The 71,602-nt window shown below is 45.4% G+C and overlaps 2 protein-coding genes and 4 long non-coding RNA genes across 9 annotated transcripts in view; 4 read left to right on the forward strand and 2 right to left on the reverse strand.

Moving 5' to 3' along the window:
- The first annotated feature begins 5,451 nt into the window (after positions 1-5,451).
- LOC132459225 (uncharacterized) lies at positions 5,452-6,024 on the forward strand. The gene is made up of 2 exons (XR_009526157.1): positions 5,452-5,736; positions 5,772-6,024. It is a non-coding gene; the product is annotated as an uncharacterized LOC132459225 (long non-coding RNA).
- Positions 6,025-42,377: 36,353 nt separating this feature from the next.
- LOC132459208 (uncharacterized) lies at positions 42,378-47,422 on the forward strand. The gene is made up of 6 exons (XM_060053608.1): positions 42,378-42,440; positions 42,869-42,946; positions 43,085-43,222; positions 43,415-43,635; positions 44,000-44,159; positions 47,218-47,422. The coding sequence occupies exons 2-6, from the start codon at positions 42,928-42,930 to the stop codon at positions 47,361-47,363; spliced, it is 684 nt and encodes a 227-aa protein (XP_059909591.1). The 5' UTR covers positions 42,378-42,440; positions 42,869-42,927; the 3' UTR covers positions 47,364-47,422.
- A 6,532-nt stretch (positions 47,423-53,954) lies between these two features.
- Positions 53,955-66,547, reverse strand: LOC132459222 (uncharacterized). 3 transcript variants are annotated; one of them, XR_009526153.1, is made up of 13 exons: positions 66,067-66,547; positions 63,450-63,475; positions 60,546-60,756; positions 60,364-60,463; positions 59,555-59,631; positions 59,355-59,426; positions 59,159-59,203; positions 58,682-58,727; positions 58,484-58,510; positions 58,112-58,347; positions 57,319-57,478; positions 55,925-56,049; positions 53,955-54,448 (listed from the first exon to the last, which is right to left on the reverse strand). XR_009526153.1 is itself a non-coding variant. In XM_060053622.1 (2 exons), exon 2 carries the CDS (start codon positions 63,404-63,406, stop codon positions 61,436-61,438), a length of 1,971 nt encoding a protein of 656 aa, XP_059909605.1. In that variant the 5' UTR covers positions 63,407-63,475; positions 66,067-66,500. The 3 variants fall into 3 exon arrangements, 1 of the variants encoding a protein (XP_059909605.1); XR_009526154.1 differs by lacking the exons at positions 53,955-54,448; positions 55,925-56,049; positions 57,319-57,478 and having other exon boundaries at positions 58,225-58,347; positions 58,484-58,516; positions 58,686-58,727; positions 66,067-66,468; XM_060053622.1 differs by lacking the exons at positions 53,955-54,448; positions 55,925-56,049; positions 57,319-57,478; ... (6 more) ...; positions 60,364-60,463; positions 60,546-60,756 and having other exon boundaries at positions 61,436-63,475; positions 66,067-66,500.
- On the forward strand, positions 63,815-68,296 carry LOC132459224 (uncharacterized). 2 transcript variants are annotated; one of them, XR_009526156.1, is made up of 3 exons: positions 63,815-64,052; positions 65,637-65,762; positions 67,218-68,296. It is a non-coding gene; the product is annotated as an uncharacterized LOC132459224 (long non-coding RNA). The 2 variants fall into 2 exon arrangements; XR_009526155.1 differs by having other exon boundaries at positions 63,831-64,052; positions 65,637-65,721.
- Positions 68,297-69,794: 1,498 nt separating this feature from the next.
- Positions 69,795-71,602, forward strand: part of LOC132459210 (uncharacterized) — a 4,147-nt gene continuing 2,339 nt past the window's right edge. Inside the window, exon 1 of the long non-coding RNA XR_009526143.1 lies at positions 69,795-70,026. This is a non-coding gene — a long non-coding RNA (uncharacterized LOC132459210). The remainder of the gene's footprint in view (positions 70,027-71,602) is intronic.
- Positions 70,961-71,602, reverse strand: part of LOC132459209 (uncharacterized) — a 730-nt gene continuing 88 nt past the window's right edge. The window contains exons 1-2 of the long non-coding RNA XR_009526142.1: positions 71,202-71,602; positions 70,961-71,072 (exon numbers count right to left, since the gene is read on the reverse strand). The exon at positions 71,202-71,602 is cut by the window's right edge and continues 88 nt beyond it. This is a non-coding gene — a long non-coding RNA (uncharacterized LOC132459209). The remainder of the gene's footprint in view (positions 71,073-71,201) is intronic.

The following is a 71,602-nucleotide window of genomic DNA, read 5'->3' on the forward strand; positions in this document are numbered from 1 at the left end:
ATGGTAGAGGATTTCACATGTCCATTGGGGGGGGGGGGGGGGGGGGTCAGGCGTTAAGTAGACGAATTGCCCAGGGGTAGAAGGTATTCCTCAGCCTGTTTGTCCGGCTCCCAAGGGACCTGTATCTCCTACCCGAAGGGAGGAGTTGGAAGAAGTCATGGCCGGGGTGTGATGGGTCACTCATAATTCTTTTTGCCCTATTCAGCCCCCGGGAGGTGGCAATGTTCTCCAGGGAGGGCAGGGGGCAGCCGATGATTTTTCCTGCCGTCTTAATAACCCCCTGCAGGGTTTTCCTGTCTTTGGCTGTGCAGTTTGCGTACCACACCGTAATGCCATACACCAGTACACTTTCAACATCAGAGTGGTAAAAGGTCTGCAGCAGCTTTGTCCCCACCTGGCATTTCCTCAGCAGTCTTAGAAAAAATAGCCTCTGCTGAGCTTTTCCGACCACCGCAACCGTGTTGGTGTGCCAGGTTAGGTCCTTACTGACCTGCATCCCCAGAAACTTGAAGGAGGAGACCTTCTCCACGCAGACCCCGTCTATCTGGAGTGGGGTGAGGTCACCTCTCGTCGCGCTCCAGTCAAATATCATCTCCTTGGTTTTGCTGGCGTTCAGCAAAAGGTTATTAGCTGAACACCAGGCTGTGAGCCTCTGGACTTCCTCCCTGTATGCTGTCTCGTCACCGTTGGAGATGAGACCCATCACTGTAGTGTCATCCGCAAATTTGACGATGACATTGGAGTGATGGGCGGGGACGCAGTCATGCGTGTAAAGAGAATACAGGAAGGGGCTCAGCACACAGCCCTGAGGGGAGCCCGTGCTGAGTGTCAGGGTGGAAGATGTTTGTGTCCCCATCCTCACTGTCTGTGGACGGTCCGTCAGGAAGCTGTAAATCCATTTACAGGTTGGGGCCGGGAAATCCAGGTCAGTCAGCTTCCTGATGAGAATGTTCGGCAAGATTGTGTTAAACGCCGAACTAAAGTCAACAAAAAGCATCCTGACATAATTCCCCTGTTTTTCCAGGTGACTTGCTGCAGTGTGGTGGACAGTGGCGATTGCATCAGCTGTCGACCTGTTTGCTTTATAAGCAAACTGATGCTGGTCAAAGTTTTGAGGGATGCAGGACTTAAGGTGGGGGAGGACGAGCTTCTCGAAGCACTTCATGACGACAGATGTTAGTGCCACTGGTCTATAGTCATTTAGGCTGCCTATGGTGGATTTCTTTGGAACTGGGACAATGGTGGCTGCTTTGAGGCAGGGTGGGACCATAGCCTGTTCCAGAGAGGTGTTGAATATCTTTGTTAGGACCCCTGACAGTTGGTCCGCGCAGGCCTTCAGTACTTTTCCCAGTACTCCGTCTGGTCCTGCTGCCTTGTGTGGGTTTACGGCCTTCAGGACTCTTCTCACCTGATGTTCCTGCAGCTCAAGCTGGTGGGTGCTCAGGGGCTGGGAGGACAGAGGAGGAGGAGGAGGAGGAGCAGGAGCAAGGTGGGGTTTTTGAACTTCAAAACGGGTGAAAAAGTTATTCAGTTCTTCCACCAGCGAAGTGTTGGCAGTTACTGCATCCGAAGGGGTGCCCTTGTAGTTCGTCAGGTGTTGTAGACCCTGCCACATTTTCCTCGGGTTGTTGTCAGCCAGATGGTTCTCCACCTTCCTCTTGTAGTCCACTTTGTCTGCTTTGATCCCTCTCCTCAGGTTTGCTCTTGCCATCCTGTACTGGTCCTGGTCGCCAGCCTTGAAGGCTAAGTCTCGGGCTTTCAGCAGTGTCTTCACCTCAGCTGTCATCCATGGTTTCAGATTATTGAAAACTGTGATTTGTTTGTTCACTGTAACATTGTCCGTGCAGGTCTTAATATAAAACAAAACAGACTCAGTGCGGTCATTTAGCTCCAGTTGATCAAAAACAGCCCATTCGGTGTGGTAAAAGCAGTCCTGTAGCTGGCTGAGTGCTCCCTCGGGCCAGATTTGTACAATTCTTTTGGCTGGTTTTATTCTCCTCCTGAGGGGTATGTAAGCTGGGACACTGAGCAGGGAAATATGATCCGACCTGCCCAGGTGGGGGAGGGGTATTGTCCTGTATGCTTTCTTAAGATTTGAGTAAAGCCGATCTAATGTGTTTTTACCTCTGGTGGGACCCTGGACATACTGCACAAACTTGGGAAGCACACTCTTTAGACAGGCCTGATTAAAATCCCCAGCAACAATAAAAGCTCCCTCAGGATGAGCCTTCTGTTGTCTGCTTATCAATTCGTGGAGCTGGGAGACAGCCGTGCTGACGTTGGCATCCGGGGGGACATATACAGCAGTAACTAGTACCACTGTTAGTTCTCTTGGAAGATAAAACGGTCTGCACAGAACAGTCATTGTCTCCAGTTCGGGAGAGCAGTGGGTGTTTATAACTCTGCTGTCCATACACCAGCCTTGATGAATGTAAATACACAAACCTCCTCCCTTTTTCTTAAGAGAGCTGCTGGTTCTGTCAAAGCGGTGCATGGTGCGACTAGTCAGCTGTACTGCTGCGTCCGGAACGAAAGAGTGAAGCCAAGTTTCCGCATCATGCACCCAAACACGGCGGCGTTTGGGTTTCCTTCCTCGGACTCCTAAATCCAGCGCAGCCACAGGCGCGTAGCTGCGTACGTTGGACCATTTTCGACACAAAATGGTCAAGCAACATTTTAGTTGCGTTATGCGCGTACATCTTTACGCGGGTACGCGTTTGGTGTGTTCGTACCTTTATGAGCAAATTTCTATAGGCTACTATAGATCCATTTCAAAACATGTTCCAAGAAGGCTATAGGACAAAGCATAATGCATCCTGGAATGAGTGAAGCTTGCCTGCTGACATGTTAAAATGACTGTCACAACTGCCATGAGCAAAGAGTAAAACCATTTGTTTATAGTGTAGGCTACAGTAGCCTATTCGATATTGAATGAAGTAGGTTACTGTACACTCTTTGTCACTGTACAGAGTAGACGATATGATTTGCTTTTACAGCACCTTAAAAAACTCACTGTAGCCTATATTCATAGGCACACCCAGCCTCGCTTTCAATACAACACACACTCGCATTCTGTAAACACCTTCAGTAAATAATAATATGAAAACAATCTAAAATATCTTTCAACAAGAAAAATATATTTCTGATCTCATCTCATCTTCGTCCGCTTATCTGGGGTCGGGTCGCGTGGGGCCCCAGTCTTCGCTTTCCCGGGCCACATTGACCAGCTCTGACGGGGGGATCCCGAGGTGTTCCCAGGCCAGTGTTGAGATATAATCTCTCCACCTAGTCCTGGGTCTTCCCCGAGGTCTCCTCCCCACTCGACGTGCCTGAAACACCTCCCAAGGGAGGCGCCCAGTGGGCATCCTTGCCCGAACCACCTCAGCTGACTCCTTTCTAAGTAAAGGAGCAGCGGCTCTAATCAGAGTTCCTCACGGATGGCTGAGCTTCTCACCCTATCCATAAGGGAGACGCCAGCCACCCTTCTGAGAAAACTCATCTCGGCCGCTTGTACCCGCAATCTCGTCCTTTCGGTCATCACCCAACCCTCATGACCATAGGTGAGGATAGGAACGAAGATCGACCGGTAGATCGAGAGCTTTGCCTTGCGGCTCAGCTCTCTTTTCGTAACAACGCTGCGGTTAAGCGAACGCAATACCGCCCCCGCTGCTCCGATTCTCCGGCCAATCTCACGCTCCATAGTACCCTCACTCGCGAACAAGACCCCGAGGTACTTGAACAACTTCACTTGGGCTAAAGACTCATTTCCTACCCGGAGTAAGCAATCCACTGGTTTCCTGCTAAGAGTCATGGCCTCAGATTTAGCGGTGCTGATCCTCATCCCAGCCGCTTCACACTCGGCCGCCAGCCGATCCCGTGAGTGCTGAAGTTCACAGGCCGATGATCCAACGAGGACCACATCATCTGCAAAAAGCAGTGACGAGATCCTCAGACCACCGAACTGCAACCCCTCCCCACCACGACTACGCCTCGATATCCTGTCCATGTATATCATAAACAGGATTGGTGACAAGGCGCAGCCCTGGCGGAGACCAGCACCCACTGAGAACGAAACTGACTGGCTGCCGAGGACGCGAACACAGCTCTCGCTTTGGGAGTACAGAGATTGGATGGCCCTGAGGAGAGACCCCCTTACCCCATACTCCCGCAGCACCTCCCACAGTTTCTCCTGGGGGACCCGGTCATACGCCTTCTCCAGATCCACAAAACACATGTAGACCGGATGGGCATACTCCCAGGCCCCCTCCAGGATCCTTGCGAGAGTGAAGAGCTGGTCCGTAGTTCCACGTCCGGGGCGAAAACCGCATTGTTCCTCTTCAATCTGAGGTTCGACGATCGGCGGAACCCTCCTTTCCAGCATCTTGGAGTAGACTTTACCAGGAGGCTGAGAAGTGTGATACCCCGGTAATTGGCACACACTCTCTGGTCCCCCTTTTTGAACAGGGGAACCACCACCCCGGTTTGCCACTCCTTTGGCTCTGTACCCGACTCCCACGCAATGTTGAATAGGCGTGTCAACCATGACAACCCCTCGACACCCAGAGCCTTTAGCATTTCTGGCTGGATCTCATCAATCCCTGGGGCTTTGCCACTGCGGAGATGTTTGACTACCTCAGTGACCTCCACCAGGGAAATTGACGACGAAACACCATCAACCTCGAGCTCTGCCTCCAACATAGATGGCGTGTTATTTGGATTCAGGTTTTCCTTTCAACGTCCGACAACCTCCTCAGTTGAGGTCAACAGAGTCCCATCCTTACTGTACACAGCTTGGATGGTTCCCTGTTTCCCCCTCCTGAGGTGCCGGATAGTCTTCCAGAAACACTTTGGTGCCGACAAAAAGTCCTTCTCCATGGCCTCTCCGAACTTCTCCCACACCCGCTGCTTAGCCTCCGACACGGCGGCAGCTGCAGCCCTTCGAGCCTGTCGGTACCCTGCAGCCGAGTCAGGAGTCCTCCAGGATATCATATCCCGGAAGGCCTTCTTCTTCATTCGGACGGCTTCCCTGACCACTGGTGTCCACCACGGTGTCCGAGGGTTACCGCCCCTTGAGGAGCCTAATACCCTGAGGCCACAGCTAGCCACCGCAGCTTCAGCAATGGAGGCTTTGAACACCGCCCACTCCGGCTCAATGCCCGCAACCTCCACAGGAATGCCAGAAAAACTCAGCCGGAGGTGTGAGTTGAAGATACCTAGGACGGGGGCCTCCTCCAGACGTTCCCAATTCAACCGCACTACTCGTTTGGGCTTACCAGGTCTATCCGGAAATTTCCCCCATTCCCTGATCCAACTCACCACCAGATGGTGGTCAGTTGACAGTTCCGCCCCTCTCTTAACCCGAGTGTCCAAAACATGCGGCCTCAGATCAGATGACACGATCATGAAATCGATCATCGATCTTCGGCCTAGGGTACTGTCGTGACAATTTCTCTATCAGATATTGCGTCTAAGCAGATGAGATATTTCAATGCAAAAAAGCACACAATACTGTTGACAATTAATGATCATATATATTTGTAATAAAAGTACGAACAAAGATACATCACAACATGCATCAACAAACAACATAACAGGCATACATTACAATAATCTGAGGCCTCAGATGGGAGCTTCTCTTTGCGTGTTACTTCATTCTCTGAAGGTACGCTGGGGAGAAGTCCACCGAGTGTTTGAAATCAATGAGTTCTTATTCACTTCGGTTGGCTTCTGAAGGGGGTGTGTCCCCCAATCAGCCAAAAGCCTTTGTGTAGCAGATGGTTATCTTTACAACTGAAGCTCCCCTGGATGCCATTGGAGGGGGTAGCGGCCGTGCCATCTAACCTTCTGGCTTCGTTGACGCTAGCCAGGGGGTCGTGGAACAAGCCCATACATCAAAGCATTGCTTGAAAGCAGATTTACAACACACGAAAAGATAGGAAGAGGCAGGCAATAAAACGCATCACACGACCCTAGAAGGTTCACACTTTAAATGACCCAAAAGGAGAGCAGAAGGCAGGCAATATATGCATCACCCAAAATAGTAACAAAACTTAAGTTCATAGATAGACCAAAAACGTAACAACATGTAGATTTTCCATCACAGTACTCTGGTACCAGGTACACTTATGAGCACCCTTATGTTCGAACATGGTGTTCGTTATGGATAATCCATGACTAGCACAGAAGTCCAATAACAAACGACCGCTCGGGTTTAGATCAGGGAGGCCGTTCCTCCCCACCACGCCTCTCCAGGTGTCTCCATCGTTACGCACGTGGGCGTTGAAGTCTCCCAGCAGAACTACGGAGTCCCCTACTGGAGCCCCATACAGGACTCCATTCAGGGTCTCCAAGAAGGCAGAGTACTCTGAACTGCTGTTTGGTGCATACACACAAACAACAGTCAGAGTTTTCCCCCCTACAACCCTTAGGCGTAGGGAGGCGACCCTCTCGTCTACCGGGGTAAACTCCAACACCGCGGCTCTCAGCCGGGGATTTATGAGTATCCCCACACCTGCCCGGCTCGTCACGCCCTTGGCAACTCCAGAGAAGAATAGAGTCCAACCCCTATCCAGGAGTACGGTACCAGAGCTGAGACTGTGCGTGGAGGTAAGCCCCACCAGATCTAACTGATAGCGCTCCACCTCCCTCACAAGCTCCGGTTCCTTTCCCCACAGCGAGGTGACGTTCCACGTCCCCAGAGCCAGCTTCTGCCGCCCGGGTCTGGTCCGTCGAGACCCCTGACCTTCGCTGCCACCCATGTGGCTGCGCACCCGACCCCAACGGGTCTTCCCACAGGTGGTGGGCCCATGGGATGAAGAGAGGGGGGGTGCCACGTAGCCTGGCTCCAGACGGGGGCCCCGGGCTTCCTCCGGGCCGGGTCACATCTCCTCTTCTTACGTTATTCATGAGGTTTTTTAACCATTCTTAGTCTGGCCCTTCACCTGAGACCACTCTGCCATGAGAGACCCTACCAGGAGCACAAGGCTCCAGACAACACAGCCCTCAGTTTCACAGGGACACGCAAACCTCTCCACCATGATAAGGTGACGGTTCCAGGAGATTATTTGTTTACTGTAAACGGATAAAGGTCAATAGATACGCAATTTTCAGCAGTCAGAAATGTGTTGCGATCACTTGTATTCCTCATAGCACTCAGGCTCTGAGGAAGTCAGCAGCCCGCGATCGCAGCTCCTTTGATGTGAATGCGCACAGAGCGCAAAGCTCAAAGCCGGACAATGATGTCATAGTAAAGCCCTCAGGTCTACTCTGCATGTATTAACTGTGGCTAAACATCAACTGCACTGAAGTCATCATAACTTCAGAAGTTCTCATTTTCAAATGATTATGAATACTATTATTGTTATTTGAAGCCGCGTCAGTCTTGACTGTGGGTGGTGTGGTCCTCTGTGTCTGCTAGTGTCTATAATACAGTAATATTTTTGTCGACATTATCAAACGGAAGAACTTTTGTTTTGAAGAGCACAGGGCAACGAAGCGCACTAGCCAATAAGAGGACCCGCCCACTGGCGGAAACCAGATATTGAGTGGTAAATTAGATTTGTTATGAAGAACCAAAAAACGAATAAACAAACAGAAATTTAGATTTTCGTTTTTTTTGACAAAACGAAAAAACGACTGGTTTCTGCTTAGGTCAATTATTCCCAGAAAATTGAGTAATAAAACGTAACTTGCTCATTCGAAATAATCTGTGTATGGTTCGTTCTTTGAATATTCCAATTTAAAAAAAAATCTGAAAAGTGTCGTTTTTTGGTTTTTCTGATTTGGTTTTGAAGCCGAAAAAGGGCGAAAGGAATATACAAATAAACGGTAATACTGAATAATCCAGTTGCTTGTTTTGTTTGCGTGATATTTAGATAAAAGCGCAATGAATGCCAGGAAAAGGGCACGCAGATTAAAAAATAATACGTATAAAGACGTTTCAAACGTTCCATCGAGTCTCTCGCATTCTACAATGGCCAGCTATATTGTTTTCCGTGGGAGCCGGCAACTTAGTCTGCGAGTGGACAATCTGAAACTAAATCGGAAACTAGATTTGTTCTTCGAAGGTTGTGCTCCACACAGAACCTCCTCACCGTCATAACGGAGCACTTCGGGGCACCAGATTGCTTTAGAGCGGTACTGATCGCGTCGTGTGTCTTTCCAGTGTCAAATAGTTCACGAATAAAATCACCATACGGTTCAAGTGCGGCCATAACTAAGGCTAAATATAATTAGACAGTCTATTACTGGTTTAGGTGGTTGGCTCTTTTTTCTTCGCTGCGTTCTGCCTTCTGGTGTAGCCTATAACTATAAATGTATCTATTTTTGTTTTTCTGTTTCGGGTTTAAAAAACATCACACAAAACCAGGGCTCCAGAGTGCGCCTAATTTGGGCGCACATGCGCCTAGAATTCGGGGTAGTGCGACTGAAAATTTATCTGGTATAATTTTAACTTTTTTTTACAGAGCAGTATATTCATAATATGAATGACCACGGATGAGGCAGTGAATGAAGTATTGATTAGACAGCGATTTATTAGATACCTAATAAACCGTTGGAACGCGCAAGACCGGTAACAATAGCAACGCCGGTAAACAATCCCGCGAAGCCCAATCCAGGGGCCTGTACTACGAAGCTCGATTAGAGGGTTAGCAAGGTATGTTGAGCTGAAAGCCTGGGTTAGCTGTACCATGAAAGTCGATCTCTTTAAGCGTCGCTGTATCACCATGGTGACTTACGCTCGCAACCAAACCTGGTCGGGAGCAGCTTTTCAGCGAGTCTACCCGGAGATCGGCTACTTATATCGGCGTGCGCAGCTTCCTAGCCCCTCCTCCGATAACGGCGTCACCATTTGTGGGTGTTACCATGGACCTCGGCGCACTTATCGTACAGGTGTCTCTCTGGAGACAGAGGGTTTTTCGGGACAGAACCGATCCCTTGGCATTGTCTGACGATATTCTTTATGAGAGATACAGATTCGGCATTTATTTAAGGCATTTATTTAATGGTCAAAATATTATTAATCAGTGGCGTAAATATCGACGGTGCAACCAGTTGCCCCCCCCTGTCAACAACTCAGCGTAAGGCAGGCACGGTCCAACGCCCCCCCCGCCCCTCAACAACTCACAACTTGGGTGCACCATAAATACGTGCTGGTGCACCCAAATTAAAAATGTAGGCGCACCAGTGCACCCAAGGAAAAAGTTAGTCTGGAGCCCTCCACAAAACACAGACACAAATAAAATGCTGTTTATTTGTTTATTCCTTTTGCCCTTTTTCCGATTCAAAACCAAATCAGAAAAACCAAAAAACGACTCTGCTAATTGTTTTTTCTGATTTTCTTTTAAATCGGAATATTCAAAGAACGAACCATACACGGATTATTCACGTCCATTGTTTACTTCTGTGTTTTTAAAAATGCTGGTCTTCGTTGGTCTTCCTGTTTATGAAGGTAAGGATAACCCCACCCCCTGCCCTTGGCATAAAGGCAGTGCTCGTTCTAGCCCAGCTCAATCCTGGGGCTGGAGTTTAACCGTTTTTTACAGGCCGGTGCCGGTGTTACACCAAATTCTGCGACCCGCCGAAAAGTGTGACCCCAGGGGGCGCTGTTGCATATTTTTGGCAATATGCACGAGTTTGAAGCGTAAATAGGCATGACAAAAACATAAATAAAACATAAGATCTCCCCCCCAACCAATTACCTATTAAAGGTGCTTAATAAATACATTTATTTTGATTTGATTAGCATTTTACAGACCCATACAATGAGAGGGCGTTTAGTACGGTCCTTCACCGTTGCTTCTTTACCCATAAAAAACTTCAGTCAGTGCTAAATTGTGCTGATTTACCTTTGAGCAAAACCTACCTTTTGTAAAACGCTGTTTAGAATTAATGTTAGTATCAAGAAAAGAAAGACCCACCGGTGGGGGGGAGATCTTATGTTTTATTTATGTTTTTGTTATAATGCAAATATGCAACAGCGCCCCCCTGGGGTCACACTTTTCGGTGGGTCGCAGAATTCGGTGTAACACCGGTTCTCTGGCGATGTGAAACCAAAACTATAGCTGCATCCGAATAATCATTGTAGGAGCCATTTTAGCCACTAATTTATTTGTTTAACTTTGATTTCAATGCATCCCTCTTCTGTATTAGGCCTACTTGCTCGAGATTTTGTGCCCTCTGCAGGTCAAAGGCTATGAATAGGAAGGAGACCGGGAAGGAGGTGTGGCCGACTGAGAGCACACAGCTTTTTGACCTTGTCTCTGCTTGCTTGCTTGTTTTGATGCGCATGCTGCTCATTGTAAATTCTTTAGTTAATGCATCTGTAAAACCTTCCTTTTGGTCATTAAACCCCACCGATGTTTGGAACGTTCGATTTTTTCGTGGATCTTCATTTTTTGGTTTATTGCAAGTAACCTATACAACCGTCAAGGACTCCCTCAGTCGTCACCGAGAATACTCAGGACAAATCAGTCACTACATTAGTCAAAAAGCTCGCTTTGGACCTTGGACAACCTAATGGATCACTTGGATTGGAATCCCAAAGTCGCACCAGGACCGGGCCGCAAAGGAACAAAGCAACTTGAAACCAAACAAACTCCGGCGCAGCTTGTAGGACTCTTCTAATTTGCAACAATTAAGAACGACTCCTATAGTGCTCCATGAGCCGAGGTTTCAAGGATTTCGTTAGAAAACAATTTAATTTGAATTATGGACTGACTTTGAAGCAAGTTTGGCGGACTTTAAGTTATTAGAAGACGTTTTGAAGACGCAATAGCCTGACGCACGCAGTGGCCAGCGCGATTACCCCAAGTAGGGAGTAATATTATTTATTGGAAAGGTTTGATTTATTAAGAAGGTTGTAGTTTGTGCAAACCAATACTGAAGATATGGAAAATGTTGTTGAAAGGGAGGGTGCTTTGCGTAATGCCAGAAGGATAAAGCTTGGCTGGGTTACTTGCCGAATGAACTTGATTGAGGACTTGATGAGTGATACATCAAATGTTAAAAAGGTTATTGTAAATGTTAATAAGTTTGGGGATTGTTAATTTAGTTGGAAGCTATTCATAAGGAATCTCAAAATACATTGAGGGAAGAGGATCGTAAATTCGATAATAACTCGTGGTTTAAACCCAAGAGAGAAAGCCACATGATATTTATGGAGGGCGTAGATGATTGGCTAATGGCATGTGAGAAGAATGGCGATGAAGGTGAAATAGGCCCAGAGGACAGCATTTCAATAACTCATTCTAAAAACACGTCCGACGCAGGATCAAAGGCCTCAGTCACCTCCTCTGCTGTGGGCCGCGCGGCAGCGGAGAGGGCCGTGCTAGAAGTCAAATTGGAGGCTCTTAAACAAAAGCATGCTATAGAGGCCGAAGAAGCAGAACTGTCTAAGAGACAAGAAAATTTGAGGAAACAAAAGGAAATGTTAACCCTCAAATACGAATTGGAAGCTGCTAATGCCAAACTCAATATATTGAGTAATGAACGAGTATTTAGAGAAAACACTCAAAACAAAGGAACTTATTGGAAAGGAATATGAACCAAAACTGGAAAATGTTCATACTAAAGGAATCCAACATGCAAGCTCATGCTCCACAACCAGTCCAGCTTCAAGCCCTGAAAGAGCCCCATTTTCTCGGTATAGTGCGCCGGTCACCCATCTGGCCAGATCAGTCAAAGTATATGTCCTATGCCCAACCTATGCATTCTCATCCACAACCCCTTAAGAAGACTTCTTATGAGCCTTTACAACCCCGACTCCCCTTTAGCCAAACAAGGCCCTCACAAACGGCTGAACAATCCCAAGGGCCTCCATTACGGCCTCACTCAGGAAGACGCCACACAAGCGATGCACCAACGGCTCCTCCTGAACCTCCTATTGGAAACCCACAGGATACCGCTCATCTCTACAGCATTCTACAGAGACAAAATGAGATCGCAGCTTCACTGGTGAGGCAACAGGACAAATCATTTTTGCCACGAAAAGAGATGAAGGTATTTAATAATGATCCAACTGAATACATCTCACCTCATTTGAGCATATCATCGAGAGCAAAATTGAACATGCAAAGGATAAATTGTATTATTTAGAGCAATATTCATCCGGTCAGTCTAGAGAGCTGGTTAAAACTTGTCTTTTCTTAGACCCAGATAGAGGCTTTGCAAAGGCCAAAGAATTGCTCCACGAGCACTTTGGAAATGAATACCAAATAGCCAGTGCATACATCAAGAAAGCATTGTCATGGTCCCCCATTAGAGCTGAAGATTCCCAGACACTAAAGTCCTTTGGTCTGTATCTCCGAGGCTGTTTAAATGCCATTAATGAAATAGCCTACATGGACGAATTGAATTTGGGTTCTAATTTGAAATTATTAGTCGGCAAATTGCCTTACAAGTTAAGAGAAAGATGGAGAGCCAAAGCGTGTCGTTTTCAAGAATCAACCAATCGCAGAGCCACATTTAAGATCTTAGTAGAGTTCATTGAAAGACAAGTCAAAATCTTGATGGATCCTGTCTTTGGTGATATACAAGACCCCTCACCAAGAGCTGTAAGGCCCACACAAAAAAAAAAAAAGCTTCACAGCCAATGCAGCAACCATTGATGTCAATCCCAATTCTCCCCAAACAAAAAAGCAATGCTGCAACAGTCCAACAGAGGCCAATCTGTCTGTTTTGCTCAGGAGAACATGGTTTAAAAAGAAACTTCACACTGACAAGATTTCATTTTTGAAGGAAAGAGGAATTTGCTTTGCATGTCTTGTTACTGGTCATATGAGTAAGGACTGCATACAGCGTCTCACCTGCATCATCTGCAACAGGTCGCATCCTACAGCACTGCACATAGGAAAAGTGGAGCAGAAAAAAGGAGTGGAAAAGCAGGAAACATCTAAGGAAACAAACAAGGAGGAACCTAAAAAGGTTAACACAGGACAGATCTCTCTCAAAGCATGCAACCATACTGGGGCCGGTGAAGATCAGTGTCTGATGTCAATTGTACCTGTGAAGGTAAAATCTAACAAAGGCAGTGCAGTCATACAAACATATGCGTTTCTTGACCCTGGCAGTTCTGCCACATTTTGTATGGATAAATTAATGCAGCAGTTAAATGTACAAGGAAAAAGGACAAACATTCTGCTACGTACAATGGGTCAGGAGAGAACTGTGGCTACCAACATCATCACTGGCTTGGAAGTAAGTGGACTTCAGGACGATGCATTCATAACTTTGCCAGAGACATACACACAATCAAGGATTCCCGTTACTAAGAGTAACATACCAAACCAGAGAGCTCTGTCAAAGTGGCCTTACCTTAGAGATGTCCAAATTTCCACTATTAATGCAGGCATTGATTTGCTAATTGGCACAAATGCACCCAAAGCAATAGAGCCTTGGCAAATTATAAACAGTGAAGGAGACGGCCCATATGCTATAAAAACATTGCTTGGATGGGTAGTGAATGGTCCATTAGGGGCAGGAACGAGCAATGTCATGCCCTCTCACATAGTCAATAGGATATCAGTACATAATCTTCACGAAATGCTAATTGCTCAGTACAACACAGATTTCAGTGAAAAGTTGTGTGAGGAAGTAAAGGAAATGTCAGTTGAGGACAGGCGCTTTCTGAAAATTGCAGATGATTCGGCCGAAATTCTGGATGGACATTATAGTCTTAAATTACCTTTCAGGAAGGATGACACAACATTGCCTAACAATCGATACCTGGGCGAGCAACGTCTACAAAGCCTGAAATGGAAATTGAACAAGAACCCATCATTTAAAGGAGAATACGTCACATTCATGACCGACATGATCAGTAAAGGAAACGCTGAAAAGGTGCCAGAGGGGCAGCTAGCAATACCAAAGGGAAAGATGTGGTATCTGCCACACCATGGGGTATACCACCCAAAGTAAAAAAAGTTACGAGTAGTCTTCGATTGTGGAGCATCCTTTGGTGGAAAGGCACTGAATGCAGAATTGTTCAAAGGGCCCGACTTAACCAACAGTCTCAGGGGTTGACACTAGCGGTTGCCCGCTTGCCCTGGACAACTAAAAATAATATTTGGGCAAATTGAGATTATTTCTGGTTGCCCGAAAGGGCAAGTGCATTTTTTAGGGTTTGTTCATATATATTTAAGAGTTTCTAAAAACTGCAAAGCAACCATTCTCTTCAGTAAAATCACACAAAATAGATATATTTGCAATTGTTCAGCGTGCTGTCTTCTCTTCTATCGGACAGCGAGTTAACAGACACACAGCGCTACAGCGCGAACATAGCCCCGCCTCCTGTCACTCACTCGCAGTGCGGTCTCTGGCAGTGATTCGGCAATAGTCTCAATGCCCTGTGTGATGGTGTTAGTTAAAGGTTAGCCAATACAGCTTGCATCTCAAGTGCAGCGCCGCCACGACCGTTTTAGGTAGAGAAGGTAGACGGAGTAGTGATGGAGGAGTGCGGTTTGGAAGTACTTTAGATTAAAGCTAATTACCAAGGAAAGTCAAATTAATCATTTAAAGTCATATGCAAATGCGGTTCGGGGTTTCATAACTGTGCACATGCACAGCAACAGCGATCTTTTTCACGAAATTGGACCTGCACAAACTATATATTATATGAAAGCTGAGCCTCCGCCAATTCCGACAATCTACGCCATATCATTCTGGGACTAAAACTCGCAAATAACAATTTAAGAAGAAACTTCCCCTTTTCTTTTAAAAACCAAAAATGAAATTTTACCTTTGTGATTTTTGTCCACAAAGTTGAATCTGATCTCATTAAACCACCATAAACAGATAATCCAGTGGCTAAATTTTGCAACTAAACATGGTGTTTACATTAAATTACTCAGAGAAGGTTTCTTAGGAAAAAGGTAAATTGCCTTCAATCAGAACACATGTTCTTCAGCGCAATCTAGTGGCCATATGTGTATTTGCGAATGTTTGGCTTGGTGTCATTCGATTAAATTTGCCCTGAACTTTAAATAGAGGTTTCAAGTGTCAAAATGGTAAGATATCTACCCGTTTGTGTCTCATAGTACCACAGTGATACCAAGTAGCTTTGCTACTACCTTGGACACTTCATGGCACGTTGTGACCATTTGGTAGCCTAAATAAGTAAACAAAGAAGAAGTTTGTTATTTTTTAAACACATACTATGGGGAAGCTAACATTCAGCTTCAGTCTGAGCTAGGATGAGTTTTCTGAGTTCCCCAAAATTAGCCCAGGTGCCTGGCAAAAAGAGGCCGGTTCACGATTCTGATTTTAATTATGGCAAGTGAACATTACATTCGGGCAAGTCGAACATGATCTGTACTTGCCCAATGGGCAAGTGCTTTTGAAACCTTAGTGTCAACCCCTGAGTCTTATAGATGTGCTCAACAGGTTCCGCCAGGAACCAATAGGACTGATGGCAGATATCACTGCCATGTTCAACCAAGTGAAGGTCTCCGATAGCCATGCTGACTTCCTGAGTGGCCAGAGGGATGTGGCCAGAGGGAAATGTGTCAAAACCCCCTGTGGACCATAGAATGACTGTTCACCTCTTTGGGGCAACATCATCCCCAAGCTGTGCGAGCTATGTGTATTTGTATTGTACTTGTGTATTTATGGACTTGAGTCTGAAATAAAGTTTTCATATCATATTCATATGCTCTTAGGAGATCAGCCACGGAGAACAAAAAACACAGAGGTAACTGATACAATACTAAACAACTTCTATGTAGATGACCTGCTCAAATCGGTACCCACTGTACAGGAGGCAGTACAGCTCATGGCTGACGTCACAGCCGTCTGCAAAAAAGGAGGATTTCATCTATCAAAGTGGGCCCCAAACAGCAGGGAAGTGTTGTCTCTCCTTCCTGTGGAAGATAGAGCCAAAGAGATGATGGATCTCAATCTTGACAAAGACCAACTCCCCACAGAAAGGGCCTTAGGTTTGCAATGGTGTGCAGAGACTGACAACTTCACCTTTAATGTACAGCCAAAATCACAGCCACTCACGAGAAGAGGAATGTTGTCAATGGTCTGTTCAATCTACGACCCCCTCGGCTTCTTAACTCCCTTCACACTGACAGCAAAGTTCTTGCTGCAGGAGCTCTGTAAGATGAACCTAGGCTGGGACGAGGAAGTACCCCTCAGCATCCATGAGCAATGGACGAAGTGGATAGCTGGCTTGGGTCAAATCTCTGAGTTCAAAGCCCAACGCTGCTTCAAGGATAAAGGATTTGGACAAACGATGCATGCACAGTTACATCATTTTGCTGATGCAAGTGACAAAGGCTATGGAACAGTAAGCAACATGATACTTGTGAATACCAATAACAATGTCCATGTCACCTTTGTCATGGGAAAAGGGCGGGTAACGCCTATCAAAGGAATTACCATCCCAGGCTAGAACTTGCTGCTGCAGTTTTAGCTGTAAAAGTGGACAAGCTGCTGAGATCCAGCTTACAGCTGCACCTAGATCAATCCATGTTCTGGACAGACAGCCAATCCGTACTAATGTACATAGCCAATGAACACTCAAGATACAAAACATTTGTGGCCAATAGAGTTGCAACAATAAGAGACGCCACTGAGTTATCCCAGTGGAACTACATTAATTAAAAATCCAACCCAGCGGATGATGCAACAAGAGGTCAAATTCATAAACAACAGGCGATGGCTCAGTGGTCCGGACATCCTATGGAAAGGGAAAGAAGAACAACAAAAATACCTTGTAAACTTTAAAGAAACCATTCCAATCTCACAGGATGACCCCGAGGTAAAAAGAACACACACAGTGAATGCAATCTGCACAAAGGAAGAAAACGCAACTCAGAAACTGATGACACATTTTTCTGAATGGACAAAACTCCTAGTTGCAGTTGCATGGTACCTGAAACTCAAGGAAAGTTTAAAAACACTGGCGCTAAAAAGAAAATTGAGTGAGAATAAAATGATCACAAGAAGTAAAATAAAGGACTTACCTGACGTTAAACTGGGTGGACAGCAAATAAGACTTGAAGACCTAAAGAGAGCTGAAATGGCCATTGTTCAGTACACTCAATTTCAGTTCTTCCCGAGTGAAATGGAAATGCTCACCACAAAGGTGAAGAAGAAAAGTGTCCTGTACAAGCTTGACCCACAGGTGAAGGATGGCCTACTCAGAGTAGGAGGCAGGTTGAGTAAAACGACCATAGGAGAAGAAAGAAAATTTCCAGTCATAATCCCCAAACACTCACACCATCCACACTAATCCTGCAGCATGTGCACAAGACCACAGGTCATGGTGGGAGGAATCATATGCTTTCTGAACTCCGCAAAAATATATGATAATATTGGATAACAAATGCAAATTCAGCAGCCAGAAAGATTCTCACCAAATGTGTTGTGTGCAGGCGACACAGAGCCAGAATTGGAGAGCAAAAGATGTCAGACTTACCACAGGAAAGACTACTGCCTGACTTACCCCCATTCACCAACCAGTGTGGACTACTTTGGTCCTCTTGAAATTAAGCGAGGAAGAGCAGTAGTGAAAAGGTGGGGCGTAATATTCACATGCATGACCAGCAGAGCCGTTCATATTGAAGTAGCCAACTCCTTGGACACAAGTTCCTGTATCAATGCTCTCAGACGCTTCATCTCTAGGAGAGGACAAGTGAAGCGCCTGCTTGAATACCTGCCGCTGCTCCAAGAGCGCCAAAAGTGGAACACCAAACGGAGAAACTTTCAGTGTGGAGATGTCGTGTTGGTGGTAGATCCAAATGCACCAAGAGGCTCCTGGATTCTGGGCAGGATCATTGAAGTTTTTCCGGATCTAAAAGGACTTGTACGTTCTGTGAAAATCAAGACCCAGAACAACATCCTAGCAAGGCCCATTACTGTCACGCTCTACTGAGGAGACTGGCAGATTAGAACCCAAAAGCACGACTAAGAGACAAGCAAATACAATGATATTCCGATCTTTACTTCGTCAAGCAAATCAACGGGGACGGGGCGGAGAACGTAGTCGGGGACAGGCAGGATCGGGAAACCGGGACAGAAGACAGGCGAACGAGGATCCAGAGGGACGAGACGGGGAACGTAGTCGGGGACAGGCAGGGTCGGGAAGCCGGGACAGGAGACACGCGAACGAGGATCCAGAAGGACGAGGCGGGGAACGTAGTCGAGGACAGGCAGGATCGGGAAACCGAGAACAGGAGACAGGCGAATTGCTTACGGCGTATTTGATTACACAAGGTTCGGAACGCAGCGCTGCTTCAGACGGGACCCTTTTCAATGTTGCGGTAAACACGCATGGTACGACTACGACTTTCTTTATAGGTCCAGGACCATGACTGCGAGGCGTGGTAATTCAGGCCAACTGGTAAAAGAGTCTGTCACGGCTTTCAAACATATAAACCATAAAGCCTATGGGCGCCTCGAGACTCGGGACTGACTTGTCAACGCGCTGTGGCATCGCTTACTTGATGTTGTTTTGATTGAAGATCGGCAGGTGTGTGTGTGTGTGTGTGTGTGTGTGTGTGTGTGTGTGTGTGTGTGTGTGTGTGTGTGTTGCGAGCGAATGTAATTTTAAAGTAACAAACAAACAAACTCAAAGCCGATGCATGCATCCAAAACTTGCTGTTCAAAAACCAAATAAACAAATCAAAAACAGAGTCGTTATTCGCTTCAAATACTTTTTCTTTTCAAAACTTGGGAATTAATACAGCGGTACCGAGCGGTAATATAACCCATGGCTGCCTTGCGCACATGAGTTATATTACTTAATATGACTTTGGCAGTAATGTTGCGCCATGATGTGTGCCTGCCTGCTATCAGTGAGTAATTCAAATTATTTGTAATTTTAAAAAGATATGTATCAGTCACAGCACTCACAGCAGCCTCTAGCTAGCAAACACTGTTGCCATTCAACTCGGTGTCCGCTGACTTACTGCTTAATGCAAGTGTGTGCCGTTTCGTTTTTTTAAGTACCGGTTTGAGAACCGTTTTAGCACCGGAACCGTTTGAAAAGTACTGAGTAGGCACCGGTATCGGATAAAACCCAAACGATACCCAACCCTAAGTGGAAGTCCCTGATAAGGGACGGGTCTAAGATGTTGCGGGCGGCCACCCAGGAGCGCTCCTCGATGCCATAGCCCTTCCAGTCCACAAGATACTGAAAGCCTCTTCCACGGCGTCGGGACCTGATGAGTCTACGGACGGTGTAGGTTGGCGCCCCATCGATGAGCCGGGGGGGTGGAGGGGGTCTGGAGGAGGGCTGAAGCGGGCTTTCACAAACAGGCTTCAGCTTGGAGACATGAAATGTGGGGTGAATCTTCATGGATCGTGGTAGGCGTAGACGGACGTCCACAGGATTGATTATTCTGGAGACGGGAAACGGGCCCACAAACCTTGGTGCCAACTTCCTGGACTCCACACGGAGCGGGAGATCACGAGTGGACAGCCAGACACGTTGTCCTGGGGTATAACAGGGGGCCGGAGTGCGACATCGGTTGGCGGACCGTCGGTAGCGATCGGAGGTGCGGAGAAGAACCGAGCGAGCCTGCCTCCAGGTGTGTCGGCATCTCCGAATAAACGCCTGGACTGAGGGAACCCTGGCGTCACGTTCTTGCTCGGGAAAGAGGGGTGGCTGGAACCCCTGGGAGCACTGGAAGGGAGAGAGGCCAGTGGCCGAACTGGGAAGGGTGTTGTGGGCATACTCCACCCACAGGAGATGTTTGGACCAGGAGGATGGGTTGTGGGAGGCAAGACAGCGCAGAGCAGTCTCCATCTCCTGGTTCATGCGTTCAGCTTGACCATTGGTTTGTGGGTGGAATCCAGATGACAGACTGACCTTGGCTCTTAGGAGGGTACAAAACTCAGACCAAAAACGAGAGGTAAATTGTGGCCCTAGGTCTGAGACCACGTCACAAGGCAGTCCATGCAGGCGCAACACATGTTTTAACATAATTTCTGCAGTGTCTCTGGCGGTGGGTAATTTGGGTAAAGGGATTAAATGTGCCGTCTTAGAAAATTGGTCCACAACAGTGAGGATGACAGTGTTACCATGAGAGGCAGGTAGTCCAGTGACAAAGTCCAAAGAGATATGAGACCAGGGGCGATGCGGAATCGGCAGGGCTTGATGTGAGCCCTTGTACTGGGAACACGTTGGACAGGCAGCGACGAACTCCTGGGTATCCCCTTGCATAGACGGCCACCAAAATCGCTGACGCAGCAGAGCCAGGGTGCACCTCACCCCAGGATGACAAGCAAGGCGGGAGGAATGACCCCACTGAAGAACCTGTGAGCGGAGACTAGCAGAGACAAAGAGACGACCACTGGGACAAGAGCTTGGAGCAGGATGCTCCGACAGGGAGCGCTTGACCCTTTCCTCCACCTCCCAGGTGACTGTCCCGATGACACAGGTGGAAGGAAGAATATTCTCCGGCTGGGAGGAAAACGCGTCGGGTTGGTACTGCCGGGAAAGGGCGTCTGGCTTAGCATTCTTGGAACCTGCGCGGTTAGAAAGAGAAAAGTCGAATCGGTTAAAGAAAAGAGCCCACCTGGCTTGCCTGGAACTCAGACGCTTGGCTGAACGGATGTATTCCAGGTTCTTGTGATCTGTCCAGACCACAAACGGTGCCTCTGCCCCTTCCAACTAGTGTCTCCACTCCTCAAGGGCCAGTTTCACCGCCAGTAATTCCCGATTCCCACTGTCATAATTTCTCCCCGCCGGAGACAGTTTGCGGGAGAAGAAAGCGCATGGATGGACCTTCTGGTCCTTGACCGATCGTTGCGAGAGGACAGCTCCCACCCCTGTGTCAGAGGCATCCACCTCCACGATGAATTGACGGCCTGGGTCTGGGAAGACGAGAATGGGAGCAGAAGTGAAGCGTTCCTTTAACTCACCAAACGCCCTCTCGGCCACCGATGACCACCGGAAGGGGACGCTTAGGGAGGTGAGAGCCGTGAGGGGGGGCTGCCACCGAGCTGTAGTTCCTGATAAATCGCCGGTAGAAATTAGCGAACCCAAGGAACCACTGAAGTTCCTCGCGGTTTGAGGGAGTGGACCAACCCGTTACTGCTCTCGTCTTGGCCGGATCCATCTGAACGTTCCCTGTACCGATGATGAACCCAAGGAACGATACCTCTGAGACATGGAACTCACACTTCTCGGCCTTGACGAATAGCTGGTTCTCCAGGAGTCTCTGCAGCACCCGACGCACGTGCTGCACATGATCCTGTTTGGTCTTAGAAAAAATTAGAATATCATCCAGATAAACGAACACACAGATGTTGAGCATATCCCGAAGCATGTCGTTTACCAGACCTTGAAACACCGCGGGAGCATTGGTGAGTCCAAACGGCATGACCAAGTATTCATAGTGCCCACTAGGTGTATTAAAAGCCGTCTACCACTCGTCCCCCACTCTGATAAGTATGAGGTGGTAGGCGTTTCGGAGATCGAGCTTAGAGAAGATGGTGGCCCCTTGCAAGTTCAAAGGCTGATGAGATGAGTGGAATGGGGTACCTGTTCTTGACGGTTATGTTGTTGAGCCCCCTGTAGTCGATACACGGCCTCAGGGACTTGTCTTTCTTCGCCACAAAGAAAAACCCCACTCAAGCAGGAGACGAGGAAGGCCGGATGATCCCTGCTGCCAGTGACCCCTGGATGTACTGCTCAATGGCTCTGATTTCCGGAGCAGACAAGGAGTAGAGCCCCCCTCTAGGGGGCGACATGCCAGGAAGCAAGTCAATGGCACAGTCGTACGGTCGATGAGGTGGCAAGGAGGTGGCCCGGGTCTTATTGAAGACCTCCTTTAGATCCAGGTATTCCCCAGGAGCGCTAGACAGGTCTGGGAAATCAGAAAGGGCAGGCGGACTAGGAGCAGATGAAAGTGCAGCTTTAAGACTGACAGTGTGAACTCCACTGAAGGATGGTTCCTGTAGACCAGTCTATGTGTGGTTTGTGTCTTCTTAACCAGGGATACCCCAGTATGACTGGCTGTTGTGGAGAGTGAATGAGGTGAAAGGCAAGTGTCTCGGTGTGATTACCTGACATGCTCATTTGGAGGGGGACTGATCGATGGGTAACCCGGCAAAGAAGACGGCCGTGGCGTGGATGGGTTTCTCCAGGAGCTCGCGACCAATCTCCAGTTGGGTGGCCAACGACATGTCCATGAGATTGGCGTCGGCACCGGAGTCAATGAGGACACTGAATGTGTGGTCCTGCCCGGAGTAGTGGAAACGAGCCTGGAGCAGAGGTCGAGAGGGCATTTCAAAGTTCACGGTCCGACTCACCAGCGCCCTCTGGATGACTGGTGAGCCCTGCCTTTTACTGGACAAGTCGAAACAAAATGGCCATCCTGACCGCAGTACATGCATTGGTTCGCACGTAGACGGCGCTGCCTCTCCTCCATGGAAGCTGGGACCGACCCAGCTGCATTGGCTCAGGTGAGCCACTAGGGGCGTGCAGAGAAGCTGGAGGCGGCTGGGGATCTCGCGGAGAACGGGGCGGCGCTGGAGAGACTGAAACCTGGGCTCTCTCCCTCCACCGTTCCCTGAGACGTCCGTCGATGCGAACGGCAAGGGCTACCAGGTGGTCCAGGTCAGTAGGGAGATCCCGGGCTGCCAGCTCATCCTTGATGCGGCCGGAGAGCCCATGGTAGAAAGCGTCAAGGAGGGAGGGGGCGTTCCAGCTACTATCAGCCGCGATAGTGCGGAACTCAATAGCGTAGTCCGCGACGGTTCTCCCACCTTGGGTTAGATTCAGCAACCCCCGAGCTGCCTCACTACCCGGAGTCTCATGATCAAAAACTTTACGGAGCTCCGTAGAGAAAGCACTAACCGAAGCGCAGACAGGGGAGTCCCTCTCCCATTCGGCGGTTCCCCAGTCCCTGGCTCTTCCGGTGAGCAGAGAGATAATGTAAGCCACCCGGGACCGCTTAGTGGGAAAGGCTGAGGGTTGGAGTTCAAAGGAGAGGGAGCACTGCACCAGGAAGGGGCGGCAAGAACCAGGAGCCCCGGAGCAGCGTTCCGGAGGGGGCACACGAGCCTCAGACGTCGAAGAGGAACTGGGATGAGGAGCGGCGACGGGTAACCTCCGCAAGTGATCCCGGACCGATTCCATGCTGCTCTCGTGGCGAGTGACCAGCGTCTGCAGACCCTCCGCCATGGTGGTAAGTTGTTGGTCATGGCGTTGCAGGACGCTGCCTTGCGCCTGTAGTTCGTTCTGGAAAGACTCTGAGTCGGCGGGGTTCATGTTGTGGCCAGATTGTACTGTCACGCTCTACTGAGGAGACTGGCAGATTAGAACCCAAAAGCACGACTCGGAGACAAGCAAATACAATGATATTCCGATCTTTACTTCGTCAAGCAAATCAACGGGGACGGGGCGGAGAACGTAGTCGGGACAGGCAGGATCGGGAAACCGGGACAGAAGACAGGCGAACGAGGATCCAGAGAGACGGGGAACGGGGAACGTAGTCGGGGACAGGCAGGGTTGGGAAGCCGGGACAGGAGACAGGCGAACGAGGATCCAGAAGGACGAGGCGGGGAACGTAGTCGAGGACAGGCAGGATCGGGAAACCGGGAACAGGAGACAGGCGAATTGCTGGAGAGACTTGCATGAACCTAACAGCGAAGACAATCTGGCAACAGGTGAACAGAGTTCAGCCAACTAAAAGGCTCCACTAATCACCTGACGCAGCCCAGCTGCGAGGGTGAAAGGGGCGTGACGGACAGACCGTGACAATTACAAAGCTATGTATGATGTTGGAATGTGATGAAAAGGACCCCTAGAAAATGAAGATAACAATGGTCTGGTATTATTTAGTCTTTCTATTTATACCTGAAAAGAAATGAATAAGTTTCAAAGCTCCTATTCTGATTTGATTAGTAATTGTTTTGATTGCCAAACACAATTAGGGGCCGGTTATGTAGGAGCCATTTTAGCCACTAATTTATTTGCTTAACTTTGATTTCAATGCATGCCTCTTCTGTATTACTTGCTTGAGATTTTGTGCCCTCTGCAGGTCAAAGGCTATAAATAGGAAGGAGACCGGGAAGGAGGTGTGGCCGACTGAGAGCACACAGCTTTTTGACCTTGTCTTTGCTTGCTTGCTTGTTTTGATGCGCATGCTGCTCATTGTAAATTCTTTAGTTCAGTGGTTTTCAAACTGTGGGCTAGTTCTTCAGGGGGGGCGCGACGTGAGAAAAAAATAAACCCGAAAAAAAACCTGAAAGTCGATGATTCAAATCATCAGTCGTACTTCAACTGTAGAAGTAACATAACTAAATAAATTTTCAACCGTTTATCTTCGTGCAAACCATTTAACAAATCTACACACTTGTATCTTCAATAATATCTAAACAGAATTTCGTTCATCATTTCGTTCATCATTTGAAATTTCTTCAGAATCAGTTTTAGTTTCATACCGCTTCGTTTTCAGCTGTTTTCATTGAAGACGCCTGGCCATTCTGATACACCTACTACACATCGTAACTCATTCCTTTTTCAACCGTTTACCATCGTTCAAACCATTAAACAAATGGAATTTTGATAGCATTTATACTTTTTTTCAGAATCACAGTTTTAGTTTCAAACCGGCATCATTTTCAGTTGCTTATAATAATTTAGGTCACCATAACAACGCCGGTAAACAAACCCCGCCGAACAGTCGAATCTCTGGACTGAAAAGGCAGATCTGATTACACTCTGAAAATTCAGAGTCGGGGACAGCCCTAGAAAATAATATTGCTGGCTAACTTTAGCAAAATGGATCGGTTTTTAGTATCTAAAGCTACAGTGAGTAAGGAGACAGAGTCTGGGGCAAGCAAAAAAAGAAGAAAGTATGACCATGAATATTTAAACTTGGGATTTTCATGGACTGGATCTGAAGATGCTCCACTGCCAAAGTGTGTGGTTTGCAAAGAGGTGCTAGCTAATGATGGTATGAGACCATGTCGACTCCGGCGTCATATTGAGACCAAGCACCCAAGTCTGGTGACCAAGCCCCGGGAAGCTAAATGAACTGCGGTCACAGAAGAAAGTAATCCGGGGGGGGGGGGGGGGGCTCAGCTGAAATTTCTTCTCTGAGGGGGGGCTCACTCTCTCACACTTTGAAAACCCCTGCTTTAGTTAATGCATCTGTAAAACCTTCCTTTTGGTCATTAAACCCCACCGATGTTTGGAACGCTCGATTTTTTCGTGGATCTTCATTTTTTGGTTTATTGCAAGTAACCAATACAAGCGTCAAGGACCCCCCCAGTCGTCACCGAGTGACAAGGAAAAACTCAGGACAAATCAGTCACTACACTCATACTTGACTGCTATATCGTATGCATTTTGTAGTACGCCACAAATATAGCGCGTCCGAATGCTCAGTAACGCCTCGTTTCCACATGCGTACATTCTCGTATGCGATCCAACCGTCTCTGACCGAAAGTCCATTCATTCCTATGTGATTCTCCGTAATGTCAGTTTTTCCTCAGAGACTCCTCCCCTCCGTAAATTTCTGTCTGGTATGTCCGTAATATACGTTCAAAAAATGTAACTTTCACCGTCGTTTTACGGAGATACCGTATGAAAGTTTTTATGTTTTTCACAAAACATGCAAGTACCTGGCAGGCCAAACTCCTCGCCGATCTCTTTCCAAGCCTGGTTGGTTTTGTTTTTATCTCTGTATATGTCGATCCTCATGTTTCAAAGTACGGGTCTCCTAAAAACGGCCATTATCATGTGTTCCCCCATCTTTTTGGCTGTCCGTAAATAAATTCATGTCCGTACGTAAAACACTATCGACCCCTTCCGTAAATTTACGGAAGCACGGATACGAAAAACATACGCATGTGGAAACGAGGCGTAAGCATTGTGTAGTACGGAAAACGTTTCCGAATGCGTACTACCGCCACAGTATACAACGGTAGGTCACTACGCTATCCCACAATGCAACCGGAGTCTGGTAACGAACGAAGAGATGGCTGACCCGACACCACCAACAGCGGCACCCGCACATTTCGAAACATCGAAATATAGTATTAAATGTTTCTTTAATCGGTAATTACTAAAAGAGACATTTTTAATTTAATAGCAACGATGACAAGACGGAAAACAGGTAACCTATCAAGGTAATTTTGCCGGCATCTGAGGGGAGATACGTCATCTCCAAACAAGCAGTTGAGTTTTGGCGGATACGCATAGCTGTAGACCGTACTACACTGTCAAGTGTAGTACGGTCAAGTAGTAGACACTGATCAGAAATAGTATGTACTAAGTATTCGGATGCACCTGTCACGTTAAAATTGTACCGGGGGCGAAAATTGTACCGGGTACGTAATCAGTTGTCCGTTGCCAGGCAACGGACAACAGATTACGTAAGAGGTTGTCTGTTGCCAGGCAGGTTTCAATCGCGCTCATGTTGCCGAAGACGAAATAATATAACACAGATAACGGAACGCTAGATAACACTTGTTTTTACTTTATATTTGTATTGCATTTAATTGTTTAATCGAATTTAGCTAGTAAACTGAGTGTTTAATGTGTATCATAGTCTAGCTAGCTTGTGTTAATTGAATTTCCTTAATTTAATTTAGAGAATAGATTATAGGTAATAGATAGATAGAAAGATAATCGATAGATAGATGGGTAGATAGGTGAGCAGGCATTTACTAACTGGTAAATGTTTTGTATTGTAGCGCCGACCAGGAAGAACAGGGAGTCAGGCATTTGGTCAACTAGGGGTTCTGTGCCTCATACACCGCTCGACTACAGAAACACCCTCTTTTATTGACTCCCCAACACGTACATAGAACAGCACACCTAACTAACACACAAGTCATTCTCGGTGATGGTGGCAACAACGACACACAACAGAACAACACATAACAATGAACAATCCCAACCCATTAACCCCACTGATCATTAATAACACCAACAACTAGCAACGGGCCCAGAACAACAACAATAACAGCAACAATAACCGCAACAACATGCGCTCCGAGAATCCCCCAGAATCCCCAGCACGAACCCGGAAGAGAACGAACACGTTGCGAACACTGGTCGTTACACAGCTCCCATCTGAGGGGTCAGTCGTCCCCGACGACCCCATCACCCGACACATAGTCCTTAAAGTGTTCAGGGGCCCGGCGCCGCCGGTTCGGCCGCTGAGCCCCCCTAGGGGTGACAGCCGCAGGACCAACGGCCCCATCCGGGGTGCCGGCAGGGACAGGGGAGCCGGCAGGGGAACCACGAGGAGGTCCGCCTCCCTCACCAGCAACAACCGGGGCGAGGGGGCGGTACGGCGAGAGTCTGTCCTGGTGCAACACTACCACACGCCCCCGGGCGCTCGGCATCCGCAGCCGGTACACCACCTCGGACACCGGACAAACATCTCCTCCACCAGCCTCTCCGCGGTGGTGGCAGCGCTCTGATCCGGCACCGCATACGTCTCGGGCCATTTGGTGAAGTAGTCCATACAGGTGTTAAAACTGAGGAGCCACGTGAGGGACGCATGGTCGGTGCGGACCAGGAAGCGCTTGCCATGTAGGTACGGCCTGAAATGCCGCACGGCCAGGACCACAGCCAACAGCTCCCGTCGGGTCACACAGTAATTGCCCTCCGCCCGACTGAGAGTGTGGCTGAAGTAGGCGACGGGACGTTCCCCCACCCCCTGGGAGAGGACCGCACCGACCCCCACGTTACTGGCATCGGTGTCGAGGACGAAAGGGCGACCAGCGTCGGGGTACGCCAGGACCGGGGCCTCGGTGAGCACCGCCAGGCCCAGAAAACTCTGCAGTTCACCGGCGTTGGTGGGGGTCGGCCAGTCCCGGACTGCAGCTGCCTTGGCCGGGTTAGTGGTTACGCCATGCTCGTTCACCACGTGCCCCAAGAACAGCGTTTCCCTGGCCAGCAGGGAACACTTGGCAGGGTTCAGCCGCAACCCGGCCCGGCGGATGGCCCCAAGAACCTCCCGCAGGTTCGCCAGCTCCCCCCCGAAATCGCGGGCGTGCACCAACAAATCGTCCAGGTACACGACACAACGACTCCGGGGGATGCTTGCCAGCACCCTCTCCATCATCCGCTCGAACGTCGCCGGCGCGTTGCATAGTCCGAACGGTATGACACGGAACTGCCACAGCCCCTGCCAATGGTGAACGCAGTCTTAGGTCTGGCCTCGGGCACCAACTCCACCTGCCAGTAGCCGCTACGCAGGTCCAGGGAGCTGAACCAGCTAGACCCCCCGATGCAGTCCAGGGCATCGTCGATCCGTGGAAGCGGGTACCCCAACGGTTCAGCAGATCCAGGCTGATGATGCACGAGTCCCAGATGTCGGCGAGCCAAAACTCATGCATCACCTCCCGGTCACCCACCCTGACGGCCAGCCGCTTCCTTCCCCTCATTCCGGTCTCCTGTCCCGTAACGGTCGTCAGGCGGACGCTGGTCGCTGTCCACCCCCCCCGAGAGTGCACCGGTGGTGCCCGGAAAAACGCCCGGACGCACCAGGGAGATGGTCGACCCAGTGTCCACCAGGGCCGTGCAGGGTCGGCCGTCGATCCCGCAGCGGAGGTAAAGGCCCCTGGCGCGGCCCGGGCCGCCAACCAGAGCGCACCGACCGTGGAGAGGGGCAGGAATCCGGAGCGGCGGTCCCCTCACTGGGCCCCTCCGCCGCCGTTTTCCGCCGGACGAGATGGTCTAGCCCGTGGTGCCGGTGCCGGGCAATCACGGGCCAGATGGCCCGGCTCATCGCATCGGAAACAGCGCCGGTCAGCTCCGGACCTACGTCTGTCGTCGGGTGGTGGACGCTGTGGTGGACGCTGCCGGGGCGAGGTCCAGGCCTGGAAACACTCTTCTTCGTCGTCCTCGTCCCGCTCGTAGTCCGCCTGCCGGACGCGAGGTCGGGGGGCACCGGACGGCTGTAGGTCGGACAGCTCCCGCTCCGCCCGTTCCGCCAGCTCAAGAGCCACATCGAGGTTCGGGGGCCAGGCGAGGCGGACGTGCCGTCCCAGGCGCGGCGGGGCAAGTCCTTGGAGGAACGATTGAAGGGCTAGTTCCTCCCTAGCCGCAGCAGGGAAGTCGGGGTAGCCCTGCTGGGCGTACAGCAGTACGTCCGCTGCGTAGGCCCCCAAACGTTCCCCCTCCCGGCGGCGGCGGCTGGTCAGCAACTCCCGGCTGTGGCTCACGACCCTCCGCTGCCCGAAACGCCTCTCCAAGGCCAGGGTCAGGGCCTGGAGGTCCCGCTGGTCTGCTGGGGCCAGGTCCAGCAGAACCTGCAACGCCGTTCCCTCCAAAGCTAGGGCAAGCTGGTCGGCGGACTCGTCCATACCCCAGCCGTAGTATCGCGCGGCGATCCTCAACTGCGCCAGGTAAGGTTCCAGTGGCGTAGCTCCAGAAAGCTTGGGCAGCCTGGCCACCAGGTGGCGACCGACCGCCGCCGATCCTGCGACACCACCGTGTCACCCATAGTCACCCATGACCCGTCGCTTAGCAATTTATTGGTCAAAATATTCTTAATAAATATTCGAATATATTCAAATATTAATATTAAATGTCCCATGACATGAAAATCTCAATTTATGAGGTTTTCTAACATAAATATGAGTTCCCCTAGCCTGCCTATGGTCCCCCAGTGGCTAAAACTTGCGTTTGGTGTAAAACGAGCACTAGCTGTTCTGCTCGCCTTTGAAAAAACGGAGGCTCAAGCGCGCTGATTTGGAAATCTGTGCTCATGACGTCATGAGGAATCTCAGCTCCTCCCCTTACTCTGCCTGGCCCGCCCAGAGACGTTGGCCCGCCAATGAGACTCGACCGTGCGAGCGCCACATGTGTGTGTGTGAATACACACACTGTAACGCAAGTGTTTCTTGTCGGTTCTTTGACGTGTCTTGTATTTCCACAACGAGACTGTCGTGGGGGTTATCTGAGCCATGGTTGAGAAGGAATTGGGGGAAAGGAACTTTGGTTTGACTCGCTGAAGTACATGAACTGCGACATGCCGCCGGTTGCCGCGAGGCACCATCGCCCGGCAGCGGGCAGCCGGCAGCAGGCAGCGCGCGGTTCAGTCGACTTCAGGTTGATGTGAAAGTGGAAGAACCAGAGACGTCGCAGAACCCGACAAAGTCGTTTGTGATTCATAATATCGTCTGGAGGCGCACACAATATGTTATATGATATAGATATCTATGTATTATATGATATTATTTAGATATAGAGCTCCAGGACTGTAACGCAAGTGTTGTACACTTCCTTGTTATTTGGATAACCGTTCTGCTGTTGGTGTGATGGCGCATCACGTCGGACTCTCGTCTCTGGTATTTCTACAACGAGACTCGTATTGGGGGTTATCTCAGCCAAGGTTGAGAATGAATTGGGGGGAAGGAACTTTGCCTTTGACTCCCTCAAGACCATGAACCACGACAAGGAGGAGAAAGGGATCTTTGCTGGGCAGCGCTTATGCACCTCCGCCTCCGGCGGTGGTCCCTCAGCGGGGCTCGCCGCCAACAATCCCTTTCTCCTCCATGTCGTGGTTCATGTTCTTGAGGGAGTCAAAGCCAAAGTTCCTTCCCCCCAATTCATTCTCAACCATGGCTGAGATAACCCCCAATACGAGTCTCGTTGTAGAAATACCAGAGACGAGAGTCCGACGTGATGCGCCATCACACCAACAGCAGAACGGTTATCCAAATAACAAGGAAGTGTACAACACTTGCGTTACAGTCCTGGAGCTCTATATCTAAATAATATCATATAATACATAGATATCTATATCATATGACATATTGTGTGCGCCTCCAGACGATATTATGAATCACAAACGACTTTGTCGGGTTCTGCGACGTCTCTGGTTCTTCCACTTTCACATCAACCTGAAGTCGACTGAACCGCGCGCTGCCGGCTGCCGGGCGATGGTGCCTCGCGGCAACCGGCGGCATGTCGCAGTTCATGTACTTCAGCGAGTCAAACCAAAGTTCCTTTCCCCCAATTCCTTCTCAACCATGGCTCAGATAACCCCCACGACAGTCTCGTTGTGGAAATACAAGACAAGTCAAAGAACCAACAAGAAACACTTGCGTTACAGTGTGTGTATTCACATTGATGTGGACGTTGAAGAACCAAGAACGTCGGAGAACCCAACGCGGTCGTTTGAGATTCATAATATCGGCTCACACAGCTTTTGGCCGTGATAATATATATTATATGATATAGATATCTGTGTAGGCTATATGATAATATTTAGATATAGAGCTCCAGGACTCCCGTGTGTTCTAGAATATTTACAGAACACGGCTAAAGGGTGTGCGCCTCGCCATTGCGATACATCCACTGTAAACAGAGCGCATGGTGGCTGCAAGCTGCTCAGGGCCACACCCCCACCCTCCTCCTTGACACGCCCACCGAAACAGCGCATTTGGGGGAAGCTCAATGTGCGACTGGCTCGGAGTGGCTGTAACTCTGCACCACGGCTGAATTTAGGGAACGTCTTTGAATACTGTGTTAGTTGCCCACTAATACCTATATTAAAGAATACATAAAATAGCATGTCATGGGACCTTTAATAAACAAAAATAAACTTTGAATATGATTTTTGGGGAAAAGTCAAAGCCCGTCACACAATTTAATTAATTTACTGTTTGGAATACTTACATTAAATTGATCCAGCATGAACTGTGATCCATAGTACCGCGATAAGACATGGCTGTCGGTGTCGTCCGTGGGCCAGTACCTCACATGGATATCCATCTGTTTGCTTTTAGTGGTTTTGTTCACTCATCGAACATGAGGACGTACTGTTTATTGTTTACGCTGCGTGACAGCTCTCTTTTTATGAAAGATGCAATCCCGTATTTGGCAAGATAGGCCGTTTTGTTTTCACCGCAGGTGAACAACTTCGCAAACTCAGAATCTGGGAACATAGCAGCCAAGACGTTACTAATGTCCTCGTTCGATTTGAAGGAATTATGTCTGCTCACCGTGTGGAGAACCCACAATACCTCCGCCTTCTGGGTTTCTGGTGGCGACACAAAGCCGGTTAACGCCGTCTGATGTGAAGTACTAGCCACGGATGCTGAACTTTTCAGTCCACTTCTTTCAAATAATATGGGCATCGGTGTAGTCCCGCTAGCTGCCACAGAGTATCGGATATATTTCTGCGACCTCATGTGGGACTCAAGAGCTTTTGCTCCCATGGTCCCTAGTATGAATGCCTTTCGGGATAAACGACACCTTGCCTCGTAGTCACCTGCCTTCTCAAACCACCCCCGAAACGTATCCTCCTCAAACCATTTCTCATTGAATTTGCACTGTCCCATCCTGAAAGTAGCGCAAGTTGGCCTAATGATGTCAACCGTCACTAGCTAAAAGTAGCGCCAGCATGTTAGCCTACAGACGCAGCTGCAGGCTGCAGATGCAACCGGCCCCCCGATGACTGACGTTACGTTAGCGTAACATAAAACTCCTGAAAATGCCGTAATTAAAAGACGCACTAGGTGATTTGTTGTGTGCGACAATTTCCCCTAGTCTTAAAAAACCCTCTGCAAAATGTAATACCTAGAGCAAATTTACAGTAAATTTAAGACAATTTATGGCCTTAATTTTACGCAAAAAAAATTATGACTTTTTAAGACTTTTTAAGGACCCGCGGGAACCATGCGTACACAAAGCACACCGTCCAACCCGGCGGATGCTGACAGACAGCCCACAACAAGCCAAACATCACCACGGCGGGTGTGCTCTCTCTCTCACTCTCGCACGCCCGTACTACACAATCACTCCAACTTATCGAACTCCAAGGCTAGGCTGCTTCACTAAGACCACAACTAACCACAAGGCCTTCATAACCATGCAGTATGCCGAAGCCGAAAAGGGCACAGTCGCACACACTCATCTTATGCAAAACAATCCGTTTTTTATCATCAACACTCAGTCACTGCAAAGATTTAAAGACTAGCCTCTAAGTTAGAATGGACCCAAAGTATGTGATTGATTCAGTCTGGTTCGGCTTTCGCTTGCTATCCGTTTTTAGTATGACTTCTCAACATTACGTCTTGTCTTTCTTGTGTGAGGCTTACATGGCTAATTTGCATGCGCGCACAGGATTGGCTGGCTCCGCAAGGCAAATAATAAAACATATTTAATAATCTTTCTATCTATCAACGCATGGGTCTAGTTTTAATGTGATGTATTTTGTGTCTGTCCAGTCAGACTTGTTGTCTCCCTTGTTCTGTGTGGTCTTGTAGGCTATACTTAGGGTGACCAGGGCCCCGTTTCCCGATATCGATAGATCTTCGCTCGTAAGATGGTTCGAAAGGTGGATCTTTCGAACCATCGATAATTTCTTTGGAGCGTTTCCCGAAACTCCTCTTAACGTGAACGCGCATTCGCTGCACTCAAGACGAACGTAGGATTGTACCTGTCCATTGACATGGTGCTGAAACGGGCTATGGGGGAGACGCAGGAATGTCGGAGGAAAATGGGGTTAAAAAGGGTTAAAATATCTCCCCATCAAGGCCAACCGCAGAGTAGCCTACGAAAAGAATAGATTGCAATAATATGAATGCTAAAGATATTAAAACACAATTGATTAAGCCTAGGCCGACATATATATCAGTCCTAATCCTGAGCGCACGATCGGGAGGTGGAAGTTGCGCTTTAGATGCCTTCACAAGTCCAGCGGAGGGCTCCAGTTTTCGCCGGCCAAGTCATGCGCTGTGATATGTGTGACAGCTATGTTGCACAACATTGCAGCTAAGGCTGGGGTAGCTTTGGTTGAACCGGAGGACATTGAGGACGATGACGACGAGGAAGATCGGTGTGAGGACGGCCTCCCTCATAACTACGTGGCTGGTTTTCATGCACGTCGAAGAGTGATTGAGACTATTTTTTAACCCCCTCCACCCTCCCACATGTCACTAAACATTCCCGTCAACGTGACCAATCCCCACCATATCCCAGCCTTTTGCCTGCTCCTTTGCATTTTTATTTTTATTTTTATAATTTATAATTTTTTTATTTTACATTATTACATTACATTATTTTAGGCTACGTTTTATGAGTAGCCTTTGTCAGTCTGCACAAATCCCCCCCACTTTCTCTCACACATTTTAAGTGCCCTGCCTGCTCAAACATTTCCTGGACTGTCTCTCTCAAACTAAGAACATAATGGCCCACATTAGGCTCAGACGCACGTGATACACCATTACCAATGTGTTATAATAAAACGCATCCAATACTAGGAATGTCCGCTGGTTACGCCACTGAGGCTATAGTAGGCTAACGAGGCTCTTAGCGTCCTACGAGTACCCTGGAGCACTCGTTAGCTACTCGTGACTCGTGAGCGTTTTTAAGAGGTTCGTTACCAAAGATGCTTTCGGGAAACGGTGTGAAAACTGTACGATGCTCGTACGACCCACTCTGCGATCCACTTAGGCTAAAGATGCTTTCGGGAAACGGGGCCCAGATCCCAATTCACCAGAAGTGGGACAAAGACTACGTTTGTGAGGGACAATGCAGGACAAAGTGGGCAGCCCCGGTTTTATGTGAAATTACGCTCTAGGCGACACCTCCGAAGGGGGGGGGGGGGGGGTGGCGACCTTGGGACCTTCAGTGGGGGTTTCAGTCCGCAATAACAGATAATCCCCCCCCCCCCCTTGTCCGTTCTATTTAGAAACATGTTTGATAAACGTGTTTTATTTCACTTATTTAGTTATATTTCACAATTAATTAAGGCTGCCACCAGAGGGCGCTTCCAACGCATTTGCCGCCCTCGGCGATCGACTAGGATCGCCTTTGCATTGCTTCTTGTTGGTGCGTGTGCCCTTAACCGGCGTCCGCGTCCCAGTTTGATTGACATGATCAAACAGCCCCAAACAGCCTCCGAGACCGAAGGTTTATTCGTTGTTATCAGCTGACATTTTGCGATGAAAACAATATGATGTCAATCATGGGATATTGCCCAATATCCCGAGATAGCGAACCAATCAAATTGCGCCATCTTAGGAGGTTCATGTGCAGCATATGCTAACTATATATAATATCTATGTATTTATCTATGTATCTGTATAATCTGCTGAACACTCTCTTACTAGTCTACTCTCAAGGGTCTCAATCCGGCTTTGATCTGTGTCTCCCCAACGTGACGTCATGCAATGCATTCTGGGGGAAATTAGAATCAATAGCAAGCCGCTAAAATAGTACCTACTTTTTCGTATTACATTCCGTTTTGTGATACCAAACAACATTAAATACAATTAATAACAGTTTAAATCATAAATACCAACTAGCAAATTGCAAAAATTCGTTGGAAAATAAACCCTGCAACACAGCCTTTAAATATGACCACTATCATGCCTTTGAATATATAATGTTCGTTTCCCTGGGTAAAGGGACATTAGCACCCCATATCGCCTATTGACAATTACTCCTCCCTCAGCCTCCGTTGACTCCCATTAATTCCCCCGAAAATACTGGCGGCCAGTGAATAACATCGGTTTCAATGGGAGAGAGGAGGAAAGTCCCCTCTGAGTGAGTGTGACCTTAACTGTGCGTTCACAGCAAACGCGACGGGGCGACAAGATCCCATACAAAGTGAACGTAGAGACGCGTATCGGGCGAATTTTTCGCGAGAGAAAAACCAGCGACAAGTTTTGATTTGTCGCGCCATACTTTCGCGGTGCACAGGCGAGCGTGTACACAAGGTGCGCCTCCGGATTGCCGTAGCGCGGGGAGCTCTCATAGGGATTGGGCTACTCGGGGTTTGTTTACCGGCGTTGCTATGGTTTCCGGTCTTGTGTGTTCCAACGGTTTATTAGGTAGGCCCATCTAATAAATCTCTGTCTAATCAATACTTCATTCACTGCCTCTTCCGTGGTCATTACAATATTATGAATAGACTGAGTCGGGTCCTCCGACATCTCTCCCTCTTCCACAAAAGGTAAAGAAAAGGCAATGGTGGTTATCGTGTTGTGGCGCGACAAATTCGACAAAACTTGCACAGCGACAGATTATGATTTGTGGCGCAACAAAACTTCAGCGAGAACGCGGACGGGCGACAAATGTCGCGTTTGGTGTGAACGCACAGTAAGGCGTCTGATTCGTGAAAAAAATCTATTCGGGCTGCGCTATGAACCAATAAGCAGCACCCTGGCTGGTAGCAGTGTTGCCAGATTGGGCATATTTCTCAACCAATTTGGCTACTTTAACCACGTTAGGCTGGAAAAATTATCATTGGGCGGGAAATCTGCCTAATGTGGCAACGCTGTCGATAACAAACCCGCTCTGCCTGCATTGCCCCTCAGTCTAACTGTGCGTTCACACCAAACGCAACATTTGTCGCCCGTTCGCGTTGTCGCCGAAGTTTTGTCGCACCACAAATCATAATCTGTCGCTGTGCAAGTTTTGTCTAATTTGTCGCGCCACAACAAGATAACGACCATTGCATGTCTTTACCTTTTGTGGAAGAGGGAGAGACGTCGGAGGACCCGACGCAGTCTATTCATAATATTGTAATGAGCACTGAAGAGGCAGTGAATGAAGTATTGATTCGACAAAGATTTATTAGATAGGCCTACCTAATAAACCGTTGGAACACACAAGACCGGAAACCATAGCAACGCCGGTAAACAAACCCTGAGAAGCCCTATCCCTACGAGAGCTCCCCGCGCTATGGCCATCCGGAGGCGCACAGAGCTTTTGGCCGTGATATTGTATATACTATTATATTATATTATCTACTATTATATATAGAGCTCCGGGAGTCGCAAACGGAAACCATCACTTTCTCCTCCATGCTGCAGTTCACCCCGGACTGCACTGCACTGAGTTTGACGGTTGAACGCTGATTGGCTGTTACGTTACACATGTCACTCAGTGGCCACGCTGTTGAACGCTGATTGGCTGTCATCACGCGAAATTCGCGTCAAAGTTGAAATATTTCAACTACAGCGAACTTGAACGCGGTCGCCTGTGCAAGGCGAAAGTGTGGCGCGACAAATCAAAACTTGTCGCTGGTTTTCTCTCGTGAAAAATTCGCCCGATACGTGTCTCTACGTTCACTTTATATGGGATCTTGTCGACCCGTCGCGTTTGGTGTGAACGCACAGTAAGAGAGGCAAAGCAGGTGAAATCATCTGAAGGACAACGGGATTCTAACATTTGCGAATAAAGTGTACAATGGAAACAGAGGACATTGTTCATGTTTAATTACAAAGCATTCCATTCATTACAAAGAATTCCATTCACAGTGCTAAGTTAGAGACCAAAGAGAAAGGTAGACCACTTCGCAAAATCGAGACCACCAAAAGTTATGGCAACGTCAGTCTTGTGGGTGCAACATGGTTTGCTAGGTACTCATGGCTTACTGGTAGCATTACTAGCAATCGACTGTATTGCTGGCCCTGTTTGCTAATGAATAATGGCAAATCTCCAGCGTGGGCTGTTCATGGTTTCCCTGATGTGAAAAATCTTGATAGGGCAACCAAACGCCACGACAAGTGTCAAGTTCACGTTGGTGCTGCTATGCGACTTTCCTTGCTAGGCACCATGCCTATAGATCAGGTTGAATCTAGAACAATGTTCTCGTTCTTTTACTAGTTTGTTACTCTGACCGTTCTGTTTGATATTGTGGAAATTGTGTGGAAAGGGTGAGGTCCTTCCTCCCTCACTTTAAAAACGAGTGATCCCCCAACTAATGGTCTGGCCCATACGGCCTTGATTGGTCCACTTCATTTCCCTATTTAAGGGCTGCCTCATTTGGTGTTTGGGGGCTGAAGGTGGTGCTGGCTTGATGGGAGGCCAGTAAGAGAGAAAATAAAGCTTTACTTTTCTTTGTCCTGAGACAATTCCCCATGTTTTGCCCTCACTCTCAGAATCTAGTTGGCCGTATCCCAGATACGTGGGGCGACCACACCGGTCCCTCACATTTGGTGGCAGTGATGGGATCTTTTTTTGACGCCATCTGAGAAACTGGAGAGACGAGGGGGAAGACGACCATGGTGAGGACCAGGCATCCGGCGGAGACCCGAATGAGGGGTCTGACCTTGCCGCAGTGCGTAGGCTCTTGGGGCGACCACACCGGTCCCTCACACCAACATATCATCACATTTCTAAATGCACTTCATGATGCAACTGAACAGGAGAGATCAGAGTAGGCCAGGTTTGCTGTTGTCTGGGATGTTTGTTTCCATCGGGCATAGGGATGCAAACAATTAATCGATTATTGATTAATTGTCGATAAGAGATTACTCGATTAATATAAATGACTTGCAATTAATCGCGTTTTTAACCTGTAATTCCCCACCAGTCGACCTGAGGGCGCGCTTGACGCCAGACGCAGAGGTGTAGCCATGGTTTCAACATTGGGGGGGACAAATGCCTGGGGGCGGGGTCTGGCCCCCCCAGGCAAAGATTTTGAACATGCATTAATCTGGTGCACTCTGAGAGCAAAATCTCAATACCTAGCACCTAATTTTGAAGACCTTTCTAGGGATGGATGTTTAAAACACTTTAATACTGGATGTGACCAAGCAGTCTGGGAGTGTGGAAGACTTGAAATTGGGAAAAGGTTGACACACAAATACTTCAGAGCTCTGTTTTCCTTTACTTTTTTAATTAAATATAACATTTTGTGCTCCTCAATATTTCAACCAATCCAGTCAGTTCCTTTTTTCCCACATTCAATTCATTGATGTTTTGTCTTTTTTACAAAACACACACAAACAAACACCTGCACCACCACAACAAGGACACAAAATCCAGCCAGTACTTCCATTACATTTTTTATTGCATAACCATCACATTTGCCAATGTTGAGTAAAACCCACCCAGGTGCATCTCATGGACCTAAATAGAAGTCACCCCAAAACTTTTGTTACCCCTCAGAAAACATAAGATTTTCAGATATTTTCATATAAGTACAGAGTTTCATGAGAGAGCGCACTGAGCTAATCTCATGGTGAAACCATTAGCCGTAATGAATGATGCACTGTTAAAGAATTGGACATGTCAAGGACATAACCTAAATGTTTTCTGATTAGTTATGGATTAATCTATACAATGTTTTGTAACTTTGAATGACACTTGACTTAATAATTATTAGATTGCTATATTAGCAACTGCAACGCTGTTGTGTAAAGTTGTGTGTCAACTGAAGGAGGCGAGAAAAAAAAAAGAGATGAAGATGATGAAGACAGCGGTTTTAGTATCGATACTGTTGCATATAAGTATCTAATCCGTTATTTTTTTTTTTTATTTTAATCGATTAGTATCTGACTATACATTTTTTTGGCAACCCTACACTATATACATGTGTGTTAACAGGATTCTGCTTGAATGTCATGATTCGGTCTTAACCTTTCATATTTACTCCTCTCTTAGGCGACTCACCTTTATGCCACCACTAGATTGACAAACTCTCCCTGTGCTTTCATCCTCCAAACTTTCTGTCTCTCCCGCTGGCTCACTAGCTCTACTCTGAACACAACAGAGGAAACATAGAAGGAATAATATCAGATATCAGCAAACTATTTACCAGCAGACTACTGAAACACACTATACCCACACAGCAGGAGACTCCTAGGCGGATCCGCCTAGGAGTCGCCAAACCCGCGTAAGCTGTCTCATCCGTTTGGGCGCCGCCCAGAGGATCAGCTCCGCCTCCGAAAGTTCTACTGTCATACAGCGGATCCTGAGCGGACCCATGTCGGATCCCTGTACGCGGACGCGCCTTTCACAGAGGATGGCTCCGCCCACTGTCAAACAGCAGATCCTGAGCGGACCCATTTCGGATACATGTACGCGTACGCGCCTTTCGCAGGGAGGCTCCACCCACTGTCAAAAAACGGATCCTGATCGGACCCATTTCGGATACCTGGATGCGGACGCGCCTTTCACAGAGGATGGCTCCGCCCACTTATAACGGTTGAACTTAACAGCTATCGCAGACGCTTAAAGAACCGGAGAAGGTCAAGACATCATCGGAGATTTTCTGTGCTTCTTTGAGTTTGGGCTGAATCCTCTTGACTGAGTAAGTGCATTTATTAATTGAGATATTGCGACATTCACAGTAAACATTGGCCTTTCTGTTTTCATCGTGTAGGGGCTATGCTATAATTGTATTGTAAAGACTTTGCTTGATATTGAACTAGCAGTAGAACCGAGAAGTGATTGATCATGTGAGTGTATTTGATTTAAAATGCAATAGCAATTTCGGCAGACTATGTTATGTAAGGGAAAATGTATAGAACGCCGGTCATTATGGGGAAAATTAGAATGCCGTGTCGGTCTGGTCTGTTTTAAGGCCCATATCCATTATCTACTCCTAGCCTATGCTAGCAGCATGTAGCTGCTCGCTTGCATGTTTGTAGGCAGGCACGATTGCATCATTTAAGCGTAGTCTCCACGAAAAGGCCGTTGCATTTCAAGTACAAAATATCTTCTGCGCACGATCTGTTTTCGCGGTGTCCGTGGTTCCAGGGCTGCGATGCCCGTGTTGCCTGGTGCACGCGGTTCCCGGGCCATTCATTCATTGATGGGGCACGGCGGGAGGCGCGGGAGTGGCGTGCCAGCGGTTCCTAGGACGTGGTGCCCGCGTTGCCCGGGCTGCTGTCACGGGCCCGCAGTTCCAGGGCCATTCATTCATTCACGGGGCACGCGGGAGACGCGGGAGTTTTATTTTTTTATTTAACCTTTATTTTTCCAGATAAAACATTAAGAACAGTTTCTTATTTACAATATTGATCTGGTGCCGTGGCCGATTAGCCCACGGTTCCCGGGCCATTCATTAATTCGTTCGCGGGAAATGGCGGGAGTCGGGGGAGACGCGGGAACGCCGTGGCCACGGTGTTCCCGCCGTTAGTCGGTTGTTGCTTTGCCTAGCGACACGTCACGCACGCACACGCCCCCTTTCCTCGGACGGGGAACTTGCCATCTCGGTTGAACTCATTTCACCGCCGGAAGATGTTAGGCTATATATAAGAATAAAAAGAACAAATACTTTTATTTCGATTGGTTTAACCGCCACCCGCCCGAATTCAATACAAATATTATTTTTTGTCGTGTCATCCGCCCGATCCGCGGTTTAGCCGCGGAGTCCGCGGCTGCAACCGCCAACCGCGCACCTCCAGTGCCCATACTGGTACAACTATAGCATGTTCATTCACTGATAATGCTTTAGCGATAGGTTCTAGTTAAGTTTGCATTTTGGCAAGTTTGGTCTCATAGTGTCTATTGCCCCTTTTCCATCCTCTTTGTAATGAAAATTAAGCTTCAACATTTTTCACAGTCGTTTAGACAACGCCTGTTTGTGATTTCTTATGGTAGCATTATGGAACTTGGTCCTCATCATCTTCTATTTTGTGTTCTGCAGCTTCAACTTTTCTGCCATTGCCTCCTCTGCTGGGTTTGATTGATCAAGTAAGTCAACATTTCTGTTAATGGACACCTCGTCAGGCATTATCCCTTGCATCTTGCTCATGTTACGTTTATGATACAATTGCCTTTGGAGCACAGAAGATTTCATTGCAACCTCATTACATTCCCTCCATATTGGTTTCTGCTTTCCACTTTACTCACGCAGTCACAACACATCACTGGAACTAAAGCGCCCTGTTGTGGCATGAATGGTCTGCTAACAATAATGAGAATAATAATGCCTCACACATACATTTTCAAAAAGGCCATTTCATGTAGCCGAATCAAGTAGAGCATCACAAATGTTGCTCTTTTTCTCTAGTTTGTAGCAATGAAACAGACAACACCACTAAAGTATATTCAACAATGTATTTATTTAAAAAACAACATTAGGAGCAATGATTAGGAACATTACATTAGGAACAATGATCAATTGTACACATGATTGCAACCTGTCTTTCTCAAATGTCTCTTTTAGAACAAAAATGAATCGAAAGACTCTGCCTGTCTCCTCAAACGCCTTAAGACGAAGGGCACGTGTTGACGTCCAAAAAAGGCTTCTTGACATTAGGACAGACATGACTGACATGGACATGACGGCAATGACGGCAGATTACAGAGTTCTCTCTGAGGACACTGCTCCTACCTCTTCAGCTGCAGATGCATTTGATTCACTTGAAGATTTAAGTGAAGAGGACATGGATTTTGATGATGGGGATGGGACAACATGTTCAGATTCTGAACCTGATGTCCCATCCCCATCCCTTTCCGATAACATTGCCAACTGGGCAGTGAGATTTGGCATTTCAATGGTTGCCCTGACTGCTCTGTTGAGCATACTCAACATAACCCATCCCAATCTGCCCAAGGATGGTAGGACCCTTCTCAAAACAAAAGTCCACTATGATATTCAAGAGAAGGCTGGGGGGAACTACCATCACTTTGGGATCCTTTCCTCCTTAAGGGACACTTTAAATAAACACGCCTCACCTTGTATCCATTCCTCCAGCTCCAACATCTCGCCGAGGGCCAGGCAGCAGCAGCAGAGTCTCTCCTCGACTTGAGGAAAACTGTCTAGGTAAAGACTGATCTCCGAAATAATATTGAATACAGTGGCCCCATCTATATTAACACAGCAATGGTCACTCTGTTTCAAATCAACAGATTGCAACTGCATTACCATCTTAGATTTTCTGCATACTCCACTGAAATTGTACTTTTTTTTTTTTTGGTAAAGATATCTAAATGTCAGCCACATATTTTGTCAATTAAAAACATCTGCATTCATGCAATATTTATCAATCATCAATTCAAAATTGTATTGAAATACATCGTCAATCCAATCATGGGATTTAAATAGGTAGTGCATTCCAAAATGTTGCAACATACAAATGAATGCACAACCAGAGCATGACCAGAGATTTTTCGTTTGCAATTGTTTGGTCCTCTAGCTGTCTACCATGGTTAACAAATCACAATAATTTAATAACAATTTATTTCCCTTAGCACCTCACCATGGGGCAGGACCGCAACAACCGTTGCCAAAACAACTCCCTGCATTTAACATGCGGAGAGTTACTCAAGGTAAGGACTGATCTCTGAAATATTAGTGAATAGAACGGTCCCATGTGTATTATCAGTCAAGATTCAGAACAGATGACTGATTTAATACAATTCTTTCCCCCTCTTGCACACCGCATGCCATCCTCCACTATGGGCCAGGAACGGCAGTCCCTCCTCTTCTCCCTCCACCCCCGACATCAACCCTGAGCCTGCAGGCAACAGAGGAGCCTTCTTCAATCCCCGCCATCGGACCAACATGGCGAGGGGGAAGAATGAATGAGTCCATTCCCTGCTCTGGTAAGCAATAACTGGCAAATACTGGAGGGTCATTCTATGCTACAGATTTTGGAAGAAATTATGACAACTCTCACATATTTTCTTCAAACTTTATCAATAACTAAAGTCAGTATTGTGAGTAATGAGGATAAGCACTGAAACGTGATGTATTTCACACACTACATTTTAGCTATATTTCATGTTTGTCATCAGCGGCTGAAGTCCACATCCTGAACCTGCTGGAGACGATTAAACAGCAACAAGACCAGCTCGTGGCAAAGGTCAACTACCTCTGCAGCAGGATGAACAGCACCCCGGGGCCAGACATTGAGATGCCTGACAGTATTAATCTCCCCTTGGAACACCTGGAGGCAGTGGAGGCATTTGAGGTGTTTCTAAAAGAACCCTCTAACTACCCAGCTCAACAGAGAGTAGTGAGTCTTCTTAATATGAATGGTCCATGCTATAATGCTATTAGGTATATTGATTGTCCATGATTATTGCAAGTATTCTATTGAAGCAGCACTGAACAGGCCTGTCCTGAACCGCCTTTTCCCAGATTGTGTCAGTGAGCGACAGTCTACCTGGTATGACATTGTGTGTAAGGTGGCACATGTCCATGAGAGTGTGAGCCAAGTACATGTTTAGAAAAAAAAAAATTCAAGGCAACAGGATTTTTTTCTTTAGAGCAAAAAGTACAAATATAGACATTTTTGTTTTTCTACATTTCGGGATGCATAAGCTTAGAATTGTTTACCTTGCTGATATTTAACAAATATATGTATATTTGCCTTTTAGATTGCTTCTTTGGCCACAATTGGAGGCCAGGATTTGAAGAGGGTGACTTGGAACATTCTTGGCCGGCTATACACAGACGACGTGTCCCACCAAATCAACTGGAAAGGTGTGAACAACAAAAAGGCCTTCAGCCAGATGTCGGCAAAGAGCTTGCTTTTCAGTAAGTATATAATTCAAAGTAAAATTGATTGTCTGGCCAAAAAATGCTTCCTGACCTATTCTTTCACAAAAAAAATAATAAAGTGCCGAGGCCAAATTCTGGCACAATCTTGGGCAAAACAGTGCAATTGTGCCAAGTAGCGCATTTATGGTTTAAATTGTGAGAAATCACAGTAGTCATGTCAAGAGAAACACACCCCAGAAATGGCAACAGGGCCATATCGAATTGGCTGCCTGGTGGTTGCGATTAGAGCCCGACCGATATATCGGCAGGCCGATATTATCGGCCGATATTAGGCATTTTTCAAACTATTCGGTATCGGCATTATAATGGCCGATAAATGAATATTTTTTTTAAAAAAAAGTTTGTCCACCAGAGGGCGCTCTAACGCCCCAAACCCGCTGATTCAGGCAGAGTGAATGACGGAGATCGACGGAGATCATCGGTGTTGTTCATAGCTGTGTTCGAAATCATTCCCTATCACGGATATAGTGCACTATAGGGTGCTCGCCATTTTGCAGTGGTGTTCGAATTCTCAGTGGTTAATTTCATGCACTAAAATTTGAGTGTACATACGATGTTCCCTACTTGTTACTCCGTATACCACAATGCAATGCGGTAGTGTTCTTCCGGAGTAGAAGAAGAAGCTGAATAACCGCGAAAACTAATAAATTTAATGATGGAGTCTCCGGCTTTCGTTTAGAGATGTCAACAATTTAATTGGGAGTTAACATAGAAAATGTAATATTCAAAATTAATAAAAAAAACTTGATCAAGGAAATGTTGCATTCAACATCAATACAAGCTCCAGCTTTCCTCGGGATTTCCCGGTTTGTTTACATGATGTGGGAGCATCTGTCTGCGTCACACAAATACCCGGCACATTTACTGACGCAAATGACGCTTAGAAATGTTCAGCGTAGTGTCCGAATTCTCGTTTGTTCGTTCCCTATATAGTGCACTATATCATAAACACTATATAGGGAATAGTGAGGGAGTGAATAGGGAATGATTTCCAACACAGCTCATGTGTGCAAGTGTGTTCATGGTAAGTTGGCAACTGTCACAAGACATACATTGCTTGAATAACAATTAAAAGAACATCCCCATCAATTCTCTAAAGTCGATAAGCATGACTTAATTCATGACTACCATGTCCAGTTTTGCTGTTGTTACGTGTTAGTTGAGAGTGAAAAGGATTTAAAGGATAACTACAAATAACCAATGTTAGGGAAATCTGTTTGTTTTGTTCCGCGTTTCTGTATTTTTTTTTTTTATATATATCGGCCGATATATCGGCATATCGGATTTTTTAATCACAAAATATTCGTATCGGTATCGGCCTTAAAAATCCTATATCGGTCGGGCTCTAGTTGCGATATTTACTTAATGCATGTAATGTTAACCAGAGCTGTAGTGTAGACTCAACGCAAGTAAATGAGGTTTACCCACCGCTGAAATGTCAGAAATAGAGTTAATCCACAAGAGTCTATCCTCAAGAGTGCAGTGCCGCCGCGGCGCGTCTATGACGCGTGTCATGTGCCACCCCTTATGGCAAGCCAACCCCGACAGAAAACAACCTCATTCAGTCACGTATCACCTTCATTACGGTGTAAAAAAGCAGCGTTTTTTACACCGTCATGCCCAAAAAATGCGCTGCTTTTTACTTTTTATGAAGTCCTTCGAGAGCGCGTGTAAAAAACGCTGTTTTCTCCTCTAATTTCTGTTGTTAGTTGTAGCGTCATATAGATATATATGAGTGAATCCGACCTGAGCCATGTGTCCACCGTGGCCTGATCGTGGCCTGATCGATCGATAACCTCTGGCTTACTTGCTTTGTAAGCCAGAGGTTATCGGATCGAGTCCATCTTTTGGCAGATTCTCACGCTTTTATGATCGCAATGCTTTTTAGTCAGCAAGCCAGACCTCCTGTGTCACAAGTTTCAAATTCGGTGTGGCTATGATGGCTAATAGTTTAAATATAATTAACTTATAAAGCATGTAACAAGACACCGAGAGGATCAGGCTGGCTGACTAAAAAGGCACTGAATTTGGAACTTATAAGACAGGAGGTCTGGCTTGCTGACTAAAAAGCATTGCGATCATAAAAGCAGGACCATTTGACAAATGCGCAATTCTGAAATAAATGGCTTCGATCTGGCCTACAGTGCAAGCGTCTCTATCGATTGGGCCACGGTGACCACACTCTTTAATTCGGATTCATTGATATATGACGCTACAACTAACAACAGAAATGAGGAGAAATCGTCACAAGAAGATCTGTGCTGAACTGATTTGGTCTGCTTGTCTTGTTCAGCGATTGGGCGCAAACACTTCAAATGCATTGGCTGAGAGAAAAGAAGGGTGGAGATTATTAGCATACTAGAGACGCCGTATTTTACGCGCGTTGTGATGTGCACGAACGCACGTATTTTACGCGGTTTGATGCTAAAAATTGCGTTTTTTACGGCGTAATGAAGGTGATACGTGACTGAATGAGGTCGTTTTCTGTCGGGGTTGGCTTGCCATATAATAGGACAGTGGCGTGAAGTGTAGCAAGGCGGCGCATCGCCGCCGCCGGTGTGGGGGTGTAGGCCTACATAGAAATGTTCTGTTTTGAGGCGCGCCGTTCGGCAGCGGTGTGTTTTGGATTTAGTCTTCTCCAAATTTTGTAGGGTCTGTTGGACCCTACAAAATTCAAAACATTACAAAACCACCCCGATTTATCCATGTACAATATATGTGCTCTGATCAGGGAAACATTTAATACAACTGATATTGTTTGAACATTTTGGATGTCCTTTTAATCATGGCACACCTTGCCCTGATCACAAATTCTTAATTTACCCAAATTCTCAAATTCTTAGTTTACCCACCTCTTATTTTGATCCCCACAACCTTCATAACTTTGCAAGTCAGTTTTTTTTTTTTTAGGTGCATGAGCCATGCACCTCGTAATTTTTTTAATGATTATTATTTAATCTCCTTACCTATTGTATTGTGTTAGCCTACTTTGCTTTGAATGCTACATACCATAAACATATTTGTCTGATTTCAGGTGCTGTGAGGAAAAACTCTATCACAAAGTCTGTCACCGATGCGGAGGTAACCAAGCACACCATCAGGTGGTTTAACCTGGCCATGGATCGGGCGACAAAGAGACGAGGAGGTGTCCGTCCCCCGACATGTCCCTCACAGCCGTAATTGAAGCAGTTGAGAACATAATCAATAAAAAAAAAATTATTGAACGTTTGATTCTTATTGTTAACCAGTTTTTAATTTTCTGATATTTTAGCTGTGCATTGCACAACATTTCATTGAATTTCATTGAAGATGTAGCCTAATATATAAAATGTATGCACTATAGGCCGGTAAAGCACTAAATGAGTTTCTGACCACAAAATGAATGTAGCCACATTCAATTAACAGGTTAGCAAAAACAGAGTAGGCTATAACCGGTAACTTTCCATAAATGTCAATTTTCCATTGAGAAGTTATTACTTTTGTACAGTAAACTGATGTTTTGAATTGAACCTTTTCTGTTAGGCCTATTGTATTGTAAGGTTGAAAATATGCAATGCAGATTTAAGCTTTAGGGCTATATTGCTGTAGTAGGCCTAGTTCTAGCGATAGTTTTTAGTTTTATCAAATAGTTTAGTTTATCCTATTTTATCCTACACGAGAACAGAAGAGATTTGCAAGGACAAACGGAACCGGGCCGGATGAGCCACGATTTTTATGAGTCCGTTGTGGGTCCGCGACGGATGTATGTATCAATTTACGGGTCCCGAACGTACCCGTCGCGGAGGTAAGGTTTTAGTCGTGGATGCGGAGCGGAGGCAGCGCGGAGCCACGGCGGGTCCGCGATCCACCTCCGTGGCGGATCCAACGCGGCGTGCAAGTGGACCCCGATACGGGTCCGTTTCGCGGGCCCGTTCCGGAAGCCGCAATACCTCCGCGGCGGATCCGGCGCGGAGTACTTTTGCTATGTGGGTAGACATCAGTGCCACTGCCAACAGGATTTTGCTCTAATGTCACAATTCGGTTTAAACCATTAATATTTACTCTTTGACAATCATTTTGCAGACGCTTTTAACCAAAGTAACTTACAAATTGCATTGAACATAGGAAAAGCCAAGGCTCTACTAGTTTCCAGAACTCCTCTCTTATGCCGCTTTCACACCAAAAAGAACCGAGAGCCAGTTCCGGGCTGGTGCTAGGGCCAGTTCCAAACTGGTTCCAGCCTTACCCCAGTTAAGAACCGGTTGGTTTCACACCGGCGAGAGCCAGCCACGGAGCCGGCGAGAGCAACGTCATGACGTCACTGCAAACGTTTGCTTACGTCTCCGCTTTACCAGCAACCCTCGCAGTTTCAAACAACAAGAACAATGGTGGAACTTTTTCTGGACCTCGGCAGAAGACCAAAATCCAAGGAGACAGGTTGTCTCCTCCACGGTCCACTGTGATTTTGTCTTAGCGTCCATCGTTCACTTCGGTGATTTAAAAATGCCGCCCTTCGTTGGTCTTCCTGGGATAACCCCGCCCCCTGCCCCCTGCGTAAAAGCGGTTCTCGTTCTTGCCCAGCTCTAAAGTGGGCTGGGGCCAGAGTTGAACCGGTTTTTAGGGGCCGGAGCCGGTTCTTTGGCGGTGTGAAACCAAAGCCCTGGCCCTAGCTCCGAACTGGCCCGGAACCGGCCCCGATTTTGCGGCGGTGTGAAAGGGGCATTAGGCTACTCACCTCTGTCACTACCAGATTGACACACACTGCTTTCATCCTCCAAACGTTCTTACTCTCTGGGCTTCACTCTCTTTATTCTGAACACACCAAAGAGAACATGCCACAGGGAAGATCCACATCCTCATTGTACCCAGCACTTCTGAAAATGCACTTCCGAATGCATCTCTGTCCCCAGCACATTTAAAACCAAACGGCCCATGCATTTAGATCTAATTGGGAACATTTCAGAACATTGAGACGTCGGCAGGCTCGGACTGGTAATCTGTGATACCGGGCATTTGCCAGAAGGGCCGGTCCACATTTCGGCCCTCCTTCAATCATACCGGCCCCAATACTGATTATACGACCGCCTTACTTACCTGACAATACGGATAACTCAAAGAGCCCAAGAAAGAACCTAATGTCAAATTGTTGCAATGGTGCATCCAGTATATATAGCGCTTCCTTGTCATGCACATCTATGTGACGGTTGGTATATGGTATAATTTTCTATTTCTTCAAACTGTAAAATCCTGTTTCTTCAAACTGTACAATCATTGCAACAAACTAAATTAAAATAAAACTAAAATGCTTTCTTTAAACTAAACTACGATTTTCTTCTTATATTTGGCGAATTTATGTTCGAATATTTTGCAAAAATATGTTGCGGTGCACGATGGGATTATACATCTAACAGCGAACGTTAACGGTCCATGGATGCTGCGGATGTTGCTTCGCTTATATTTTAATTTCAGTGGATATATTTTAAAGTCATGGAAAGAGTTGGCAAAAAGAAGAAAGGGGGAGCGGAGAAGATTCGGGACAAAAGGCAGAAATCTCTACAAGCTGAGGCGTCTGGATGTTTTAAAATAGATCGCTTGTTTGCTGTGGCCAGTGCTTCAACCGTTGCTGCTAGTGCCCCCGACGTCCCTGCTGCTACAACCGGCGAAAATGCAACTTCAACCGACGAAACTGAGGACTTTACTGGAGAGGTTAGTCCAGGCTCCAAGCCAATTGATGATGTCTATGTTGGGTCGGAATTGGAGGATTCCCTGTCCAGTGAGCAGGGCGTGGGAAATGATGCGCATGAGATGTCAGAAGAACCTGAATTACATCGTTCTAGTGCTTCTACTGTCAACGTCCCTTCAGCTACGTCTGAGGCCGAGCCAGCAATGCATTATTTCACCCGCCCTACCCAAAATGAGCTGCCTTTGTTTTTTGAAAAGCACCCAACACCGAACACAAAAAAAATCCTGAATAAGTGGCTGTGTTGCAGGAATGGTACTGAACGTTCCTGGCTAACTTACAACGACATCACACGCACACACACTCTGCTTAGCCTTTTCCTCTGAAGGCAATCCGTTCACAAAAGGTATGGGGGACTGGCGTCATATCAAACAGCGCATCGAGGAACATGAGCGAAGTGTGCAGCACCGAGAATGCGCTGACGGGTATCTGCTATGGACCAGTAGGAGGGACATCGCATCCTTGTTGTGTCAGCAGCAGGTGTCCGCAAGACGCGAACAAGTGAAACAGCGCCGACAAGTGATGGAACGACTCGTGGAGATTGTGAAAGTCATTGGGAAGCGTGGGCTCAGCTTTCGAGGAGGGATATCCGAGGCAGCATACAGCCTTGACGATGCCACAATGGACCACGGAACGTTTCTGGAGCTTGTGATGTTGCTGAGTAAGTTTGACCCCTGCTTGCAAAAACATGTGCATGAATGCATTGAATCCAGCAAAAAGCTACATGGCTCAGGTAGTACTGTGAGGGGTAGAGGGTCACTGGTCACTTTCCTGTCCAAGACAACTGTCAACTCAATGATAGGGGTTATTGGTCGCCTCATTCAAGATAAGGTTGCTGCTGAGGTGAGACAAGCAGAGATGTTCTCCATTCAAATTGACACAACACAGGACATATCTTCACATGACCAGTGCTCCGTCGTCATTCGGTATGTAACTGATTCTATTCATGAGAGACTGATCGGTGTGATCAATTGCAAGGCTTCCACTGGTCAGTACTTCGTTGACTTAATCCAAAATCTCCTCGGACAAATGGGCATCGACCTGAAGCTGTGTGCGGGTAACGCGACAGATGGGGCAGCAAACATGCAAGGGGAGTATAGAGGATTTTCAACTCTGCTTTCATCTCATGCCCCAGGGCAAGTGCACGTCTGGTGCTACGCCCATATCCTGAACCTGGTGCTTGCAGACACAACAGGTGTGGTCATAGAGAGTGCTTCCCTGTTCTCTCTATTAAACGACATTGCCGTGTTCCTCAGAGAATCCCACCAAAGAATGGGTGTTTGGGAAGAGGTAGCTGGTACTCACCTGAAGCGCCTCACACTCATCGGGCAGACAAGGTGGTGGGCCAAGGACGTCGCCCTTACCAAAATATTTGGAGCGTATGGTGTCCCTGAGAATTGTGCATATGTCAGTGTTGTCTTAACTCTCACTGCCATCAGAGACAACACCCACATGGCAACCACTGTGCGCACAAAGGCAAAAGGCTATGTGGAGAATTTGCTGAAATATGAAACAATATTGACAGCACACATCTTCCTGCGCATCTTTGGACAGACATCTGCTCTGTCCAAATACCTGCAGACATCGGGAATGAATCTTGTCACAGCTCATCGCCTCGTCACCGGCACTCAGGAGAACCTCAGAAAGTATGCAAGGGATTTTGAATCTGTTAAGAGGTCAGCAGATGTCTTCGTCGCGTGGGCAAATGACAAGCTTCAAAAAGAGAAGGACTGTGAAGAAGAAGTTGAAGATGCACTGCCATGGAAAAGACCTAGAAAGAAAAAGAGAATGTTTGATGAGATGGTTGAGGATGAGACCACATCTGACAGCAACACCACCTACCAAAACAAAGTCCATAATGTCATCCTGGACACAGTAACAGAGAGCATAAGCCGGCGGTTTGAAAAAAATGGTAAACTGTATGCTGAATTGTGCCTTCTTGACCCACGCTCCTTTGTGGAAATACAGTCTAAAGGTGTGCAGGCAGCTCAGCTCCAGGAGCTGAGTAAACAGCTTCTCAGATATGACAGCTGTGCTACTGCAGATGCCCTTAAGGTAGAGCTGGAAAGTCTGGCTTGTCATTGGGACAGACTGAAGTTGTCAGTTTCGGAGGAATATACGGTGAGAACCAGCACTGAGAATGACGATGATGACTATGGACAGGAGGACCAATGTAAAGGGGAATTCCAAGTGTTGACCAAGGCCTGCACATCATGCAAAAACTGTCCAGTGTGCTGTTATCACATCCTTTCTCGCTACAAATTGTTAACGGATGCTTACCACCTTATTGGACTGGGATACAAATTCCTTCTCACCTTGTCTGTCACCCAAGTGGCATGTGAACGCAGCTTCTCTACACTGAAGTTCATCAAAAACCGATTACGGAGCACTACAGCCCAGGACCACCTGGAGGCATTCATGCTAATGTCATGTGAAAAATACATTTTGATGTCCTTGGATACTGACGAAGTTGTTGACATGGTGGCCGAAAAGAGCAGCCTAATGAGACGTCTACTCATCGCCTAACATGTACATGGCCATCCCTGAGACTATCTCCTGTAAGGTAAGATAAAGTAAACACACACACATTTTTTTTCTTATTCTTATTTCTTAGAGAAGAAAATGAGAAGTTCTGTAAATACATGTAGTTTGACCTGTTCATGAAGAATCTTATTCATGCAACCCACACACATCCACTTTAACATGGGGTGTCAGTATTTGTCAAGCTAAATTCCATTTTTTTTTTATTATTATTTACTGCAGGTTAAGATAAGAAGACAACATACAACATACCCTCTTGAGTCTTGCATTTTAATAAATAGTTTTGAAAAACTTACATTTCTGTCTTTGCTTCTCCTTCAGGATATGCCCCTCAAATAAATAACTATGGCAGTAGTTGGTTTAGGCCCAAAGCTTTCTTATTTCTTTGAACTATGTGAATAGTCTCTGAATATTTTAACATGTATAGCCTAGTCATAGTATTTTGGTCATTGGGCTCCAGGGGCGAAATGAAAATCGCCCCAGACCTCTCCCATTGACTCCCATGTTAAATGCGTTTACTTCACAAAACAGAGCTCTCAATGCATTCTCTATGGCTTCCGGGAGGGCTCGCCCCTCCAAGTCTATTCATAAGTAAGTAAGTGGCTAACGCTGTTATTTGCAGTGCACAGTCGCCATCTACTGACCACTAGTGGTAATGAAGTGCGTGAATGGTCTCGACTTCATAGACAAGTTTTTGACCCGTTTCCGCTTTACTTCCTTAACGCAAACATAATCCATTGCTTGCTAGCAGGACAGTCCGGGTATGTTAAACCGTGTGGATTAATGTGGAATAATTGCAACTTGCAAGAAGCCCCGCGATCAAGACAGCGTCAAGGTAGGCCGTTTGGTTTTTAATTGTGCCCACCGCGACATGTTGACTTCGGCTCACAGGTCTTTCTTAAGTAGGTTCGCTGAAGTTGGTTCGGCTCATTTGCGCTAAAGGGGGGGGGGGGGGGGGGGGGTCGGTCGGTCGGTCGGTCCATAAGGGGCCGGTGTATATGGAAAAATGCCAGGGCCGAAAATCGTTCCCAGTCCGACCCTGGACGTCGGCATAATGAGGCGTTGGAATTACGGAATGGGGCCGGGGCCAACGTCATCTAGCTGGCTTATTACATAGGTAACACATCCCAGACAGCAAAAGAGCGTTGAATCAACGGTGAATCAACCTCCGCATTTTCAACCAAAACATGTTGAATCAGCGTTGAGACCGGGCGTCGATTCAACGTCAGTTTGCTCATACTGTCCATCGTCGATTCAACGTTGAATGGGAGGCGAACGACGACGGCGCGTCGATCCCTTTTCAACCTTTATTCAACGATTATGGTCGAATTTAGGTCGATTCAACGGCAGTTTGCTCATACTGTTCCAGGTCGATTCAACGTTGAATGGAAGGCGACCGACGACGGTGCGTCGACCCCTTTTCAACCTTTATTCAACTAGTGATTATGGTCGAATTTTGGTCGATTCAACGGCAATTTGCTCACTGTTCCAGGTCGATTCAACGTTGAATGGAAGGCAACCGACGACGGCACGTCGATCCCTTTTCAACCTTTATTCAACTAGTGATTATGGTAGAATTTTGGTCGATGTTGGTTCTTCACTCACCGATTTATTTAAAGGACATCATGATATGACTCAACAATTAAATTAGGATTTTAGGGCTACTGAAACTCCTTCAAGGCTCTAATGAATATATGAATACACAGAACATAGGCTATTGTTGTCAAACATATTGTAGCGGCGGCCAAGAAACGCACAGTCAGGCTTTATTTAACTGTAGTTCTGCGCCCCGTACACCCCTCGACGCAGACTACTTTTATTAAAATCCTCTCACATAGAGCACCCAACAAACAAACATGACACAACAACGGTGGCGACCATAATGAACAACAGAACGTGATAACCGAACACTAACAACCCAAACCCAATTAACCCTACTTATTCTAACGAATATAATTATTATTTACACACACACATTCATTCATGGTCGAGGATCCTGCGGCGCCTGAAAATAAATAGAGGAATATTAACATAAGCGGTAAAGGCTACAAAATGAGTCCAGCAATACGACTGAATGAGGTTTGTTTCAAACTACGCCATGCGTCCGTGACTTGCATTGTATGGAGCCAGTTTCAAAGGCTTGTAAGTCTGGGTTTGAAAACTCAACACCTTGTAAAAAAGGTTTTGCAACACTGAAAAAAGAGATTATAACCTGAGAAAAATTCAAACAACTGTAAAAATGATTTGGTGTTCTATTTTATCTCCTTCATCATTTTCACCAACACATTTTCAAAGTATTTTTTTTTTCTCACAAACATGTTTTCAAAGTTCAAACAATATCACCAGCGCCTTTGCGGAGTTTCAAATCTGGCACTGTTCTGACAATGAACATCTTGCAATGTATTTTTTTCAGAAGTGACTTTTTAGCTCTAAACCTATTGGTTGCTCTCGGCTGACGTACATTCCAATCACATTCTTGTCATCGGCAGAGCACTGTCAATCACGCACAGCCCGGTGAACGGCACATACATCCTTCGTCCCTCCCCATGCGGGTGTTGGCGCGGATGGGGGGAGTCTGGGCGGTGGACTGCGACGGTATGATAGTTGTCTGACCGCTTGGAATGTACTGACGTACATTCCGATCACATTCTTGTCATTGGCAGAGCACTGTCAATCACGCACAGGCCGGTGAACGGCACATGTTATTGGAATGTACGTCAGCCGAGAGCAACCAATAGGTTTAGAGCTAAATGGTCCCGCCCCCAGGAACGTTTTCTTTTTCTTCAGACTTTTGACTGTCAGGAGGAGTTTCAAAACGAATGCGCGACAGAACGCTGCCAATATTCACGTGACTCAAAGCTTGCGCCTGTGTGGTCAAATCTCTGAAAAGTCAGTTCTGAAAAAAGACATTGCAATGGCGTAAACGTATGTTTTTAAAAATAAATATTCAACCTTTCAAAACGTATTTCTCAATGTATGAACACCTGTTTGCATAATCCCATTTACAAGGTTTCAAAACCGGGAACCAATTAAATACACTGTTAGAACAGTGCCAGATTTGAAACTCTGCAAATGTGCTGGTGATATTGTTTGAACTTTGAAAACATGTTTGTGATAAAAAGAAAAACTTTGAAAATGTGTTGGTGAAAATGATGAAGAAGATAAAATAGAACACAAAATCATGTTTACAGATGTTTGAATTTTAGTTTGAATTTTTTTCAGGTTATAATCTCTTTTGTCAGTGTTGCAAAACCTTTTTTTTTTACAAGGTGTTGAGTTTTCAAACCCAGACTTACAAGTCTTCTAAACTTTTTTTTTCAGGTTGGAATTATGGCAGGAAACTGGCTCCATAGCATTGCGCTCTCGAAATGCATTTTGGGTCCGTCCGTTAAGACCTGCGACCTAGTCGACCAGAGTCGCACTCGCGACGCTCATCCTTCGAAGGACGCATTGTGTGTGGAACAAGCGTACATAGGCCTACCTGATCGCGTTCATTTGTTCGCCTCCCTCCACCTCCCTCTCTCTCCGGTGCATATTTAAGCCACTTCTTCAGTGTCCCTGAAAAAACAATATGGGTGGTCCCTGGCAGCTGTTTTTGGAGTGCAGCTGAAAGAAAGAAAGAAACAAACCCGGTCAAGAATTACCAACATGGCGACGGTAAGCTGTAACATGGCCATGGCCATTTTTTGCATAGTGCACCAGGCAAAAAGTCAGCAATTTGTTTCCTAACCACAGACCCTTAACGCTGGTGCGCAGTGCAGTGGTTTCACTGTCCTCTCAGTCTCATTTTACTGCACTATGGGTTACCACATCGACTCCATCCCAGTTACTTCTTTGATTACAGAATGCATGCATGCAGGGTTAAATTGGTAGGCTACGGGACGACGCTGAAGTTGGCATCCGATTCGCAGCATCCGATTCGGCAGCTGGTCCACTTTAAATCGGTCCTGATTGAAAACCACTCCACCTAGACTCTTCAAATCTGGACTAAATGATCACAGTGAGGCTAAACATTATGTAAAACATAGTTTCAGATTTGTGAGCCTTTACCCTATTTGTGAAAATGCAATAAAGGCACATTTTAATGCTTTTTAGGGGTCCAGACCGCATTAGAACTGATCCTGATTAAAAACCACTACACCTAGACTCTTCAAATCTGGACTAAATTATCACAGTGAGGCTATACATTATGTAAAACATATTTTTCAGATTTGTGAAACCTTTACCCTATTTGTGAAAATGCAATACAGGCTCATTTAGGGGTCCAGACCGCATTGCATTTTCACAAATAGGGTAAAGGTTTCAAAAATCTGAAACTATGTTTTACATAATGTATAGCCTTACTGTGATAATGTAGTCCAGATTTGAAGAGTATAGGTGTAGTGGTTTTCAATCAGGACCGATTTGAAGATTCTAAGTGGTTTTCAAGCCGAATCGGATGCTGCGAATCGGATGCCAACTTCAGCGTCGTGGCTACGGGCATGTATGCCCGTAGCCCGACATACCACTCGTAGCCAATGCTAGCGGAGTAGCGCGTTGTTACATTCTTATGTGAATGTAGGCTTTAGGTGCAAGATAGCTAGATAGTAAAAGTAAAATAACGTCAAACTAAAGTGTTCTAGTGCTGACGGATAGTCCAAGAGTGCAGTGCAGAATATTGTCAGTGTTAAAAGCATTGCTGCATCTGGACACAAAACTGAGATTGCATAGTAGCCTATGAATGGACTTTTTCTGATTTTACATTAAATAAGCATAGCTCAGAAGACTACCCATAGTGCATATTAAAAAATCGACTTGCTGGTTTAAAAGCATTTATTTTAATCAGTGGTATGTGTCTAATGCTTGTGTGGTGTGACTGAGTTTTGACAAACATACCGAACAGTACATCACTAAGGACAGTGCTTTTGAAGGCTTCCTTGAAGCCTTTCCCTGCCCAGTTGAAGCGACACGCCAGGTTATTTGTTAGGCCACTCTGCAACATCCTTCTTACGGCCTCTTCTGCAGTGTGCCCTCCAATTAGACTGAATGTTAAGATCTGACAAAACATAATAAACCAACAAACAAGTGAAACATTGATAATTATAACATGTATAATTACAATATCTCCCAAAAGTGAATAGGCCTACACCCCTCCCATTTTTGCAAATATTTTATTGTATCTTTTCATAGGATAACCCTCGGCGTGAAACTTTATTATAACTTAAACTAGTCATTATACGTATTGTAGAGAACTATAGATTTATTGTCCTCAGAATATGACTAAAAACACATCCATTAACAACTAAACAGCTGGCCACATAACTGAGTACACTTAATTATGAACATGACCATTGCGCCCATAGTGACAATAAATCTATCGTAATCTACAAACTCTACACAGACTTCTTTAAGTTACATCAAAGTTTCATGTCTATGGAGTTATCCCATGAGAAGATACATTAAAACATTTGAAAAAATGGCTAGGGTTTTGTGAGATACTGTATATGTACCAATTTAGGTTAGGTGAACCTCACTGTTTCACATAATGAGTAATGTGTTAATTTTGTTTTGAAAGATAATTCCTACAAATACTGAGTGATGTAGTGGATGGCTGGAAAGAAGAGGTATGGTTTTATTAATTTACACATATACTTTGACTAGCTTTTGGGTAGTGCAGATTTGTACCTACCATCTTTTGTTTTTCGCAGGGGGTTTCTCTCATAACAGCCTCTGCTAATTGAAACTCCTCCATTGTCCTCAGAGGCAGCTTGATGGACGAAGCGGCAGCTTCTGGTGCTACCGGCCTCACCATCTCTCTCCTAAGCGCCCTCACTTCACTCCCCAGGTTGGTAATTTCCGCTTTCATCAATTTATTTTCTTCCAGCACTTTGGAAAGCAGCTCCACGACTTTAGATATTCCCATATCTGTTCATGTAAGTTACTTATTAGAATTTTTTTCTGGGGTTTGGTGTACTTTGGTGTACTTTCCCATTTCATCTTAATTATAATGTGTATGATAATGATGAAAACAATGGTTAGAATGTTTGTCTCCTCGACTTACCATGCAATAGCTGGTGGCTTGGTTGGACTGTATCTATATTCAAAAGTCATTGATTAGTGTCAAGTGCCAATGATTATATATTTTTTTCAAAGTAGTGTATTTAAGGAAGAGTTTGTAAGATTTACCTTGTAAGAAATTTATATAAATACATGTTCAATCAATACATGTTGAAATTAGGTGTTCTACTGACGCCAAAACTTACCTAGATGTAGTAGCTCAAGTCTCTGGCTGCCATTTGATTGAGCTGGAATAAAAAAATAAAAAAAAGTCATGTTATTGTGTGTAAGTTACAATATTTTAAGTTTTACTTGTTCAACCATCAGTTAGCCTGATATCGAGGAAGTTTGGCTTGGTCCTGGGATGCCGTGTGTGTGTGTGTGTGTGTGTGTGTGTGTGTGTGTGTGTGTGTGTGTGTGTGTGTGTGTGTGTGTGTGTGTGTGTGTGTGTGTGTGTGTGTGTGTGTGTGTGTGTGTGTGTGTGTGTGTGTGTGTGTGTGTGTGTGTGTGTGTGTCTTTACTGCACAAGAGGAATGGCTTTGTATGCAGTTGGGTAGTCCTTCATCCAGTCAGACCAACAATGAAATGTGTCAAAAAAACGTGTTGGTTTGAAGCAAGGATCAACGGGGAAGATGGGGAAAACTATGTATGAGGAACAATTATTGATAAGTAAAATTACCTCTTTGGGTGGTCGATGGCCCAAATAGCCACTCACTATTGATGTCTGAAAAAAATGAAACACTTCAAAACTGAATAAGAGAGCCAAATGGTATTTCTAACATATGTGTTAAACATGGTGTTGTTTCAAATGGTGCTTCAAAGTACCATTTGTACTGGCATTAACCAGTAAACACATACAACATATTTTTACCTACCTGGCCCTACATCTACAGATTGTCGTGCTGTTTTCCTTGGGGGGGGTGGTGCCTCGTCATCAGTGTCCACACCTTGAAGCATAGTAAGTGCCAGTTTAATTTCAGACAAAATGGGCAGTCAAACAGCCGTTTCTGAAATATTTATATTTTAATTTCTAAAATGTTTCATTGCTGTTCAGTTTAACTCTAAAGGTCTGCACCTTCAAAAAAGTGTTGCGGCGGGCCCCTAGTGGTCTGGACTCTTCCAGCTGGCTCCTGCAGGTAGCGTGAGTTTGGCCTTTGGAACAATCAAGGACAGTCATGGCAGTCAGTGGGTAACACCAGAAATATTAACAGAGAACATATACATTTATGCATTTAGCAGATGCTTTGAACTGAAGCGATTTACAACAAGAGGACTAACATTTAAGCTACAACACTATTTAAAACCTTGCTAAGAGTGCCAAAAAGTGCCACTAGTCACCCGAACACTGTCTGAAGTTTAAGTGCAATAGAAAGATGGAAGAGAGTGCATTGAAAGTTAAAAAGTGTTAGGACAAGAGTCATTCTAGGAAGAGCTGAGTTTTCAGGAGCTTTTCGAAGGTAGTGAGGGACGATAAGTTGCCTGTGGATGGTTCAGAGAACTGCCTGCTATTAGCAGCCACTTTGTCAGTAAAGAATGAAGCATACGGTTCTGCTGTGAGGTTTGTAGCAAGAGGGGAAAGGTTTAGTAGATATTTGAAAGTAGAGAACAGTTTCCGGGTGTCAGTTGTATTGTGAATCTTGTCATTGTAACAAGAATTTTTCGCTGCTGTGACATTGTAAGCAAAAGATGATAATAGTTACTGGTATTGTGTTAAATCTGATAGGTTGTTAGTTTTATGCCATTCTCTCTCAGCAGCCCATGAGGTTAGAGCGCATCGATTGAAGGGAGTCGTTTATCCAAGGAAGGGGCTTAGAGGGTCTGATGGATAGCGGGAATGTGTGGCCCAATTCACCTCTGGAGAGGAGAATTTTTTTTGTTTTTTACCTTTTTTTCCTTCTGATAGGGTCTTCAGCCTCTGACTGTATGTCTGATGTTAAACACAGTAAGGACTTTTTCAGGTAGTCCTTTGCCTTTACATATGTTGCTGAAAGTGAATGGCATGCATTAGTGAAATTTAGCAAGTTGAATCTTATAGAAACGTTTTCATATGCAGCATTTTTCCTTACCACAGCTAACCAAGACCCTCACGTCAACGTGCACGTCCCACGCTGCACCTGGAGGAAGGTGGTGCGCGACTGCCTTCTGGAGGCGGTTATGATCGTAAGAACTAGGAGGCCAGAAACAATTCCATGACTCCCCTGCCTCCTCCAACCAGCTGCTTGGCACTATGGTAGTGCTCCTATCTCTGAATTCGACGACCTTCCACACCTGTGCCATCTGTCAATGAGGTGAATGAAAGAAAATAAAAAATCGCTGTGTTTTGAGTGTGAAAAATAAGCCTTAGAAATATATTTGGCCTATATATCAGTCATTGTTGTTATATATAACATAGTGTGTATGTTGCAAGATCAACAGTGATCACAGTTGATCACAGTCTCAGAAATATTTGGCCTGTTAAGCCCTTTGAGACTGTAATGGTGATTAAGGGCTATACAAATAAAATGTAATTGAAAATTGAATCACTATCATAAGTGGTGAGAGAACTGCATACACCAGCTTAACTTGGGTGAAGACGTACTCTGAAACCTGTCGTCTCTAACTACTATCTAAGCCTAACTATCTACAACCTAACTATCTTCAAAGGCTTGCCGGGCTCGAGGCAAATGCCCCCTCCCCAGAATTACCTTCTCAAAAACCAAAAAAATAGAAAGAAAAAAAAAGCACTTCGCAGGAAGAGTATACAATGCTACTCAGCTGAAGCACTCTAACTACTCAGATCATTCACAGCTAATTTACAGCAGTTTGTCACCACTCAGATATATATTTTTTATAGTTTTTTTTTTTTTTTTTTCATTCATTAATTCGATTTTAGGACTGGTGTATTTTATATAAAGAAAAAGTTCAATAACAAATTTTTTTTTTTTTTTTTCTTTTTTGGATTGCAGAAGACAAGGAATTAGGATTGGTGAAGAAGAGGGATGGCAACATAATGGTCTTGGTCTGGAAAAAGCACACATTTTCTGCTGACATCCCCAAGGAGCTCAACCTCAAGATCATCTACCAACGTATGGACCTGAAAACAGCCTATTCGAGAGGAGGGGCAGGGATATGTGAAATGGGACTCCTTGTACCCAAATTGTCTGTAGATGATGAAGACTGAACCAGAGGATAGCACAATGTTTTGGACCAGTCCAATATCCTGTCCTACTGCTATGCAGTTGTTCCCAGTCTTTGTTGACAGGCAGAAATCTGTTGTTACTACCTTTCTGTACTGTTTGGCAGTACTGAATTGCAGAGGCAAAGGACCATCCTGGTGCATTTCGTACAAAAGGGGCTGCTTACTTGGAGGTGGAGTAACAGTTTGAGGCACCTCTGACAGTCTCTTGACTACCTGTTGTAATGGTAGTTGAGGCTTTCGCAACATTTTTTTTACTTTTCCAAGGAAGTTTTCATAAGGAAATGCAGAGACACGGTCAAGGGCACCGAACTGTTTGTACACATCAGCTAGATGTATCACCTGATGAACTGTAAATACAATTTCTCCTTGACCATATAAATCTCCAAAGCTTTTAACAAATGCTGTTAGGACTCGATTGGCAAAATCAATCATGGGTGCAGAGAGGTTGGGGCTGAGTAATAAGAACACACCCACGGAAAACAACAGGAAGTTCTCAAAAATCTCTTCTGGTAGATTGTGCTTTAGGACCACAGGTCCACTGTAAATCATGAACTGCCTTAGTTCTGTAGCCTTCCATCTTTCGATCTCTGTCAGCTCTCGTGGTTTTCGGGCAAATTCAGATGGAATATGGGGACGGAGAGCAATCAGTTTAGATGATATAGCTGAGATGACATTAGATGGCTGTCTTATGGCCAGGTTTTTGCCCTTCATCCAGAAAAGAATGAGTTTTTTTGTTACACCCAAACAGCAGAGGTGCATGTAATCAATGGGAAACTGGGTTACCATCTGAACAATGCCAGTAAGGGGACTAGGTCGCAGGTGGTGATCTGTGTCTGACATTAAAGCAAAGTCTTCGTCTGATCTAAGCCTGGCATTTATTTCAGGATATGTCATTTTATTTTGCCACACGCCAACTTGATTGCACTTGTCACACCCAGAGTACCCATTGTGGGACTTCATCTGTTTCACAAAAGCACGTGCTGGAGCATCACAAATGAAGGAGCACACCATCACCTTTAGAGGTTTACCTCTGAAGGTCAATCCATTCCTCAGTAGCTGGGTAAGGTCATTGACAAATTCTTTGAGGTAGTCGTACACACTAGATGGTTTTCCAGTTCCACAAAACAAACCAATAATAAAAGGTTTTTTTGTGTAATCACAATCAAGCATCGCAAGAATTGGCCAAAACTGAACTTTTGAACTCTTAAAAATGGGTAAACCGTCGATGTTGAATTGTAACCGAATTGTCTGAAGGCAGCTAGGCAAATGGATTGAATTCAATTTTGATAAAATTCCCTTAGCCAATCCAAAATGGTGATATTCACCACCACCTAATGCATGCACAGCTATTTTCTTTTGTGTGCCAAGAAGTGTCCTGGCATCTTTAGGCAGCTCAGAGTGGTGTACTCTCAATATTGATAGAAGAGCGGTAACTGCAACAAGAGTAATGCCAAAAGTTGATGCCCATTGCTTTAGTTTAGCTTGTAAACTCATTTCCTCAGGCTCACTTTCATCAGAGCTGGATAACCCACTAAAATCCTCTCTTTCACTGGCATCACTGTCTGTAGTGTTTTGGTCAGGACTGTTCTCGAATTCTGAAGTTGTCCCACACAGTGCTAGATCTGGTAAGCTAGGGGGGGCATTTTCAGCCTGATTAACTGTACTTAAATGTAATTGCTGCAAAATCTCGTTCTCTGTCTCCCTTGCGTTGGACAAGACTCGCCTCCTTTTACTCCAATAAGAGGCCATCTCTGTGTGTATCGGATACAATTATGAAATGCAAGTTTGATACCTTTTCTGCCGTGAGCTTTGAATGGTCTTCAGTGTCCCATAAATATGCAAATGAAGAAGAAAAAAAACAGTTAGTTTTGATGGCATAGTGTGACAACAATGAATAGTTGCATTTAACCCTTTCACATGCAAGTGAAGAATCCCACTTCTAATAATGTATAGCCTATTAAGGACCTATTTCAGGATAAATATACAAATACATTCACTTTGAAGTGTATAAGGTCCTACAGGCAGCTGTAATAAAACTAAGATATACTATTTATGAGATGGCTTGCAGTGTGCTTATCTGACAGGATTAAAACTGCATTCTGTGTGAATGTGTATTTGAATGTTAACATTTAATAACATGTCGTTTTTAGTTATGTAATCATTTGAAAGTCCCTTCAAGTTGAAAAAGAACATGCATTCTTATTTTGGCCACACCTGGCGTACTAGTAAATCAACTGTGATCAGATTGGTTAAAAAAATAGAGGCTGCGTGTGATTTCAGTTCCGGTTCAATGCATTTGTAATGAGGGGGCGCACTTCTGTGCAGTGTGCACATTAGTCGTCGTTGCCAGAAGGCTGCACCCGACAGCCAAGGGATTTACATGTGGCATAGCAAGGTAAGCAGCAGAATTGTTTCCAAATTAAGCGTAATTTAGAAATGGAGTTGTTGAGTATTATGGTTTCATGAAAGCAAGGACAGCACTCGGTTGCTTTCGCAACTTTGAATCGCCAACAACGGACGTTTCGGGCCGCGCGCCCTTCAGCGTATTATGGCTTCTTCACGGCCATTACACGCTGAAAAAGGGTAACGTCCGTTGTTGGCGATTAAAAGTTTTGAATGCAACAGTGCTGTTCTGTCTTTCAGGAAATAATATTACGATACGTTGGATTCAGCACGCAGTTAAGTTATATAAAGAAGTCTAATTAGTGTGAGCGCGTTACTGCATATATTCGATTTTTTTTCTTGCCCTTGTGGAGGCTTGGGTGAAGGGGGTCATTAATATTTGGTTTTATTTAGTATTATGGTACAATATGTAGCTGGGCCGACATGTCCACGGGTCGATTTCCCGTAGTAAATTGATCATTTTTAATGATTTGGATTTCCCCGCGACGGTTTCGCGGGATTCAGCTGCTTGTCAGGGACGCAGCGCGTGACCGTGACAACGTTATTTCTTGGGAAATGGGACTAAAACGAATATAATGGATGACATTCATAGTATTATTGGTATAAAAATTCCATTACTTGTAGTACAGCAAACGAACAATTTTGTAAACATGAAATCGTTAATAATTTATCAATGTCCTTCTAGAACCTGTCATGAACTTTGATAATCAAATCAAACGATGTCTCGAGCGCAATAGATGTCTCTGATTTAACGGACATTTAGCTGCTATTCTTTGGCAATTTGACATTTTAAGTTGACCATATGAGCAATGTTGTTTCTTAATGTTACTCGTATATGAACGTAGTCTAATATAAACATAGACTACGTTAATGTGAAGTAAATATACACAGCTGTGATAACCGCAATAACTTATCCTGGCATAGCAGTAGCCATAAGCAATTTGGCACAGAGTTTAGCTGAATGTCATTGATGATAAAGCTAACGTTAGTTAGTATATCTAGTTAGTCATCTATGAACGAATATGGTCGAACTAAAGTTGCTAACAGACCGACAGTCAAACATGATCGCTATTCGTGTTATTCTACTTACCAAGAGTTGTATATAATATGAAATAATTAATAGGTTATTGCTGTAAATGTCAGTACGACCGTAGTTGCCAACTACATCAACGGAAGATGAGCATCTTCCCTGGGGAGGCTCGTGCGCCTGGTTCGGGAGCAGTGTATAGCTCGAGCAGTCAACTGCTATTCAACCTGGCGCTCGAGGCTCCCCAGAAACTGGAACGTCAAGGTTAATGTTCGTTTTACCTTATTTGTGTATTTTGCTTGGGTGCCATTTTTATGTTTTTGCCAGGATCAATTCATGTACCCGTCATTTCAAGGTTATTTTCCCTCACAAAAGCTAGAACTTGTTTGGGCAATTTAGTTGTGCAGTACATTATACATTGTAAAAAGCCTGTAGTAAGAGAGAAAATAAAAGACATGATTATGTGTACTGTGGTCAAGACACCCAAGTGGTTTGACATATTTGGTGTAACTGATGTTTTTCTTTTACTCTTGCAACTTTCCCTTTTAGTCTCTGAAGCAGTGTCTCACACTCGAGTCCTGACCGAGGGCCTTGAAACTGGCATGCCTGTTCAAAACATCTCCAGGACAACAAGGTTATTTTGTGTTGACGTGTATTGAATTCTTAAGGGCAAAGGTTACTCTTAACAGGCAAATTCTGTAGAAACTCCATAAAAAGAAATATTAACTCACTAAGACCATTCATGAAACATCAGTAAGCTGCAGTTTGCATAGCCGGTCAGTAATATTTTAGTTCTTGCAATTGCGACTGCTTGTAAAAAAAAAAAAAAATGCAATGATGCCACCAACAATAACCAATACAATGTTGTGCCAGATAACCTCAAATATAATTAGCCTACTTCCTATTTGTGCAAACCCATCGGATACCTTTGAAAAAAACAAAAGTGCAAAGATGCTTTGTCTGAAATTAGTTCCCTTACCGTTTAATTTGGAGGAAGTGAAACAATCACAGGCTTGTGTTATCTGTAGGGTCTCCGTTGTTGTCAACTGCTTCTCGGAGAGCTGGATGGAGAGGGTTTGCAGCGTCTGTATTCCAATTGGTTGTCAGGGTTTTTGCATTGGAAATGCATCAGTGAACAAATCGCCTGCTTGTGCCATCCTTAAGGTCTTCGTTGTCAACTTCTTGTTGGAGAGCTGGATGTAGAGGTTTTGCGACGTCTGTATTCAGATTAGGGCTGCACGATATGGGCAAAATATGATATCCCGATATTTTTTGGCTGACTGGCGATATACGATATATATCTCAATATTTTCTATAGAGTGGGATAGATGGCTTTGTCGCATTGTCCTGCGTACTACGGTGAGGGTTTCAGTGCGCCCTAACTTTAATCCCCCGCCCCCTCCCTTCTCCGTTCCATTTGGGAACATGTTTGGTTTAATTTTGCTTGTTTCGTATATTTTAATTAATTAAGGGCGCCTCCAGAGGGCGCCCCCAACATATTGGATCGGCCCTCCGCTTTTGGGCCGCATTATCATCTAGAACGTGTATTAACTTTTGATAGTCTAACGTGGTCCATTATCCCTTACTTGTTGCAAGACACAGTAGTCTACACATACATCTATACATAAGGTTTCTGAGAACAGCAGGACAAGTTGGCACATCAACATTCACAAACGGAAGGCTTGCGCTACTCCATCTAGGCACTTTGAGTTGTAGCCTCATACCATAATTGAATGCCGCTTCTTTTGTAGCAAGAAGCAGCAAGTGTTATTTTCACAGAAGATGAACACATACCAAATTTTCTGATAAGCATATTAGCTTGTGCATACATCATACGATACTGCCTGCAAATTTCACGGTCATTAGACTGGTCGTCAGTTATGTAATGTTATACGTTTTTAGCCTCATTACATATGTTAAGGACTGTGCCAGGAAAGGAGAAATCAGTAGTTATCAGTTTCTTATCTGCCTTACTTCATGAGCATCAGCTGTATGTGGCCTTAGTGCCTAGATTTAATATGACAACCGCCACTGTTGTTTGGACAGGCGGGTAGACGTAAACTGGCAGATAAATCTTAAGTGTTATGATTTCTCTCATTCATTTCTTATGTTTGCATTTGTGTCTTGCAGAAGATGAAGGAGAATGCGTGCAGTGGGCTGAATGGAGAATTCGTGAATCAAAGGCAACACCATCAAATGCATTATGAAATTAAGCACTATCAGGTTGTCAAGGCTGTAGCTCAGCGGGTACATGGTCCTGGATACCAGATTTTTTTGAAAACTATTTATATATGGAATCTGAATGCACTCTCCAATAAATGCTGCAGTTCTTTGTTGATTTAGGTACAAAAAAAGGCAAAGCCCATTTCACATATCCCATCGATTAAATGCACCTCTGCTGTTTGGGTCTAAATTTTGCCATCACTATTTCTTGTTACGGAGATGAAGACAACTACTTGCCTCTTTCATGCATCTGCTTTGTCCACATCTATGTTTGGGGAATGTAATTTGAAGCCATTCCGTAAGTGTTTGCTATGCCTCATTGTTTATTTTACGGCATACTACATTGGCACACTTGGGATTTATATTTTTACTTTATTCAATTTCTTCCCTTCTACAATGCGGCAGCATAATCATTACTACAGATTTTTTTTCCCCACTTTATTCCACTTTATTCTGTTTTTTGGGCATTTCCTACCAGTGCAAAGATGTTTAAATTAGTCACTGAAAGCAGTGTTCTGAAATGATATCAAAAATAGTTGTGGCCTGAATATGTAAGCATGGCCTTCACATATTTTTTGTAAAGCTGTACATGTCTTTAAAGATAGAAAGACACATTTACATTTCCCAGTGCAAATGGTTTTTTGAATAAGTTTCTGAAAGTAGTGCTTTGAGATGTTTGAGATAACAAACATTTAATGTGTTGGAAATATTTTTGGTCGCTGTGTCATAATTCAGCTTAATATTTAATACATTGTTTCTTATGGCATATTAACAAGAAAATGTCAAACTGGGACTGAATGTTGAAAAGGTTGCTGACCCCTGGTTACTGTATTCCCTCTCCCGCTCCATTACATGTATGTTCGTTTATTTCAAGTTAACTTGTTTTTCTGTGTTATTACAACCTTGCAACACATTTCCATTAATGTAGTTTGTTTATTCCTTAACAGTTTTCAAAAAACACAATCAAATGGGTACTAAAACCTTAATCTTTGTCAAGCCAAACTCTTGAGTAATTATTTCAAAGAATAGGGGCGTGGAAATCAATGAGGTAAGTGGGCTTTGGGGCTTATCTTATGACTAACTTTGGATCTGAACTAATGTGAATCGCGAGTAGATCTCATGGTGTTTACATCGCTTTACTAGGATTTCTAAATTGCAGCTTCTGTGTTTTAACCCCTCTCAAATGCTACTGTTGTAATGGGGTTTTCTTAACCAGTGATCTTTATTGCATTTGTGAAAGCTGTTTGTGTGAGCTTGCTAAAAGTATATAGGCCAGTTTTCCTGCCAGAAATAGTTGTAGCTGCAACATTCAATGGCCATACCTGCAGATTATCTACAAGGATAAGCATTAATTGATCTCATTCTAAAATGACAATCGAACCATCAGGAAAAATGCTAATATTCGTTACAACCTCAATTCAACGCCATTTCGACGTGAGGTAAATTACGTTGAAAATTAGCACGAAAATCATCGTTGAAACAACATAGTATTTTCGACATTCTCCGACCGTCGAGATAACGACTATCCACCAGGTTGATTCAACGGTGAATTTTAGTCGTCTGACGGAAACCGACTATTTTAACCAACAATCAACCCGTTTTCGACGCCCCATTGCTGTCTGGGATAGCTAATGATGCTGCTCGCTAGAGAAGCGACAAAAACCCACGAAATTTGAGAGACACTATCAAAAGCTTCATAACTTACCTGTGTTTTCGATCGTAACATGCCACTAATTTGCTGTTGTTGATGGTTTTTGATTCCGTGGTCATGTAAAAAAGACAGTTGATGACCAATGCAATTGAGTGACACAAGTCACCGTCACCGAGCCGCACGTGCGGGGACGAATCAAATCATGGATCTATCCCATTGGCTAGCTAGCCCGAACAGCCATATTCTCATTGGCTGTAAGAGCTGTAGATAGAATCGGATTGAGTTATTTAGGGTGTGCGGCGCGCATTGTGTGCAGAGATGCGTTCAGGGAACGGAGTGTAGCCTACTTCAGGGAAAACCTAAGTGTTCTACCCATAGAAATATTGAATTGCTATATCCCTATTCCCAGCGATTTATTGGGGGGGACATTTGGGCATATCTGAACATTGGGGGGGACTTGTACCCCCCAATGTATATGGCCGCTACGCCTATGGCCAGACGTAGCCTACTTGACGCACAAGCGGGAACACACCCAGACAGCAAGCAAACATTGAATAAACATTGATTTTCCATCTGAATCATCATTATGGTTGATATTGAAATTTCAATGCAAAATAAATGTTGAATCACCATCACCATATCGATGAAACCTGATGTTATCTAATGTTGATGGCAGCAACATTGGAACAACATTGATCTATTGTTATCTTTATGATGGAATAAGCATTGATATTTGGGTTACCGGGCGATATTGCCAATGTGTTGAAAAGTCATTGATTTAGAGTTGACTGGGAAATATGGTTGAAAATGCATCGATATAGTTGACCGGGAAATATGATTGAAAATGCATCGATATATGGTTGACCGGGAAATATGATTGAAAAAGCATTGATATATAGTCCTAGTTGACCGGGAAATATGATTGAAAATGCATCGAGATATAGTTGACCGGGAAAAATGATTGAAAATCCATCGATATTTGGTTGACCGGGAGATCATCGGGTGGTAGACCAACGTACTTCACCGGACACATCTCATTTCTGGACCCTTGACCCATACGATCAGGTAAGCTTGATGTAATGTTCGATATGATTGAATTGTACCAAATCAACTACTGTTACTCGTTAACATGGTGGTAACCCACGCAGTACTGCAGTCATTGAAATCGATTTTGTTAAATCAATGTCAAAATCTGCCAGTTAATGTAACTTCGTGCTGATGGCCATCGTCGTTATCTTCCAACAGGTTACAATAAGTTAGAAAAACTTCAGTCCAGTTTATTTTTGTGATAGCTAGCTCGAAATACATAGGCTATCTGTACCATTATACCAATTGCTAAGCAGGCAGTAGATACATGGATGTATGTCGTTAAATCTGTTCTGTCTCGGCAGTATTTTGTTTTTTTTCGCCTATACACATACCCAAATGGAAAAGCTTGTAACACAGTAACCCTAAGTCCTAGATGGATGTATGATACTTCATTTGAAAGCTGAGTTTCTAGTTTCTGTAGATATGTTTATTTGGCATGCATCATACACACAACCTAAATGACATCAGTTCAAACATGGCTCTAAAGCAATTATTTTGTCTTCGAAAATAATAGGTCATAATTGAACTACAATAACTAGGATGTGCTTTATGTAAGGCATATGGCAATATGCCAAATACCTTCTACATCATGCCAACTACACCTGGAAGAAACTTTGGAGTTCTAGGCCTAAACCTTTGGGAGTTAATGGAGTTTTTATGGTGTGTTGTCACTGGCGGCACAAACCTCTCCAAAATGTCTCCAAATGGCCAAATTGTGGCAAATGCATTTACTCACTTCTGTGACACTGGAAACATTACTGAAGCATTTTGGTGACTATAAAACCTTTCTCCATGATTCAAAACATAATTTTTTCACACATTCATTTGATATGGCCATATTGAGATAATGTCATGTGATGAGACACTACCGGATAGTAACCATCATAGAAAAATGACAGAATATACTGGACAAACAAGGATTTTATTATTCTGCAATATACTATTACTACTTGTGCCAATAACAAAATATGAAAAATGAGTGAACTATATACAAAAAATATGATAAGAAAATATGACAAGAACTAAATATGAACAATATACAAAAACTATACAAAAAATGTATAAGAATGTGTATCACAGCTATACACAAGAATGAACACATCATTATTGCAAGAACAAAATATATACAATTTACAACATACAGAAATGACAGTACCGTACAAAATCAGTACAGTGCGCTGTCAGGACACTTTGGGCCATTCTACATCCCTTGTTATAATGTTATAATGAGTGTGCCACTCATTATAACAGTCCCTTGTGGCAACAAAACACAAGGGAACGCCACACGTCGAACACCCGACTGGTGTCTTTCTGTGACACAGCTTGCAGAGCCGTCTGCCGGCCCTGCCCGCAGAGTCCCGCTTAGCCTCATCCTGTTCATCCAAGTAATGCGGCTTGTGGGATGCTGCTGGGTTTGGGGGTGCAGCGACCTGTGAGGTGGATGGCCTGGATGTGGATGGTGTTCCTAGGTCCGCAAGCTCCTCGATGAGGGCGTGACGAAACTCCTTCTGAGTCATCGATCCCCTCTGACACTGCTGGTACAATATGTGAG

Source organism: Gadus macrocephalus, chromosome 6 (assembly GCF_031168955.1).
Source record: "Gadus macrocephalus chromosome 6, ASM3116895v1".
Taxonomy (NCBI): domain Eukaryota; kingdom Metazoa; phylum Chordata; class Actinopteri; order Gadiformes; family Gadidae; genus Gadus; species Gadus macrocephalus.

Bases quoted from the DNA above. Each gene is read 5' to 3' on its own strand.
- LOC132459222 (XM_060053622.1), bottom strand. From the start codon at position 63,406: ATGGCCTCTTATTGGAGTAAAAGGAGGCGAGTCTTGTCCAACGCAAGG.
- LOC132459208 (XM_060053608.1), top strand. The intron at 43,636-43,999 runs GTGAGTCTTCTT...TTTGCCTTTTAG, and splicing joins ACCCAGCTCAACAGAGAGTA to ATTGCTTCTTTGGCCACAAT. The intron at 44,160-47,217 runs GTAAGTATATAA...GTCTGATTTCAG, and splicing joins GGCAAAGAGCTTGCTTTTCA to GTGCTGTGAGGAAAAACTCT.